The sequence below is a fragment of the Henckelia pumila genome, chromosome 3, assembly GCF_033568475.1.
Source record: "Henckelia pumila isolate YLH828 chromosome 3, ASM3356847v2, whole genome shotgun sequence".
NCBI lineage: Eukaryota > Viridiplantae > Streptophyta > Magnoliopsida > Lamiales > Gesneriaceae > Henckelia > Henckelia pumila.
The window spans coordinates 33,838,919-33,903,047 of record NC_133122.1 but is presented as its reverse complement, the minus strand read 5'-3'; the positions used below and the strand labels follow the sequence as shown (position 1 = coordinate 33,903,047).

The 64,129-nt window shown below is 34.7% G+C and overlaps 3 protein-coding genes across 4 annotated transcripts; 2 read left to right on the top strand and 1 right to left on the bottom strand.

Annotated features, from left to right (window-relative positions):
• Positions 1 to 17,869: 17,869 nt before the first annotated feature.
• On the top strand, positions 17,870 to 32,750 carry LOC140892547 (protein ENHANCED DISEASE RESISTANCE 2). Of its 2 annotated transcripts, XM_073301471.1 has the most exons (22): positions 17,870 to 18,401; positions 18,991 to 19,065; positions 19,227 to 19,280; positions 19,929 to 19,994; positions 20,444 to 20,502; positions 20,921 to 20,997; positions 21,632 to 21,757; positions 22,679 to 22,713; positions 22,895 to 22,995; positions 23,066 to 23,161; positions 24,323 to 24,387; positions 24,920 to 24,991; positions 25,680 to 25,850; positions 26,436 to 26,644; positions 26,734 to 26,800; positions 26,926 to 27,101; positions 28,642 to 28,743; positions 29,809 to 29,856; positions 30,320 to 30,463; positions 30,558 to 30,653; positions 31,402 to 31,503; positions 32,450 to 32,750. In XM_073301471.1, the coding sequence occupies exons 1-22, from the start codon at positions 18,105 to 18,107 to the stop codon at positions 32,540 to 32,542; spliced, it is 2,331 nt and encodes a 776-aa protein (XP_073157572.1). In that variant the 5' UTR covers positions 17,870 to 18,104; the 3' UTR covers positions 32,543 to 32,750. The 2 variants fall into 2 exon arrangements, with proteins under 2 accessions (XP_073157572.1, XP_073157573.1); XM_073301472.1 differs by lacking the exon at positions 20,444 to 20,502 and having other exon boundaries at positions 18,338 to 18,401.
• A 1,389-nt stretch (positions 32,751 to 34,139) lies between these two features.
• LOC140892552 (uncharacterized) lies at positions 34,140 to 37,780 on the top strand. Its single transcript, XM_073301476.1, has 2 exons — positions 34,140 to 36,957; positions 37,035 to 37,780. Exon 2 carries the CDS (start codon positions 37,101 to 37,103, stop codon positions 37,656 to 37,658), a length of 558 nt encoding a protein of 185 aa, XP_073157577.1. The 5' UTR covers positions 34,140 to 36,957; positions 37,035 to 37,100; the 3' UTR covers positions 37,659 to 37,780.
• Positions 37,781 to 40,621: 2,841 nt separating this feature from the next.
• Positions 40,622 to 45,303, bottom strand: LOC140888430 (uncharacterized). Its single transcript, XM_073296106.1, has 3 exons — positions 45,194 to 45,303; positions 45,068 to 45,131; positions 40,622 to 42,904 (listed from the first exon to the last, which is right to left on the bottom strand). The coding sequence occupies exons 1-3, from the start codon at positions 45,301 to 45,303 to the stop codon at positions 40,622 to 40,624; spliced, it is 2,457 nt and encodes an 818-aa protein (XP_073152207.1).
• Between the last annotated feature and the right edge of the window lie 18,826 nt (positions 45,304 to 64,129).

Below are 64,129 nucleotides of genomic sequence, written 5' to 3'. Positions count from 1 at the left end.
GTTCGTCGGAAAGCTGTACATTGGATCGACACAAGTTGTAAGTTGGGTGGAACTCCCATGGGATTGACTCATATTATTGGGGATCCACATGGCGACCGTCCATCACAACTTAATATTGATGGGTTATCTTGACATGTCACAATAAAAGGCGTCATATTATTGGGCCCTTATTGGACATAAGGTAAAAACATGGGGATTGCTTTGAAAGCAATTGGGCTCTACTTTTTGAAAATTATGGTTGGCTGATATTATTCGGGACTATAGTTTGTCAATTGGACTCCATGTTCCCATTAAGGAAACAAGTTTCCCGTTTTCACTAGAGGGTAGTGAAATCGTTAAAATAGTGGGAGTGAAATTCATAAGATTAAATCTCGCCATATTTTATGTCTTAGTAAATTAATTAAACAATCACTGATTATTGTCTGTTTCTTTTCAGTATTTCATTACAATGAATTCGCGCAATCCACTATACTCAATTCTCGAACAAAACAAATTGACTGGCGCAAACTATACGAAATGGTTCCGTAAATTAAAGATTGTTCTAAACTCGGAGAAAATTTTCTACGTGTTAGAAAAAAATCCTCCAAAGGAAGCACCGGCTAATATAAGTCCGGAAGAATTGGAAAAACTTGATCAATGGTGGGACCATGATATCAAGGCTAAATTCTATATGCAAGCTTCAATGTCTGATGAACTCCAGAGGCGATTTGAGGATGCAGTGAATGCTGCTGACATACACATGCACCTCAATGAACTTTTTGGAGCTCTGTCAAGTTCGGAGAGGTATGCCACCGTCAAAGAGCTCATGACATGCCGCATGCGAGATGGGACTTCTGTCCGTGAGCATGGGGTACACATGATTGGGCTAATTGAGAAGTTGGTAACACTCGATTTGACATTGGAGCATGAATTAAATACAGACTTATTGCTTCTTTAACTTCCTTCGTCGTTTAACGGATTTGTGGTGAACTTCAATATGAACAAGATAGAGGCCACCCTTGAAGAGATGGTCAATATGCTTATGTCTTATGAGGCCACATTAAAGAAGGAAAAACCGGTACTCTTGGTTGGCTCCTCTTATTACTCCAAGAAGGGGCCAAGTGGAAAGGGTAAGAAACGTTCTGCCCCACCCAAGAAAATTGTACCAAAGAAGAAGGGCAAGACAAAAGCTTCAAACGTGAACATATCTGGAGATGTTTGCCATCACTGCAAGAAACCCGGTCATTGGAAACGTAACTGCAAGGAATACCTCGAGCAGTTGCGAACTGCAAAGGGTATGTTTTACATTGAAATAAATGTTTCACTTAATACTACTTCTTGGTTATTGGATACCGGATGTGGATCTCACATTTGAAATGATTTGCAGGTGATGACAAGAAGTCGTAAGCTTAGGATGGGTGAGACCCAGCTGAGGCTCGGAAATGGTTCCAAAGTTGAAGCCAAAGCAGTGGGAGACGTTTATTTAGTTTTGCAGAACGATTTTAAGTTACTTTTAAGAGATGTTTTATTTGTGCCAGATTTGATTAAAAACATTATTTCTGTTTCTATGCTTGATAGAGATGGTTTTTCTTGCAATTTTATGAATGAGATTTGCAATATTTACAAGAATGAATGTTTAATTGGAAATGGACAACTTGAAAACAATCTATATAACTTAAAATTAAAAGACGTTCCAATTAATTATGTTGATAAACCGGTAACAACAAATAAAAGAAAAAACGATAGTCAAAACCCAGCAAACCTTTGACATGCTAGGCTAGGTCACATTTCCTCAAGGAGGATGAACAAGCTAGTGGGAGAGGGCATGTTTGATATGTCTGATATTAATTCTCTACCTACTTGTGAGTCCTGCCTAAAAGGAAAAATAACTAAATCTCCTTTTAAAGAAAAACCTGAACGTAGTCAAAATCTGTTGGATTTGATCCATACAGATGTTTGTGGTCCATTTAGTATTGGTACTAAATTTGGACACACCTACTTTATTACCTTTATTGATGATTTTTCTAGGTATGGGTATTTATATTTGATGAAATATAAGTCTGAAGCATTTGAAAAGTTCAAAGAATTCAAGGCTGAAGTAGAGAACAAACTAGGAAAAAGTATTAAAGTACTTCGATCGGATCGAGGTGGAGAATACTTAAGTACCGAGTTTTTGAACTATCTAAAAGAGAATGAGATTCTCTCTCAGAGGACTCCTCCTATGACACCTCAGCTCAATGGTGTTTCGGAGCGTCGAAATCGAACTTTGTTGGACATGGTTCGATCCATGATGAGCTTCACTGAGATCCCACCTTCGTTTTGGGTGTGAGGACCTCGGGTTGCTAATCTCATCTTAGGGCAACTAATAATTAATTAAACAATTAATCAAACAATTAAAAGTAATAAACCAAGAGCAGGAATTTTTTTTAAAAAAAAATCTTGGTCAGGATCGATCCTGTGAACTCCCAGGATCGATCCTGGACCTTAATCAAAGTTTCTGTCCAGAATCCCATTGTGCCAGGATCGATCCTACCAATTCACAGGATCGATCCTGCGCAACTCTGTTCGAAAAATAAAAATCTGCTCTTGATCTAGTACTGTCAAAATTAATTCTAAACACTTTAATAAAATTTAAAACATGGAAATACATCTATAAACTAGCATATACTCATATACGAAGTCTCTATCATCAAAACATGCGTTGAATACATCAATTCGAATAACATAATAGACAGTAATCGAGCAAGCTACACAACGACTCCATGTGAGCTTCAAGTCTATAAGTTCATATCAAGTTTGATGCTATCTAATACATATTCGTTCAGCTATAACCCGAGTCCTCACGTGCTAAGTCTCGCTCCCAAGCTTTCAATGTCATCTCAGACCAGCTCCTGCCCCATCTGTTGTGATGCACACATACAAAACAAAACAACAGCCGGATAAACTCCGGTGAGAAATCATCTCAGTATAAGCAACATATAAAGCGTTAAATAAATCATAATGACTCTATTCAATCGACTCAACAAATAGAGTAAATAACGCTTCTTTCGATCGATCGGGAATTGATTCATATATCGTCATTGCCATCAAGATTCGTATCCGATCTTGACATGGATATCCATCTATCGTAACCATTCTCGGGCTAGAAAATAAGGTCACCCTCCGACCTTGGCATAGAATCAATTCATATCATCATCGTATCAAATTCATATCGACTCAAAATCAAAGATCCACTACCTGGGATAGATCGACAACATCAAAATCAAAACAAAGCAATAAATACGTATGTGATTTTGGCGGAAGAACCCAAGAAGAATAGATTTTGAGTTTCAAACTTCCTGACTCTCGATGTCGTCATTATACCTTCGTATATCTCGGTTCTGAATTCTTCAATCTGAAATATAACAATCAAAATACTCATATCAAACTTCATTCAAGATTATTATATCAGAAACGAATCAAAACCAGCAATCGATCGTCAATCAAACTTATTTCAAACCTCAACTCTTTCTTTTTTGGTTAACTCGGCGTCTTGAATCGTTGGCCTTCAAAAATCCACTGAAACTGAAGAATAAAAATGCTATAACATTCATAATATCTAGATAACGACTTCAGCTCAGTTATAGGCTATCAAAACAGTCCAAAAACACGAATCGACGGCGTAGCGATTAAAAATTGATAACCGACAAAATATCGAATTCGAAGCTAACTTCTTTAACTTCATGACCGTGTGATATAACACTATAATCTCATCATACTAATCATACCATCAGCTATAATCATCGACTTACATGCTGGAATTCATTTCATGTTCATTCAATAATCAATATTCGATTCAGTTTCGATATCGACTTGTACAAACGTTGCAAAACATGATCACAACATCAAAATCTGATCTCTGCCACAAACTGATTTTGAAATCTATCAAACACATCATAATACTTACACAAGATCAAAGCCCTCATCGCAAGGATTCCAGAACATCTTTCGGAATTGCAATCGGACGAGCGGATCAAAAGTTACGACGATTGAACAAATCGAAATCTAAAGAAAAAGGAAGAGCTCTCGGCTCTCGGCTCTCCTTTGCTCTGTTTTCATACTTCTCCATAAATTCACACGTATCAAATCTGATATACTTAAGGTAAAATCAGATATGTATTGCATATTTGCAATTTAGTCCCTCAAATCTTCATTAATTGCAATTCAGTCCTCGGCCTTCGTTTTAATTCAATTTCAATCCAAAATAATTTAAGAATATTAGAATTAAAATCGAAACTCTAAATATTCCCAAATTAAATATACTCAAATTAAAATTAAACAAATTCGGATTAATTAAATAATCCCGGCCTTTTGCATTTTAGCCCTTCAAACTTCGATATTTTCAAATCAGTCTCTGATCGGGTTTCATCGTCAAAATCAATCATACTAATTCCCGAAACGTGGAATTTAATCTTAAATTCCATAAATATTCAAATCGAATGTTTATTCTTTTAATTTAAGAATTCCCGGAATTTACTTCCCAAAACCCGTAAAATTCTCAAATTAATATTTTCGGCTCGGATATTAAATCATTTCCATAACTTCTCAAATCAATATTAGCCCATAATATGGAATTTAATTCTCAAATCCCATAATTAATAATTTAATATTTTCGGGCCTTACAATTCCTCCCCTCTAAGAAATGATTTCGTCCTCGAAATCACATTCAATCGAACTATTCACTCTGATAGACTGAATGATTATCTGAAGTTATTCTCACTTTAATCATATAACTCTGAACGTCGTATCTCATCTCTTCATCTCTTAGCAGACTCTTTCTTCGAATATGCTACTATTCTCTTGTCTTCGATATCTATTCAGTTGTACTTTAAGTCATTGAAAAGAATTCGTTATGAGCTGTTTCTTTCTTCAATCAAGGATTTGTCGACTAATCGACTTAACTCAGAATCTTTTCGATATCTATCTCATCTAATGAAAGTACATAGGAAGAATCTTTTGATACTTCCTTCACTTATATACGTGGAACAAATCGGATCCATTGTATCAGGCTGAAAAGAATAAATCTTTTACTAAATTCATCAATTCTATCAGACATCTCAAACAAGCATCAAGAAGTTGGAACCAGAAATTTGATGAAACAATAAAGGACTTTGGTTTCATCAAAAGCCCGGAGGAACCGTGCGTGTACAAGAAAGTAGTTAAGGATGCGGTGACGTTCTTAGTGCTTTATGTTGATGACATCCTACTCATTGGGAATGACGTAGGGATGTTGCAGTCAACAAAGATATGGTTATCAGGTAGATTCTCGATGAAGGATTTGGGTGAGGCCTCCTATATTCTAGGGATACAGATCTATAGAGATAGATCTAAGAGAATGATAGGACTCACTCAAGCAGCCTACATCGACACTATATTGAAAAGGTTTTCAATGGATGAGTCCAAGAGAGGACATCTACCTATGTGTCATGGAGTTTCTCTATCCAAGTCTATGTGTCCCAAGACTGACGAAGAGATAGAAAAAATGACACACATACCATATGCGTCAGTCATAGGTAGTATTATGTATGGGATGATATCTACCAGACCGGATGTAGCCTTTGCTCTGAGTGTCACGAGCAGATATCAGGCCAACCCCGGTCAAATGCATTGAAAAGCCGTGAAGGATATTCTTAAGTACTTAAGAAGGACTAAGAATGTATTCATGGTTTATGGAGGAAGAGAATTGAAATTGGAAGGCTATACCGACTCTAGCTTCCAAAGCGACGTGGATGACTCGAAGTCAACCTCTGATTTGTATTCGTGCTTAATGGCGGTGCTGTCTCTTGGAAAAGTTCCAAGCAGGACACCACAGCGGATTCCACTACTGAGGCAGAATACATTGCAGCATCAGCTGCTGCTAAAGAGGCCGTTTGGATGAGGAATTTCATCCAAGAGTTGGGTGTTATTCCTGAAGCTGTTGGTCCAGTTCCGGTGTACTGCGAAAACACTGGTGCCGTTGCTCAGGCAAAGGAACCAAGGTCTCATCAAAGATCCAAACACGTACTGAGGAAATACCACATCATCCGGGAGATTGTGGAAAGAGGAGACATCACTGTCGAGAGAGTGACCTCTACAGACAATATCACTGATCCACTTACTAAGCCCTTGCCAGGACCATTGTTTGACAAACATCGCGAAGCAATGGGATTATGTAGTATGACTAGTTGGCTTTAGGGCAAGTGGGAGACTGAAAGAGTGGGTGCTCGGTTAGCCAACTTGTGGCTAAGGGCTTTTATGACTCTATGTATAAACAATCTTTGTTTAATATAATTTACATTCATTAATGACATTTTCTTTATCTTTCTTCATATTGTTATATTGTGATATACTATTGTTGTTTTGATAAAGACCTTGAATATACTATAGTGTAAGTAAGATGAGATAGTGAATAAAGAGAGATCACTATTATGAAACACATCTTATAGTCACTGTATATTCTAAAAAGTTTCCAGTCAATTGAGCCGTCCGCTAATAAGGATAAGGATCGCTCGAGATTGAGACTAGCATTTGTGATGCCAAGTACCACGTTTAATTGGTAATGAACATGGAGATGTTCAAAGCATGCAAATGGATATTCATATGATGGATGATCGAACTACCCTATTCGGACTTTTCAAGTGGTTATTATTATTTGAGTGGATAAGTCCGCGGTTTTGGTTGTATATCATTAGTCCTTACTACTTGAAACATCATTGAGACTCTATATACTAGTACTGTACTTTGACTTGTTTACCGACTCTATGGGGTCATCAGGTGTCGGAATTGGGTACAGTTACGACACATATAGGAGTCAATGCTTTGTTGTCAAGGATTCACCACACGCTTGCGAGTGTGGATATCCTATGCGATCTGAGTAGATATTAGTGTGACAAATCTCTGGCCAGAGTACTCGATGTGATTTAGGTTACTTGGTTTTCTAGTAGCACATGCGATGTCACTATTTGATCTTCAAGATGCATTGCATAGTTATCGAATCTCGAACGACTCTCGATGTACCAGTGGTTGTTGATTCGATCGGGATATATGGATGAAGGGACTGTACTGTACGCTAACCAAAACTTACTGGTTCTTGCAGGCACTATCAGTGATACCTAGGGAATCATGGGGCGATGTTGCTAGACGCTCTTACCATGATTCGTGGGTAAGTCGGAAATCGTTGTTCCGATTCACAAGGAGTTGTGAGCCCGCGGCTAGCTATATCCCTGAACCATTGAGGGTCACACAAGTAATGGATTACTAAACCCCGTTGAGATAGTTAAATTTAAAGAGTTAAATTTAATGAAAGAGAAGTTGGGCTTCTTAACTAAAGGGAGTGGAATTTCCTAAAATGACATAGGGATGAGCATTTTTGGAAATCACTGAATTTGGATTCAGAAAAATTATCTTGACTTTAAAAGGTGCAGAAATGGTTTCTGTGCACATTGGTGAAATTGGTTTATCAATCGGAGTCATGATGAATTTTATATTAATTTCTATAATAACGGGCTTGGCTTGTTGGACTTAAGTTATGGATTATGGACCCTAAGGAGTTAGAGTCCTAATAGAGATATAACTTAATCCAGTCTAGAAATTATATATATATATATATGTGTGTAGGTTTCGAAAATTACAGAACAATTCTCTCTTGGAATTTTCAAAAATCACACTAAATATTCTAAGGGGATTTTCGAAATCCTCTCTTCTTTTTGAGAGAATTCAGTCTGTGATTTTTCGGAAAAATTACATTCTGAATTGACAGATCAAATCTGTTTAATCTCTACGATAAACATCTGATTGATTTCTAGTGCAATCAATCAGAAGGTTTTAGTTTTTTGTTTGTGGACCTAATTCCGGAGATTGATCAGGCGAGTCATCGGTTCCCGGAATTTACAACAAGAGCAGATTAAATCTGTTGGAGTCCATAATCAAGCCTTAGCTTGAAGAGGTAAATATTAATTATTATTATTATTATTTTACTTGCATAATTTAATCGTTAGGATTTGATATCCATGATATGGAATTGTTCCATATAAAAATTTTAAACTTCCGCTGCACCGGGTATCAGATCGATTTGATCGTGAGAGCGACACGTGTTCCAACATAGGGTTGACTCCTCTCACGAATGAGACCTCTCACAAAAGTGTTACTCAATGAATAATTATTCCACTGAAATGACCAAAAATAGAAACAAAAACCACATAACAAATTCAAGAACAAACACATAAAAATAGTTATAAATACATGAAAATAAAAAACTAAAAAAATAATTTATGAACCTTAAAATATTATTGAAGGATTTCAAGTAAAACGAACGTCTGCATAATCATTTAAGAATTTCAAACAATTAATAAAAGAAAATAAATAAAAAAAATTTAGACAAGAATAATCACAACCAATACAATAAGACTAAAAAATGAAGATCAGAGATTTATTCATAACACATTTCACAACAACAAAAATAATAACAATATCACACTTTTAGGCAACTGATTTGAATATTACAAGGAATATCCACATAATATTTATAATACAGTACTAAACTATGAAAATTGACAATGAAATCATTATAATCGAAAAAAAATGTGAATTTTAGATAATCCAATATATGTGTTTTACCTCCCAACATTATTATTTTTTAAGATCTCTATGTTTGTTCTTTTCTCTCAATTTAATCATTGTGAGCTTCATATACTTGTAAAGTTGAATTATATTAAGGACATCATTATCATCGTGTAGAGACATCACCGATCTTATATTGTGGTGCTATGAATTGCAAAATCATGGATTCAAGATAAATCTATATATGCTTGTCGAGTCTAAAAAATATATTCATCAACATATACACACTATGATTGAGATCACATACATCTGCTTCTTGTACTTAAACAATAAAAAAACGCAAGATTGCAAGAACCATTTTCATGTTTCATTATCAACTCTATCAATAATAACATAAAACTTAATACAATAAGGTAAACAATGAAAATCAATGCTTTATTTATAACATATTCCACAACAACAAAAAAAATCACAAAATCACACTTTTAGGCAGTAGATTTGAATACTATAAGGATCATCCGTATAATATTTATAATCTAGCACTAAACTACAAAAATTTACAATAAAATCATTATAATCGAGAACAATTACGAATTTCAAATAATCAATCCATAATTGGTTGATATGAACACAAACCCACTTTTATATGTAAAATTTAAATATTGTTCATCAAATCTGTATAATTCATGCGATGTATGAAATTTCAACATAACCACAACACAACATACACAAGTACACAACCCTTAAAGAATAACTCAATTGAAAAAGAAAACAAAACCCCAATCATCAAGACGGAATTTCATATAAATTTTTTTTAATTTTTCAGAAAAATCATACCTTCAACTTGTTGGTTCGATGCTGTTTTTTCGCAAAAAATTTCAGAATCTAGTGCTTCTTGGATTTAAACTCATTTTGCCTCAATTTGTTGCACCAAGTGTCGATACAAATGTGTAGATCGTTGTTGATTTTATGCGTAAGGGTTCAAGTAGAAGGAAGATTGGGAAAACGTTGAATTGTAAAGAGAAAATAAGTTTTATTAAATGTATTTTTTTTCAATTAATATTATTGGGTTTCATGTAAAGTAGAGAGCAATTTTGTAATTTAGCATCAACTGGAGAGTTCAAACACATGTCAGGCTTTTGTCAGAGAGTGAAAATACATAATTTCTGAAATGGAAACTGAGAAACAAGTTAAGTTTGCCAACGTGGATTTATTCACAATTTCCCCATAAATCGATTCAACGCATTTTTTAAAAAATTAATACCGAATATCTGAATAATGGAACTCGATCTTTGAGTTAAACATTTTGATCGATTATTCATTTTAAATGGAATTTTTGCTCATAATAGGTCATAACAAAATTCAGGAGAGAATTACATTTGTTGTCTTGTTAATTTTTTATTTTTTATTTTTTTACTTCTGGTCCTGTTAACAGTGAATTTGTATTTTCAGTCTTGTGCATGTTTTTTTTTTCATTTTGGTTATGTTACGGTGCATTTTTATTTCTAGTATTGTAACTTGTATATTATTTGAATTTTTGGTCCTCTAATTTGTAGTTATTTTTATTTTTAAAATTTTTTTATCGATCATAAAAGGACAAAATAAAAATTCACATTTACAGAACCAAAAAATAAAAAAACATACTTTATAAAAAATTATATTGATTATTATTGAGTTCTCTACAATATAATACGATGAAATTATATTTTATTATAGAGAAACTTTATGAAACTAAACATACTTTATAATTAACTCGTTTAATCAAATTTTATTAAATTATTGCAGTATATTTGTAAAAAAACAAATAATAAAAATTAATAATAAATTAAGCCAAGTGAAACATTTAGAAGTAATAATATTAGATATTTAATATTATATATTAACTTTTCAATAGTATTTTAATCTACGTCAATAGTCTTATTATATATAATATAACATATGAGTGAATAAATAATAAAACCAAAAGACGAATGTTCTCTTACAATAAATTTATATGTAATATGATGAGCAGATATGGAAAATCATTTATTCATTTAAATGATTTTTTATCCCACTTAAATCATAATATATAATTTTTTTCAATTAATTGACTCACTAATTATATACATAACATGGTAAAAAGATTTGAAAAATTATTTTGCAAAAACTTTAATTTTGGTCCTGTATGATTGTCACTTTGCGTTTTCAGTCTTCTATGTTTTCATCCATATTTCGATTTTTGGCAATTTCAGACATTTTTCCTCAAAAATGCATATGTTACACTATACATGTTAGCTCTACAACAACACTGCATTGATGTCACATCAGCACCACATCGAAAAAAAATAAATTTGCAACAACAAAAAAAAATATCGGACTAAAACTGAAATCTAAAAAATAGAGGACCAACAAAGAAAATTTCTCAAATATTTTTACACTAACAGTTTAAATATAATTTAAATACAAATGATAATTTCAAGTTATGAACTTATAACCATAGAGAGACATAAGTTATAATGAATCTCTATAATTTTAAAGTGTTTATTAATTATCGGTATTACATTTGATACATAAATTTTTTCATTGGTAAAAAAAAAATCAAACAAAACACTTTTTAAAAATGATAAAATTTAGAATGAGGATATAATAAGAATCTTAGTTAATTAACACAATTAAAGTTAGCATATTAATTAACTTACTAATAATTTATAATTAAATTATTATTTTTAACAAATTTTATTAAACTTATGTAGTATATTTGTAAACAAACTAAAAATTTAAAAAAATAAATAATAAATTAAACAAAGTGAAATATTTATGAGTAGATCAATTATATATTTAACTCTATTAACTTTCCAATATCACTTTAATATACGCCATTGATTTTATTATATATAATATAACATATGGGTGAATAGTTAATAAAACGAAAAAACCAACTCACTCTCTAAAAGTTAATTTATGTGTAATATGGTGAGAAGATATTATTAAAAAAATTAATATAATTAAATTTTTATTCTACTTAAATCCTAATAATAATAATTAATTTCAGTAATTAATAACCATTTAATTATATACATAACATGACAAAGAGCTATGAGAAAATTTAAAGAATTTTTACATTAACATTTTTCATTTACTCTGAATACTATCAATAATATCATATTATAGACTAATAATCATGTATGAGTAATAATGAAATATGTATAACTTAAAAGTGATTGTAAGTTATCAATATTGTACTTGAAACATTCATTTTTTTTTTTTATCTTTTTTATTTTTTACGTATGTTATTCTATTAATTTTGTACTTAACTCTTTAAATTAAATTATAGTAAAAAAACAAAAAAGAGACAAGATTGATATCACACTTAAAATAACATGTCATTTGATGTCAAAAATATTGAGACAAATATTATAATTAAATGTATTAATATAAGTAAGACAATGATAACTATTGATCAAAGAGAGCATCATATTGAGTTTGCAAATTTTTGTTAAAGAAAATTTGTAAAGTAACAATCTATAATATTGTAATATAATTTATTTTAATTTATTTTCAAAACATCATATTGAATCTGTAAAGTTCTATATATACTATTTTAATATAGATACAATCAATTAAAAAACTATTTTGATATAATCACTTTATTATTATTGAAATCATTAACCTATTTCTCACTATCACAATAAAAATAACTTCTTTTTTTGTTTTTTTTGCAATATTTACATTTAGAAAAAATTTGTGCCAGACAAATATATGATAAATTAAAATATTTGATAATATAAAAATATTTTACCTTATTGCTCCAAATTAAATTATAGTAAAAAATAAAATTTGTTTCAAACAAATATATGAAAAATAAAAATATTTGATAATATTAAAATATTTAAACTCATTTTTTCAAATAAAATTATAGTAAAAAATAAAACACAAGATTGATATCAACTTAAAATAACATGTCATTTAATGTCAAAAATATTGATAAAAATGTTATAATTAAATGTATTGATATAAATAAGACAATAATAAATATTGATCGAAGAGAGTGTCATATTGAATTTGTAAAGTTTTTTTTATAAAAAAAAATTTGTAAAGTTAACCCTTTATACTATTGTAATATAATTTATTTTAATTTATTTTCAAAACATCATATTGAATTTGTAAAGTTCTTTCTATTACAATCAATTAATAAACTATTATGTTATAACCTCTTTATTATTATTGAAATTATTAACCCTATTTCCCACTATCACAATAAAAATAACTAATATTTTTTTGTTGCAATATTTACACTTAAAAAAATTTATGTCAAACAAATATATTAAAAGTAAAATATTTGAAAATATAAAAATATTGTGGCCAAATATTACTTGTGAAATTTTATATTATATATTACACATTGAATATAAAAAAATTAATTTTGAGGTGATAATTGAATATAAATGATAATAAATACACCTCCATTACTCATGATGCAATAAATTTTTCATAAAAGATGAATAAAATTCTAATCCCTTTTTACCCTTGTTTTTTACCTCATTTTTCCATTATTGCCCACACATATTTTTTGATCCATATACAATTTGAGGGCAAATTTATAAATTCACAATGAAAAATTTTGCACATCATTTATACTGTTATAGTAGAAATAGATATATAGTATAGATAAATGACGAAACAAAAAACAAATAAATAAAACTGCATGTGAGAAACTCTATTTGTTATACGTATAGTACTGCCAAATGTATATGTACGTGTGATAATCAATATATAATGGGGTATATATAGGAAATTAACACGACATATATTTACATACATGCATGTTTATTATTAAAAGAGTGATGCAACCTCTAAATTAATCTGTGTTTTGGTTTCCTCGTTCCATAAACTGAACTAACTTAAATTCAAGTAACATGTTCAAAAGATCAACGTCTTATCATTGTGTCATGGATCAGACTGCTTATAATATTGTTCGTTTTGACTCATTGTTATATCGCAATTTTAAAACGTGTCAGGGTTGGAACATATGCCCACTTAAATGCGTTGCTTCTCTCCCATGGTTTGACGATTTGGGATACAGTACCCCACTATTTCAAACCCACGCAGAGCTGCCGGCACTAAGGTTGCATTTGGAATAACTTTTAGGAAGCACTTTTCAGCTTTTTCTTAACAAAATTTCACAAAATTTTGTAAAGAAAAAGCTGAAAAGTACTTTCTAAAAGTTATCTCAAAACTACCTAAATGTCATGTATCAGCCCACTTATGGTATTGCTCGTTTTGGCTCATTGTGATCTCATGGCTTTAATACCCATCACAGTGAGCCAAAGCGGATTTATCAATTCAAACAATTTAGACAAATTTGAAATTTATTTTCTTAAATTAATTTAGGTTGCGTTTGAATTTATGAATTTCAATTAATCCATTGATTTCAAATTTATTTTTGTTGTTTATACAACTAGCAAGTAATATATTAAATTTAAGATTGATCTCTTGCATGTTTATATAATATTTCATGTTAATTAGAACAAATTTTAAAGTTCACCTAACAATGATATCATTTGAAATCCATTATATTTTTTATTATCAATGTGAGAATAAATAAGATGTGGATTTAAGATTTGATATATTATTTTATTTTAAACGATAAATTTATATTCAAAATTGTAATGGTCTGGGTGCGTTTGGCCTCTGCTCTGGGGGCAGGTGGTGGTACAAGTTTGATCTTTGGGGAGGAGGGCAAAATCTCCCCTAGCCAGGTGAGAAGAAGACCATTAGTATGAACCTGAACCCCCAGAGCAGAAGTCATAATGGGCCTGAGCATAGACGCACCCAGCCAACTACAAAAAATATATGAATTTCAAATTCATCAATCTAAACTCAACTTATACACATTTTTATCACTTTCTGCTTTATTGATAAAATCGTTTAATCCGAAATACTAAATATTGTGCAATAGCTAACTTGAACTTATTTGCCTTGAAATACAATTAATTTGCTTCATTATTGGTCACGTTAAGTTAATGTTTGGATCTTTTCATCACAACAAAAACCTTTGAGAAGCTATGCAACAAGCAGGGCCGTCCTATGTGGAGTCCAAAGAATTAATAGACTCAAGCCCACAATTTTTGAGGGTCCATAATTTTTTTTTTAAAAATCCATTATATAGATATAGTAGTATTTAATTTAAATTTATTATACATCAATTTTTTTTTTTAAAAAAAGTAATACGGCTCTCATAACAGATTTGTGTTTCTAAACTATTTGTGATGCTTATCGAGATAAACTCAAGGCCTCGATGAATACTAGTAAAAAAAAATATCATATTGTTTCCAAACTTAATTTGGGTTTTATCGATTTTTTTGTTGTAATTTTTAATTATTTTATTTTTAGTATTTTTATTCAGTTTACATACACAGATCATTAGGAGACAGATGTTAAATCTAATCATGTTATTTGAAGAATTAATTTTAAGGCAAACTGTTCAATTTTAGGTCAATCATGTCTTCCAAGTACATGTCCGAGTTTTAAAAGAAGAAAAAGAAATCAAAAAATTGAAGAATTAATTAAAAGTCAAGTCGAGAATCTATTATATATTGTTAAGTTTGAGGCATACATAGTATAACTACTTTGGTAGATTATGTCATACCAATTTTATCTTCGAAACCCTTATCTCATAACTAACCTAATTCTTTAAATAATAAAAACATATATAACATTAAATATAGATTATTTAAATTTTATTATATTTCATATAAAATTTTGTAATGCGCAAATATAAATTATATTTTAGATATTAATTTATATGCACGCATCGTGTGCATACAAATTACTAGTATCAATAAGTAATTTGTTTTTTGTGATGATTTTGGACATTTTTTAACTTATTATTTAATTACAATAGAAATATTTTGAATATCGCGTGTTTAATTTTTTTTATATTGTTTTAATATATTGATTTAATTATAAAAAGTTGTTATGCGACTAAAAAAATATGAGCATACATTATAAATTAGGGGTCCTTTTTTTAAAAATGGACTCAGACCTAAAAGTTGTTAGGATCGGCCCTCGCAACAAGTTAGATCAAAATAATGAATAATTTAAAAATAAAATAAATAATAAGTTCGGATTTATATTAAGAAAATTATAAATGTGAAAAAAAACTACAGCGATTTAAACGATATTTTAGTGATACATTTTTGGCATAATGAAAAATTTTATTTCACGATAGGAATAATATATAATTGTGGGAGCCATATTTCTACTTTATATATTGTTTATCTTGTTATTTTTTGAAAAATCAACTTGTCCAAGTGCCATGATTTATCTATTTATTATTTTTTAGAAAATGAAAAATAAAATAATTTATCAAATAGAATCAATGTATTATTATTTATATAATAAATATCTTCACTAGCTTTAAAAGAAAAATATATTCACTAAGACAATATACTGTGTTTTCGAAAGAAAAAAGACAATATAATGAAATTGTTATTCGCAAAAACTTTTTTTTTTTTGACACGCATCCACTGATATTCATATCCATTAATGACAGCTTGGACAAGTCAATATTGGACTTAAAATCCATTTAATGATGGTTGAGAAAAAAAAGCATTAAATGATGAATCCATGATTGCCGACAATTTATACATTATAAAAGGGTTGGCCCGAAGGATATCCCATTTTATATGATTCAAAATTTATTCGCTTGTGTTAGGTTAAATTGAGGGATGTGCACGACTGGTAGAGATCTTATGGATGGAGCAATATGTCCAACTCCCAAATCATATCCCCACAATATTTCAGCAGGGAATATGCTTCACACGATGATCGAATCCGTAATGCTGGAAAATTTTTTTCCACGTCACCCCAGGTCTTACCAACTCGTCTATGCCCTTATGGAGGCCGACAATTTATACATACTAGAATTTGGAGTGGAGTATATACACACCTAGAGTGGAGAAAAAAACATGTGCATTTCAATATATATATATATATAGGAATTTTCGACTGCCCAACCATGTTTTTCCACTTGGTGCGTGACTACTAAAATCCGATAGTGGGTTTTAATGATGCGGAAAAAAAAAGAAAAACCACTAAAATCCACTTTAGTGGTCGTGGACCAAGTAGAGAAATATGGTTGGGCAGCTGAAAATTTATATATATATATATATATTAAGAATTGATAAAGGATAAAATTTTGAAAAAATATAGAAAAAATAAGATATGTATGTTAGATAAAAATGAAGATAATTTAATCATTTAAAGGCTAACTTAAAAAAGATATGTTTTAAATTTATAATTAATTGGGAAGAAATTTTGGTATGGCACCAAAATGGTTAGTACGAGAAGTGTAACTATATATATAATACTGGTATATGTGTTGCGTGTTTGTACGCTTTTTTAATCAATTCAATATATATTTAAATAAGAATAATATTACAGTTATAAAAATTAATGAAAAATCATATTGTTTATATGAGAGTCATGCCATAATTTTAAAAATTACTTAAGAACTAAAATGCGATATGAAATATTGAGCTAAAATAAAATGACAAAGAAAAACATAAAAAATGTAATATTTAAATCATATAAGGATAATTTGACAAAAAAAAATCGATGTTCTCTTTTTTTTGCAATTAGATCGATTTTTTATATTTAGCATAAATATATAACATAGATATGTGTATATACCTGTATAAAACATGAATAAAAAAATATATCTAACTAAAATTTTAGAGTAACAACATAAATTTTATGAGATTTATTATTTTTTAATTTTCCGTATTAATCTGATAAGTTCTCGATTTACTCATATATTACTCGTTTAACACGTGTTACATGCGCATCGAAGTTAATAACAATTAAAGATCATGTCAACAATTCTTTATCAATCAGTACAATCTTAACAAACACACCAAACATACACTCGAAATTGTGGTTCTCATTGCGAAACACATTGGATGTTTGGCTTCCTAACTCAATGACTAAACAAAGATAGATGAATAACTCGCTCGCAAACAACCTCAAATTTATTTCGAGCTTACATCCGCGAGAGGGAAAGTTTTATGTTGTTCTTGGGGTGACAGATCAATGGTCCAAATTGATATGCAGATCATTTGGGAACCATTGATTTAGGCAGAACATAGAACTTTCTCGCAGGAGATGTTATTTTTAATAACATCGATATATAAATAAATAAATAAAAAAAGCTAAAAACATGACACCCCATGATATAATATAGCAACTAAAGTAATCTTTTCACCTAATGAGTTATAAATGGATATTATATTGAATATGGACTTTTGATAGATAGTGTCTACGTGTACACGCAAAGCACACACAACAATGTCGTCAGTGACTCAATTCTTGGGAGAAGTCGGCAGCAAGAGATGCCACATGCCCACAAATTCCTTGTTTAGTCGACTTTCGGGTGTTGGTTGTTCTTGATTTTGACTTCATTCGCACCACGTCTGCAACTACCCTTTTCCATTTTTCTATTATTATCCAATTTCTACAGCCTACCCATCTATCTTTCCACGTTCACGCGCAGATCTTGATTCTTGCCTATGGCTTCAGCACCCATGACGAAAATGCTGGGGAGTGAGGCAGAATCACCGGCGAGTATGGGCTCGGAGTCTGGCTCCGAGCGGCGGGTGACCAATGGTTCTGGCAAACAGAATGGCAATCACAGCGCCAGTATCAGGAGCAACAGCGATCACGGGGAGAGGTTTGAGTATTCCGGGTGGGTTTATCATCTGGGAGTCAATTCAATTGGGCATGAGTATTGCCATTTCCGTTTCTTGTTCATCCGCGGCAAGTATGTGGAGATGTACAAACGCGACCCCCATGAGAATCCCGGCTTGGTACGTGCTTTTGCCCCTTTTTGGCTTTTGAAATGATTGCAAATAAAGTTTATTTGTTTGTTTGGTTTTTTTTATTAAAAAAAAAAGAAAAAAGAGAGAGAGGCTTCTACACAGGAGAAAGTTTGCTTGAGAACGCGTGGTTAATTTTTTAATATGGTTTGCACGATGAGGAATGGGTCAAAGTAATGTGCATCTTATTCCATTGATGGTTCATATATTGAGATGTTTGAGGGATCAGTGATATGAGGGACTATACACTCTTGCTAATGCTTTCTCTATAGTCAAACCGCATAGGCAGCCCTAAGTTTCCTTGTTTTATGGAATTTTGGTTGAAAACTTACCATCAACTTTGAATATTTCTTAATTGTAGTACTTCTGGCCATATTGGCACTTGCATCTCTATCTCACTAATGTGCTAGTTTCATGCATATGTACACGTTTGGTCATGAATATACACAATATACCATGGTCATTTTGTTGAGGTCCATGCCTCTTGTTACTGGAATATTTAGAGAACTTTCATAGCAAAGTTGTTTATTAAATATAATCTCTGCAACGTGTTTTTCTGTCCAATAATTGCATATTCCAGAAGCCCATTCACAGGGGTGCCATAGGGAATACACTTATGGTGGAAGAGTCAGGACGTCGGAAGGTTAACCGTGGTGTAAGGGCTCTTCAACTCTTACATTGTTTTGATGGACGTTTTACTGAACTTCATTTGTTCTCTCTTTTGTTCTGTTTTACTCCTATGGGTTATTGGAGCAAATATTATGCGTTATAATAAATATAGCTGATTCCCCTGCGTATATTTGGTTTGTTTTGTAGGATCTTTATGTTCTAAGGTTCTACAATCGGTTAGATGAAACCAAAAAGGGAGAAGTAAGTTATAGTTTGATTACGTTTGATACATTAAAGAAAGTGAGTTTGAATATATGAAGAAGACATCCATCATTACTGCTGTAGCTGCTATCATAATTATCTGCATTTGCATTTTGCTCCACTTTCTCTCAAGTTCTGAATTTTTATTTATAAGATATTCCGAAAAAGAGACTTATCTATCAGCCTTATTAACAATGCATGTTAATTTTTTTATAGTAACTTTGTGAAGCATTAGTTCTGAATTATTTTCCATTTCTATGGGTCTCGGACTTACATAACATGGATTTTTCACTGAAGTTAAGTTTTCAGGAGCAAATGATCCTTGACTCAACTGTGAGAATCAGCATGTATTAATAAGACCTTATTTTCTTCCAAATACGAAATCTTCGTCCTGTTCTTGCATACTTGCGGAGATCACCAAGCTAAATGATGCACATCTTGAAGATAACTTCATGAACAAGATTTCCATAGAACTATGTGTTTAGGTCATGAGGTTGCTTCATATTCCTTTAAGTGTGTAAAGCCTTAATGTATGTTTTTGGGCTTTTGCTCAGGATGCCATCATTATGCTGCTGCGAGTTACTTTTATATTGTTGTGCTTTTATAATTTGGGTTGCTCACATTGAATAATTATTTGGCTGCTGCAAGATTGCTTGTGCTTCTGCTGGTGATGCCCGGAAATGGATGGAAGCATTTGATCAGGCTAAGCAACAGGTAGTGTGATAAGCTTTTCAGATCTTACACTTTTCTTGTTCACGAAATTGTGAGATTAGTTTTTTCATTGTTATGGCGTTGCCTTTGTTTCATTCTCACTCTTAGACTGTTATATTGATGGCCATTTTTTTAGCCTTGACGGGCGTTCTTGACGTTCTAAGATAAATTGTTTTATAAATTGTGTGTTTATGTTTTTATAAGACTTGCTGATTGCAGTTGATGTTACACAGAGCCATTCAACATTTATATGCATTTTTTATTGATTGTTATGATTACAATGTAATATGGATATCATTTTTTTTGTCAAGAAATGAGATCCATTATAATTATAAGACGCTCACCATGCACCTAACAAGTTTCCCTATAACAGAGTTATCACACTATAAAATTGATTTTGAAATTTTGGATAATTATTCCGCTCATGCGTCTCACTATATGTTGTATTGAAGGTAGAGTATGAGCTTTCAAGAGACAGAAGCGTGAGAAACAAGCTGAACATGGAGGATGAGTATGTTCATCCACTCAAATTTTTTTGTGGAATTCTTATTCAGAGATTTTGAGTCGTCTTCTATTTTTTTTTTCCATCATGAAGTACTTCACCAGATCAGTCCCGATGAATAATAAACTTCCACGTCATGACACATTACTTTGTTGCTACTCCTACACGACTATGCCAAGGTTGACATTTTGAGAAGAGTGCAACTACGGGAAAATGTTCAAACTGCTTGCATTTTGATCTTAGAAAATTTTAATTCTGAATGATTATGTGTAGTATTATGCATGTTTGCCATGCAGTTCTAGATGTAGTAATGCCATTATGATTTGTTATGTAATCGTATAGTTTATCTTTTAGGCTTACACTTTGAGCTATATGAGTTACACACACACACACACAAAAATTGTAACATCGATTTTCTTTTTGGAAGGATTAACCTGGAGGAACATCGGCCTAGAGTACGGCGTTATGCGCATGGTTTGAAGAAGCTAATAAGGATTGGGCAAGGTGAGGCAGCATTATGTGGTTGACATTCTTCTTAGTGGCCTTAATTGGGTTATGAGTATGGAATTAATTAAATTATTGCTTTATAGGATCTTATACACATGTATTGAACTATTGATATATTTAGACAATTGTTAGAGAGATATTCTCCTTATCAAAATGTTCCATTGCTTTTATTTTTTTCTACATCACGGCATCACCTCCATGGAGCTCGTGTGCATGAACATGTGTGAAAGTAATTGTTCTTGTTTCTTGTTATCAGCTGTGTAAACAAAATAAATAATTCTAGATCAAAGGTCTTGTTTTTCAAATGACTTTGACCTTGTCTTTTATGCTTCAACGAAATGTTTTTGCAACAAGCCTGGTTACCTTAGTTTTAAACTATGAAACTATAAAAAACCATAACTCTTATTCTTCAATGTAATGATTATATGTGCCAAAATATCTTGAGTGCGTGCAGCATTTTTCTTTTCTTGTGTACTTATATTTTGCTTTGTACCATATCATAGAATTGCCCTATGGTTGTAGTAGGTCAACAGATCTTTTCTGTGATTTATTTTTGGCGAATTTAGTTGCTGTTCTGTGATTAGAAATATCAAATATTGTTTTGTGATTGCTTTATCTGTGCTGTAAACAGGGCCTGAAATGCTTTTGCGCAAAACCTCGGACTTGGGTTCTGGTGGTAGATTGGATGCATATTTTGATGCCGATGGTGGAGATGTGGTCGAAGCGTATGAATGGAAATGTGTCCGTACGATTAATGGTAAACTTGTGTTCTTATTTTAAATAATATTTAGTATTATCTTTCTGAACATAAAAACAAAAAAAAAAAAAATTCATTTATCTTACACTCTGCATTTCATCATTTAAGTTTAACATGAATGGTTCGCTTTTTGTAATTAATATTGTTTGTATCTTTATTAGCATATAATCTCGTTTCCTATCCAAAAAAGAAAGAAAGCATTAGCATGAATGATAAAAATGATTCTTTAAAATACAAATTTAACAGCATTGTGTATCATGTGCTGGGGGTTGACTCCATGATGGTCTTATGCACGTTACTAATTTTTCTTTGTTTTTTTGTTTTTCCGGAATTATTTAATTTAAAATGAACTCTTCCATTTCTATTAAAGTATGAAGGAGCTTTTCTTCTGTAACATATGTGAGTGGCCGGGAGGATACTGGCACGCATTCTTACACACATAGTTGAATATGTAACTGTGTGTCTTCTGATGACTTGAACGTTTTGACAAAGTGGCCAATCAATGTTGAACATAGAACATTCTCTAAATTGGGATATAAGGCATGGTTTTAATGAGGGACCCAGATACAAGTTGAAGACATGGATATAGGTGCTTCTTGATCTTCTCTTGAATCTGGATGTCTGCAAGTGTGATAGTCAGCAGCATTTGGAAGTCAGATACTTGGTCCAAAAGTGTAGTTCTTAGTTTTTAGATGTGTTAAAATTTTAGCCTGGCGAAACATCAACGTTCTATGAATTTCTGACAGTGATTGTGATAAATTTCATTAAATTTATAAAATGGAGGAATGCCTTGTCTGAGAATAGGATGTGATCACTTGTGGACTTGAATAAGGATTCTTGCTTTGATATTATTTGGTACATATAAGAATTCTATCCTACTGAGAGAACTTTGCCTAACATATGTTCTTGTTTGGGTTTCAGGTGTGAGAATATTTGAAGACATTGCCCACTCAAAGGTAGATAGTTGATGAAAATGTCACTGTAATTGTCATGTTGTGCATATTTCAAACTTTTTTAACACGTCATTCTACTCTTGGTTTGTTTTGGACTGGAGACGAGAATGCATCTCACTTCATATTAAATTCTAATTTGGATTTTAGCATAATGATTTCATCGAATGCTTTACTTCTTTTGAAGAGTGGCAAAGGCATTCTTGTCAAAGCTGTTGGTGTTGTTGATGCCAGTGCAGATACTGTTTTTGAAGTTGTATTGAGTACTGAGCGACATACGAGATACGAGTGAGTTGGTCTGATTAATGAATATGGTTTTTGCCTTTCGACTGAAAAATAGTTAATGGATCTTTTACAGGTGGGATTCATTAATAGGTGACTTGGAGTTGGTGGATTCAATAAATGGACACTATGATGTTGTGTATGGGACGTTTGATCCGCGTTATCTAACTCGGTATGTTTATTTTGCACCAATTTTCTTGTATTATAATATTCTCTTTTGGAGATAAAAGAGGACTCATTGAACATTTTGTTTAAATCTCATCAAATCTTTTGTTAACACTTCCATAGAAGAATCCTAACATTTTTATTTATTGGTCAACTTTATACCCTTTTGGCTTCACATTGTAAGGTAACTGATATACGAGAGAACTTGATCAATGATTTTGTAACCACAGTATGCTCCTAGTTTGAAACTTATTGGAAGAACTGTTTCCCTTGTTTGGGGACCTGTAAAGGTTTGAGTTCATACCAAGTTATTGACTATGTTGAGCAATAGTGTCGTGCTTTGACTTTATCATTTTCAGAGATTGTAGTGCCTTATGTTTATCACTTTGAGGAACTGGGATGTTCATTTTGATTGAAAGTAAACTGTTTCAACCCACTGTGCCGATGAACTTTGCAAATCTTTTGCATTCTGAGAGTTAATGGCTGCATCTACGTGTGTTTTCTTCAAGGTGTTCCCTTCTATGTAATAACCCAGATATATGATTTTTTTTAAAGTGTAATTTAAATATAGCAGCGGCATGATATTATTGGCTTGAATTCACGCAATTGTAAGGCTATAGCCTTGCTTCCTGGTCGATTTTTTGGGTTTTTTTTGAGGTCTTATCATCTAATGTACCGTTTGAAGTTAAAGATAGGATAATAATATAGAGATAAATAATCTAATATGATAAAAAAATAAAATACAAAATGATAGTATTTGGTTTAATTGATAAATAATAGTGTGTTTGTTTCGATTGATGAAATTTTAAATAAGATTACCATTCTGTCCTTTTAAAATTAAGAAAATTTGAATAATATTATTTATTAAGGGTAATATAGTAATTTAAATTCAATGATTTGATTGATGTGAGATAAATAATTAACGATTTGATTGATGTAAGATAAATATTTAGTAGATAGATAAATAATAGGCTAATTAAAAATGAGATTGGATAAGATAAATTATCAATTGATTAATAATATGCAACTTCGAACGATGCCTAAATATTGCATTCTTATCTCTTTATTCTTTATTTCAATCCATTTCATGAAGAGAAAATGATGGTTTTGTTTTTGCTGTTATTTTCTGCCCATATCATTGGTCATCATTTATATGATCTATATGCAGGTGGAAGTCAAAAAAGGACTTTGTCTTTTCAAGGCAATGGTTTCGTGGACAAGATGGAACATACAGTAAGCATTTGCTATTCTGTGGCTTCTCCATGCTTGCATTCAGTTGGCTTCATTTGATGCAAAATCGTCACACTCAAATTCCCATAATCATTCACTTTTTGTTCTTGAAAATTGTTGAGAGATTTAGAAACTTATGTAAGTGAGCGATTCAATCAATTTGTCATACACAATACTTTCCTAAGACGCACTGTAAATAGTGGATCAATGTCTCCTGACTCTACTTGCCACAAAATCATCTTTCTCGAGTCTACTTTGAGTGGTAAGAGCCATTCTACAAAATTTTCGTCCATGATTCTTTTCTGCACTAATGCTTTCCAGGATTTTTTGTTTTAGTTTAATTTTATAATACATTTGACTTTCTGAAGACGAGAATAGATGTTCTGTGTTATTAGTATGGGATGATGTCAATTTTTTTCTTTGGAAATGACTGTCGTTCCTGGATTTGAGTAGTACATGCAATCTAAATCTGCTAATGTCTCCTAAAAGTCTAACCGTTTTGTGATTGACAGTCTTTGTTCACATATTTGCGCAGCAATCCTGCAGTTCCCCTCCGTACACAAGAAGCGGCCTTCAAGATCTGGATACAAACGCACTAAAATTAACCGTAATATGATTCAATATAATCAACATGAATTTCCAGTATTTGGTAATCAGTTTCTGTATTGTCCTTAAGAAGGTAGAGGAATTAGAGAATCGACTCATCTATATGCCTTTTCTTTTTGCGTTTATTTTTCCTGAAACAATAGAAGTTGAAGTTCATTGGTAACTGCTGGTGTATTTCCATATGACATGTGATGCCCAAATTTCATACTTTTGGAAGTCAATACAGTCATACAGATAACATGATTGAGCATTGCCTCTCCTTTTCATTTTCTGTTTGGTTTATCAAAATATTCTGAAGCATTGGCATCAGACTAGAAGGCAATTGCCTGCTTAGACTTTGTATGATAATCACATGATTGGAGATCGCATGAAATCTCAGTTGAAACAGATTTTCGATCTGTTGGCTATATAGTTTTCCCATGGGTCCAATGATCTTAAGGTGAAAGTCATCTTGTATCAAATACCACCTAATTAATAGCAGTTCTGCATGAGAGCCAAATTGTTATTCATTCTATGCGACTTTGTAGTTTATGGGTGCTTTGTCAGCATTTTCACCTGTAGCTCAAGTTTTTTCTTCTTCTATCGCCCTTTAATAATGTATTTCAGATAGCTTGATTGTCCTAAAATTTTCAAGTTAGCAGAAATTCAATGCCTGGTAGTTAACCTTTTCGATTTGCTTTATTATGTAGCTTCCACATGGGAAATTAGTAGTTTAAGCACATCTTCATCGTCAAAAACTGTTAGAAGTCTCGTGACACAAACACTGGAGATAAACCCCAAAGGTTGGCTTAAGTGGAGGAATAATCACTGCCAGAAGTTTGAAAAGACTGTTCCTTATGCATTGCTGAGTCAAGTAGCAGGTTGGTAATGTTCTTTTATCTGGATTTGCACATGATGTTGTGAAACATTACCGAGAGGAATCCCTTCCAATCGCTGATATGATTCCTGTCTGCTTTTCTTACCGCTTTCTAGACTTCTAGTGTTCCAACTGTTTCCTCATCCTCATAAAACTGGGGTTTCTCGTAAATATTAAAAGAGAGAAGATATAAGTCTTTAATTTTTTTTATAGGTAATTATAGTTAAATTGAAGTTCAAATAGAATCGTCTCCATGATTTCTTGTCTCATTGTTGTCCAAACTCCAAATTTTGAGCAATATAACCATTATGCTTCTTGATTATTTGAATGAGCTGGTATAACCAATTAAATTCTTATTTCTTTTTTCTTCTTTTGAAACCTGTGATCTAAAACTCAACTCTCTATGTAGAAGGCAACTATAGAAGCCCATTAACTGCCGTCAATTCCTTTAACCCCTTAAGTGATTCAACTCTGCTTAGCAATGCCTAACCTTCATCTATCCGGATTCTCTTCCTCTGCTCTAACACATGCCAATGCTTTACTTCTTTTTTGTTTCCTCGTATCCTTTATTACTTTATGATATGTTTAGGTCTCAAGGAATACGTAGCAGCAAATCCAACATTTACATCAGAATCACCTACCACGGTAGTTCATACAGCTGTATCCGATCATTCTGGGTCCTTTAGTGAATTTGAGGATGCAGAAACAGCAGATGAGTTTTATGATGCAATTGCTGCTGATTCTTCATCATCATCATCTGATGATGATGATAGTGACAATGAAATTGGAGTTAATAAGGTTATATTCCTTAGTTGGTGGCAGGAGAATTGTATCTTCTACTTTTAAAGGGCTTCGTGGTCTTTCTAAACTTTTGTTGTTTTTTGCAGGTAAGAAAAATTAAGCTGAAGAATGTTTCATGGGCTATAGCCGGTTTGGCACTAAAGAAGGCTTCAGGTACTTTATCCAATCACTCTATTAAGGAATAAACTATTTTTTTCCCGTTATTTTTTCCCTCTAACAATACATATATATTTGCATATGAAGTGTTCTTCAAACATTTCTCTAATTGATTTATACAGATCTAGACTCAAGTAATCAGTTGAACTCAAAGGTACCTCCAATCAACCTCGATTCAAGTCAGTTTCAAGGGTCTATGAGGAGAGCAAAGGATGAAGCTGATAAGAACTGTTGGTCTTCTCCAGATGGTTCTGGATTCATGATAAGAGGGAAGACATACTTGAAAGATAGCATAAAGGTCTATTCAGTATTTAAAATGCAATGTTTCCCTGGATATTTATATTCCATATCTTTGTGATTATGGTGATGTTAAATCAAATTTCCAACCTAAAATTTTTGCATAAATCAAGTGACATTGAGGGTTAAATTAAAGGTTTCCAGTATTTGGTGCATTGTAGAATGATCAACAAGTCTTTAATGCAAGGATGTTTTGCTTATACAATTAGTTGTAAAAACCAGAAAGGTGATAAACGTTGAAGAATAGGAAGAACAGCTGAAAGATATCACTTTTGAAAGACGTAAAGATCATAGAATCTCTTTGATGGCTTCCAAGGATATCTATTGAAGAAAGTAAATGAATTCTCGCCATTAAAATTGAATACTTCAAATATTTTATCGCTCTTTAATTGATTAAATTTATCAAAGTTGTTTCATATTTATGAACTTCTTTAAACCTATGTCTGCTTGTAAATAATTAGGAAACACTATGATCAAGGTGATTATTCTACAAGTTTGACTTATATTAATAATTTACAACCAGCTCTCAGAAAGGAAAAAAAATCAGAAACATTGAGTTCTGGAAAAAAGAAATATAATTCTGAAATTTTAACAAATGTCGAGAAAAAGATACCGCATAATTGCATCACACATAGTACAACATGTGGATACTGAAAGGACTATTTTACGAGTTATGTACCAATCAGGCAATCACCATCCCTTAAAGCTGAAAAGTGAGGATGATTATTCTTTTGTGTTATATCTTCTTTTTGTTGGCATTCTAATAAGATTTCCTGATTCTGTATCAATACAATGTGTCAATTTAAAATTGCATGAAAAATGTTAACTGCAAAAAGCTCATATCTGAATTCAAATGGAAACTGTGATAGAATTTAGCAGTCAATTCAATGATTATGTGTTTATGCGTTGAACGTGAATTTCTTTTAGATATTGAGAATCCTCTTATGTTCTCGAGTTAAGTTTTATAGGCATGGAAGTCGTTAAAAAATTATGTCCACGAATGAATATAACTTTTTGTTTGTACAAAGGAATACATCCAGGCGATTAAAGTCCTTTTTTAGAGTTGTTATTTATTATGAAGAATAAGAATGTAGCTTTCTGGTAATTCTTTACTGGTTTCCAGTTATTCTGATCTATAATCTGGATAAGAACTTCACGAGTATTTCAAGTTTATTCATCCAATATTTTTAGTAATCTAGTTTTGGTTTTAGCATTATATAATTGCTGATTTTTGTTTTTTTGTGATGGTGTACGAGGCCATCTTTCCTGATTTGATATCCTTCTGCAACCATTACCATTCCAGTATTCCTGCCTTTTAATCTTTATTGTTGAGTTCCCATTATAAAGCTGGAGTAAATCTAGTTCATTTACAAAGTAGACCAATCTTGTACAATGAAGTGTTCTACATAGATGTTTATAGCACAACGTTAGTTCAAATTTTTTTGCATTGGTTCTTTTATATTTATAGATTAGATAGATATTTTCTCTCGTACATTAACTAAAACCATCTAACTTAATCAAATTTTTGCTTCCTGATCCAGGTAAAAGGTGGCGAACCTCTTTTTACGCTCATTGCAGTCGACTGGTTTAAAGTGGAAGATTGTGTCACAAATGTTGCTTTGCATCCTAAAAGTATCGTTCAGGTAATGTAAAATATTGAGATTGCATCACTTCACATTATTGAAAAAGCTACAAGAGCTGATTTTCCTATTCTATTCTATACTGATTCTCTTAAGACTCGTAACTGAGAGCTATTGAGCTGTTACAGTTCGGAGTTTTAGTATGCTGACCAATGTTGTGCTCTTCTCAAATTGACTTTTGGAATGAAAGGATTTTTAAAGAAGCTGCTTATTCCACGATCTAAAATAGTATGGTAGCGACATCATTTTTCTATAATTATGCTCATAATAATTATTTTGGTAATTTACGAATTCAGAGTGAAGATACTGGGTTGAACATAGATGTGATCAACTGATTAATTGATTTAGGTTAAATCCATGGTATAGTAAAAAAATGTTTTTCAAACAGTGTCCCTTCACTAATTTGTGTCAGGATAGCATGGTTGTTTGGATTACGACGAGAACTCTGTACGGCTTTGAAACTCCTCTTTTATCGTCCCGCAATTTCCCTTGATTCTTGGTTGAATCATGAATGAAATACACAGTTCACGAATCCCTTAATTGCTTGGGCAAGATCAAATTTACGGTTCCGTTTTGGATTTCGAAGACCAAGAAGTTCATAGACTTTTCGATTACAGATTTGTATAGGGATTGGAGACTTATATTGTGCTAAGTTGACTCCGGGTTTTATTTCTTTTCCTGTGGACCTCTGGTCCACTTTTTGTAATATATATTTCGTTTCCCATAAAAAAAAAAAAGCGTTTTCTTTAAGTGCAATGAATGCCATTGAAGTTTAAGCAGTTCCACGTGAGTGTTGCCTTTTGTTTCTTACAGGATGCATAGATGTATATCCATGTTCCCCGCTGCATTTCCACATCGTTTTCTGATACATTATTTGTTTTTCTTATTCTGTTGCTTGCATTCTCTCTTATGACATAGCAACGTTTATAGTTAGAGTGTCTGCTTCAACAAAGAATTTGCTATCTCAAGAATTGTTTTATTTCACTGATGTAATTTTTCCCTAAGTATTTTCTGTTTTGTGATATCTGATTCAAAGAAATTTTTTTTCTTTCTTTCTCTCAATGGCAGAGTGAAGCTGGGAAAAAGCTTCCATTCATCCTTGTCATTAATCTTGAGGTGTGCTGATAACTGTTGTCTATTCCTTTTCTTCAGAGTATTGTGAAGATGCTGTTTAAATTCTATATATTTTGATTAGTTGTCTCAGTCTCATATTACTATATCAACTCCCTTTTCATTGTGTAACTTTATATTTTGCTTCGGAAACTCTATTGCAGGCAAAAAAACAAAATAGATGCTTGAGATTGGTTGGAACTAACGAACGTTGTAGCAATTGTCATACACACTTATTTTTGTGTCCTAGTGAAAAGCTCTTGTGATTTATAAAACAGCACTAATGCTCATTTTGTGCTGGGGACGTATTATTGTGCAAAAAAGTTGTAAAGCTAAAACATATAATGTATTTTAGATGCACAGAAGAATGATTGAAGCTGGAAAATTCTCATCTCAATGATATTTTAGATTTTTTTTTCCTCTTATTTCTTGTGGCAACCTTTTTATTTCACACTGTTTTCTTTGTCAGGTTCCAGCCAGACCGAACTACAGCCTGGTTATGTATTTTGCGGCAGACAGACCCATAAACAAAAGTTCCTTGTTGGGTAAATTTGTCGATGGCACTGATATGTTTCGTGATTCAAGATTCAAGCTTATTCCTAGCATTATTCAGGTAAGCCTATCTCTGATCTCACGAAGTGGTGTCTTTTTGTGAGCCATGCCTGACATTCTCGTAAATCATAATTTGTCTAAATTTCTTATAACAGGGATACTGGATGGTAAAGCGTGCTGTTGGAACAAAAGCTTGCCTTCTGGGAAAAGCAGTAACATGCAAATACCTCAGGCAAGATAATTTTCTGGAGGTGAGAAATCATTCTTTGTTCCCATCATGCTAACATGTGGTGGCTTTCGTTCACAGTGCTGCATCTATTCTTGCTGCCTCTGAGCTGATTTAGTTAAACCTTAGAAGTATTTTGGGCTTCATTTTTTGCGTTACTCTGCAAGTGAGGACAAGTTGTTCACTGCTTATTGAAATGGTCGATCGCTCGGATTCTACTTTTGTTACTGTTTGTATATCAACCTTATGGTGAACAGGTTGAAATTTTGAGATGGCCTGATACTCTGCTTTACTAGCTAGTTAGTCCTTTGAAACGAATTAGTGGAGCTTGTGGCCTGGTCTGAGATTTACTCAAAACGTCGAACAGTAATTCTTAATCTTGATTGAAAGAATGCTAGAGCTGATACCACGTTTCTACTTGTGTATCAAATAGATTGAACCAATTACATGGGAACTTTAAAAAGAATTCAATATCATTGTTGGCAACTAAAATCACCAGGATTTTGTTGGGTCAAAATTTCCAGTGAGACTTCTCCAAAGAACCTTGTGGACTGGAAAGCAAGATATATGTGGCACTGTGATATTTCTGCTTACTGATCATTGTTTTATCTTACATCATTGGGTGGACTATGTTGCAGTCCCATGATAACTTCCACTTGTCTGTTCAGTCTTGCTGTATTTGCAACTTATTAGCTACAAAGTTTCTCTGGTATCGAATATGGCGGCCTTTGAAATTTTTACAGATTGGAATTGATGAATAACCCATCCTGCAGATTGATGTAGATATTGGTTCATCATCCGTAGCAAGAAGTGTCGTAGGTCTTGTCCTTGGATATGTCACAAGCATTGTTGTTGATCTTGCAATTGTGATAGAGGTTCGTGTATTGTTATTTCCCTTTGCCACTTAATTTTACTGAAAAAAATTGAATCAATATAGTGATGTTTTAGAATTGACAGACTGAATCATCTTGAGATTGAAATTCCTTAGGCATTCACATGTATGATCATTCCTGAGAAGCTATGGGTTCTCATGTGCTTATGGGACAACATTTATTTTGGTTTTAGCCACTCTTAAGTTATCGTCAAAGGGAAACTTTTCCCCATTTTCCATATAAAATATAATTTATATTCTCCGGTCAACTTTGAAGAATAAATTCCATTCTCTTTTCACCAAAAGCTTATTCCATTGGCTTACCTTTTCTATCAGCCAAATTTCAGCATAGCGGGTTCTTTGGTGTTTCTGCTTGCTGTAATGTGATATTCACATCTTTTATTATGTCTTTTTATTCGACATGTTATCACTAAATTAAAGCACGTTTGGTTTGTCTTCGGCTGTGGCTTGTAAGCAACTACAGAAACCTTTATGTTTCCATATAAATCTTAGCAAGTTCACTTTTGTGAATAGATGTAAACTTGAACGATTCTGAACGTATCTTTGAAAACTTAAACACTTTCATATCCGCTGTGTACATGGTGATGCAATGGCAAATTAATCCCAGTTCTCTATCTAAAAGAATGGAGCATTGTTTTAGCTTTATGAAAGTAAAATAAATCATGATTTTAGTAAGATACTCTTACTGGATGTTCTATAAGCTTAGGCAGTGTTTGGGAGAGCTTCTAGGTAGCACTTTTCAGTTTTTCGTTAACAAAATTTATCAAAATTTCAAATTTTTGTTAAGGAAAAGCTGAGAAGTGCTTTTCAGAAGCTCTCTCAGACACTACCTTAATCACTGCCTTAGCTTCTGGTTAACTACTAAAGTGAGATACATCATAAAGCATGCATGTTACATGTGAAGAATATGACGTCTCTCTTTATCACAGGCAAAAGAAGAAGCAGAACTCCCAGAATTTGTTCTTGGGACTGTTAGACTGAATCGTTTTCAGCTTGATTCTGCTGTAGCCTTGAAGGTTTGAGGTCACCGATTCATGCTACTTGTTGGATAAACATAACACACATGATTTTTGTCCACTTTATACTAGAGTACAGAAATTGGTACGTGCAGATATATTAATAGTACGATGGTTAAGCAAGCATTTGTACATTTTCTGGGTTGACATTGCGTATTGCATTCGGATTGTGAAATGGATGTATCTAAATAAGGCTTTTGGGATCAATTTTCCATGATGGCTATTTGTGAAAGCTGTTGATAACTGAACTCGGTTAATACTCTTGCAAAGCGACTCAAACTTTAGCTTTCATCATAATTTTGGAAAAAGTATTCGGTGTGACAAGGACTCGTCCAAATATTCATAAAATCACATGTATTTGTGTAGAATCTATCTAGCTTTTAGTATCCCATAAATATAGCATAGATCAACACACTATGCATATGAATCTTGAGTTTATTCGTGAAATGAGTCAACTTCGCTCATATTTACAAAAAAAATAATATATTTTTATAAATGATCTAAATGTGATATTCATCTCACCAAACTGACTTGTGAGATCGGGCTCAGTTCTCATAGGAGTTTTTGTGATGAATCTTTGTGGAGCATAGGATATAATTGAAGTATTGGAATGAAATAAGATAGGAATGAATCAATCTTAAAAATGACATCTTTCTTCTCTTCATTCAATATGAATTAACTTTTTTCATGAAGTTTCCTTACATTCAATATTTGTCTCGACATCTTTATCTTCGTTATTAGTGATCCATCCTTGTGAAGCTGTTTCACTAGGAAGTAACACATCAACTCATTTTTCTTCTCATCTTCTCGTTGATGATTGACACGAATTGAATATAAGACTAAATTGTTTAATTTCTGATGCGGGCGAAATAATTATGTCCCTATTCAGCAAATAAAATAGGAAGTCGTATGTCCTTCTGGTCTCCTGCTTCTTCGGTCACCTACAAATGAGAACGATCTCCTACTCCTTCGGTCACCTGAAGAAGTCGCACGTCTCCCTTTTGGGCTGTCACCTGATTTACGAACACACGTTAGAGGCGCCGGGTGGTCACACGGCGAAAACCCTCCGACGCTCAAGTCAGCGATCACCTCCACACAAAACAGGAGAGCAGAGAGCTTTTGTAGGCTAAAAAGTCACTTACCTTGAAATGAAGAGATTTACTTCTATTTATAGGCAAAATTGAGCTAAATCGCACATTAACCCTTCTAGGCTTCAAAACTGCAAATTAATTACCCAGGAGACTAAAATTAAGAATTAGTCCTTTTAAAAATATTATTCTCGCAAATTGAACCATTCTATTTATTTATATTTATAAGTATATTAAAAATATATTTATACCCATCATAGGCCCCCTACTCTCAATGTTTATCCAAAATTTAATTTATTCGTCTATATATATATATATATATATATATATGTATATATATATATATTTTATACTCGATTTTCTTTATTTTGGAAAATGTTGAGAGTAAGGACTTTTTAGTCATTTTTATTCACACTATCATCCACTTACCCGACTCTAGGGTTTATGACTCCCCTATAAATAGTAAGTGTACCGCTGGCTCACCTCGATTTCCTCCCACGAAATGACAGGTTCATTACTCTGCTTTCTCCCCCATTTATGCTTTCTTCTTTATATATTTATATAATCTGCACCTCTTTGTCCCCTTCTTCTTTCCTCTTTTTTAGTTTTTGTTTCGTGCTCTGTTTCCTCTTTTTTGTTTGTTTGTTTTTTTTTTTCTTACGGCGTTGATTGTAGCCGATTAGAGATGAGTTGCCGTTCTCATGTGGATATGCTTGCGCAAAGCTTATAGACATCTTTCTGTGTTCTTGGTGGTTTCTCCACTATTTTTGTTTATACTCACCTCTGCTCCTCCTTTTTTCTATGTTTTTCCTTTTTTTTTTTTTTTTTTTTTGAGATTTCGAAGGAGGCAGAGGGATGGTTGGGGCGATGGGTGAGGATTGGTGTGCGCGTGATGGCGGCAATGGCTCGCCAGGGGTTGCGAGGTGGTGATGGGAACAGCGATGCGTTGCTAGGCGGAGAAGATGAGCGGGCGTCGCTCTTTGTTGATTTTGGAGGTGGTGCGATGGTGTGCGGCAGTGATGTTATTGTATGGCATGGAGGTTGCGATTCTTGGGCGGAGATACAGCTGCTGAAGCGGCTGGTCGTTGGTGACGGGGTGCTTGTCGGGGTGTTGATTCTAGCGGCGTAGTGGAGGAGTGGCTGCCGCGGTGTGTTGCTGGGCGGAGTAATGGGCGCGGCGAGGCGCTGTTCGGGATGTTTGTAGCGGCTTGCTGCTATTTGGAGTTGGGTGGGATGATGGTGAGTTGGCCGTGGAGGGGTGATTCTTGTAGCGGCGTGCTACTAATCATGGTGAAGCTTTGTAAGGCTTTGGGCGATGTAGGGCTGGAGTGGAATGCAGGTGAGCGGGTGTCGCTCACGGTGGAGATTTGGCGGAGGCGGGGCAGGGTGCGACGAAGTGCACTGGTGCGGCTATTCGTTTGGAGAAGAAGTGTGCATAGAGCAAGCGTCGCTCATGGTACTATTTTGGCGGAGACGGGGCAGCGGCGTGCTGCTGGGGGTGGTTGTGCTGATGAGCGGGTGTCGCTCTTGATCGGCGGAGATGTGGTGATAGGCGGTGAGGAGGGCAGCGGCGTGCTGCTGGGTTGTGTACTTACGGAGCGGGTGTCGCTCTCTTTGGTGTCCTTGAGTTCTTTAAAAGGGGAGCGGGCGTCGCTCATTTTGGAGTTTTAGCGGTCTTCATTCTCTTGGTCATCTAATTATTGTTAATCCTGTTGATTGTATCTTCTGTGTATATTATATATGTTGTATGTTTATGCATTAATCATTTTTGAGAAATATCTTCAAGGAAGAATCTCAAATATATAAAATTTAATTCGTGAGATCCTCGCTAAATTACGTAGGATGCGGCAGAGGGAAAGAATATTCCTTATTAATGTCTCTGCGAGAATCCCAAAATGAGTCCAATCATAGCCCTGATTCTGAGCGATACACTGAAAGTGAATTGCCGGCTTATAGTCCCGGCTCAGGTGTAGGTATCGTCAATTTGAGTAATTCTGTTACACTTGACGTTGCGTCGGCATCATTACAGAGCCCAAAGCCTGTCAATTTTAATCTTGAGCCCGACCCTGGTTCTTTTAGCGAGTCAGACAGTGATGGGATTCCTGGTGAGACAGTGTCCCATCCTTTGTCTCGTGAAAACATTTCTTATGTGTGCCGCTGCAAAGAAATACCCAGATCCTGCGACATTATAGTTCCATGCCCTGGTGACTCTCGTCACTCTTCGCCTGCTGGTTTTTTCACAGTTTATGTTGAACACCTAAACAGTGGTTTCTCAATTCCTCCATGCCCTATCCTGATAGGGTTAATAAAAAGCTTAGGTGTTAGTCTCAGTCAGTTGACTCCTAATGCCCTTCTGTATTTTTTCGGATTTCGACATCAAGTGGGTGCTTTTGAATTGGATCCAAGCCTGGATTTATTTCATGCACTTTTTTCAGCTCGTCCCACGAAACCGGACTCTGATATATATTTCCAGCCCCGTCCGAAGTGTAGGTTCTTACGTAAACTTCGATCTCACCGAGGTGCTTAGAAGTCAGACTTCTTTTATGCTAAAGATTGCGGGTGGGGGGTGCCCATGGATTGGAGCTCTGGGCTTACTATAATAAAGAATAAAGGATCTATTCTTGAGCTTCAATCACAGTGTCGGTCTCTGGGGCTCTTTAACGAAAATTTTGACCCTCGGTGTTTAATTAGTGCTGGTACTATTTAGGTCTTTTGCGTGTGTAATCATTTACTTGTTGTATTTACTACTTATATTCGTTTGGCTCTGAACATTTTTTTATATGTATGCAATCTCCCTTACAGGTAACCAGATTGACCTGAGTAAGCTCCGTCATCGGGAGAATACCTCCGGCCGCCCTCTTCCTTGGAGTGGGCCGAAGCACAAGGGGAATGGAAGAGATGCATCTGAACGTGCCGGTGCATTAGTTCCTCGTGTTGGAGAGAGCCGAGGAGTGGTACTGCGGGGACGCCAGGGCCATAGTATCCCCTCCTTGCCTGATGAGAGAGCTCAGGGTGCTGGTGCTATTGAGCACCAGAGGGGGGCGGGAAAGAGGCCGATGGAGGAGGGTAAAAAAGGGGGGTGAAGTCCTTCCTGCTGATCCTGCGAAGAAACTTCGGGAGACTTCATCCTCTTCGGCGAGGAAGGCGAGATCCCACCCCTTGTTTCTTCTTGACGGGGTGAATAGGGATGGTGCAGAGTCCTTCTGGGACTTTAGTGATTTTGAGATTGGCCTTAGGCGGGGGGCCAAGGTAGTGGGGGATCATGATTTGAAACATTTGATCTCTCGATCCTCCTCGATCCTACACCACTCTATTGCCCTTGGCTCTTGTCAGGTATTCTTGAAGAGTTTATTTTCCTTATCTTGATATTATCAATAATGTTCTTATTTATTTTTCTCTATTGACTTCAGATTTTGTCCGCTGTATGAGCTCTGGAGGCTCGAGAAGACAAGGCTCGGGCTGACGAGGCCAAGATTATGAAGGAGTTGGCCAAACTGAAGGAAGATGTTGTTCGCCTTGAAGCTTCGGAGGTTAGGGCGAAGGAGGAGATTCTCCGTTTGGGAGGGGAGAATGCTAGCATTAAGGAAGAACTCCGTCAGTGGCCGGAGAAGCTTGGTGTGAAGGAAAAGGAGGGGGAGACTCTTCGTTCTGAGCTTAGTGCTCTTTATGAGAGGCACTATACTGAGGTGCAGACTGGAGCTGGGTTTTTGTCTTCCCCTCCAGGGTTGCAGTTGCAGAGGAGTTTGGAGGAGAGGGCTGTTGAATCATTTTGCGCCTCCGCTGCTTTTGAGGAGGAAGTTTTTCGGCGTGCCTATGCGATTCACGATGAGTTGATACTTGAGAGCCGCCGGATTCTTCGCGAGCAGCATGTTCCGGAGAATGTGGTCAAGATGATTGGCCCTGATTTTCCAGATCCGGACATGGGACTGATTGATATGCCGAGGGTAGCTGCGCCCCTTGATGATTTTGGTGACTTCGAGATTATAGAGTCTTTGAACTCCCTCCAGGGAGATGATGCTCCTGGTGTTCCATGATATTTATTTCAGGTGTAGAGAGTTGTCCTTTAGACGATTTTGCGTTTTTTGGAATTTCTATTATAGTCTCTTTCCAGCTCCTGCGAGAGCGATATTCCGATGTTTTTATACTTTGTGTCTGTTTTTTGGAGCTGGTTTTTGTTATATTTTGCTATATATCTTGGTTTATTCTATGCTTGCTTCGAAATATTTCCTTATTGTTATACTCTCGCTAGTACTTGGGAATTGATCAGGTTCCCAAGGTTTGTCGTGTCTCTTGGAAAAGCGTACACCTACCTTATGGGTGGTGGGGGCTTCCTATTCGTCTTGACCTCTTATAGTGTCAAAGTACCTTAGCTGGGCTGGCCAGGCCTCTTATGCTTTAGGTGACTTGTTTTTTGACGACCAGGGTTTAGTGACGATAAAAAATGCTTTAAGTACATGAATAAACATGTGTGATTTGCTCATGTAGTTTTGTGAAGGGAGAAAGCATGATGCGATGCTTTTACAAAAACTTTTATTAATATGAAAACGTATTACAACTACGGAACTATTACTCTTGTTGCTTAGCTAAAAAGGAAAAGCAGCTATGGGTTACTGAAAATATTTCTTTAAGTTTGCCACATTCCATGTTCTAGGCAACACCTTCCCGTTCGAATGCTGAAGGCGATAAGCTCCTTCTCGGGCGATTTTGATTACTTTATATGGTCCTTCCCACTTTGGATCCAGCTTTCCTACGGGGTGTAGGACATTTGCTCTTCTCATTACCAGGTCTCCCACCTGGAAAGTTCGTTGTTTTACTCGGTGGTCATGCGCCCTTGACATCCGTGCTCTGTGCCTTGCGGCTCATACTGATGCCCTTTTTCTAAGCTCCTCAATAAGGTCTAGGGATGCCCGTAAATCCTGCTGGTTTCCCTCTGCATTGTAATGCTTTATCCTTAGTGATTCTTCTCCGATTTATGCAGGGGCAATGGCTTCGGCCCCATAGGCCAGGCTGAACGGAGATTCTCCTGTCGAGCTTCGCGGAGTGGTCCTGTACGCCCACAGGACACTGGGTAGTTCGTCAACCCATTTTCCCTTGGCCTCCCCAATTCGAGTCTTGATATGTTGCAGGATAGTTCGATTGGTTACTTCGGTCTGTCCGTTGGCTTGTGGATGCCCGACGGAAGTGAAGAATTGTTGGATGGACAGCCCTAGGCACCATTCCCTCAACTTGGCACCGGAAAACTGAGTGCCGTTTTCAAACACTAGTGCTCGCGGAATTCCGAATCGGCAAACTATATTTTTCCATAGAAAATTAATCACCTCTTTCTCAGAAATTTTCGCAAGTGGCTCTGCTTCGACCCATTTAGTAAAGTAGTCGACAGCTACGATGAGAAACTTTCTTTGCCCTGCAGCGAGAGGAAAAGGCCCTACTAGGTCCACTCCCCATTGAGCAAAAGGCAATGGGCTTTCGAGTGGTTGAAGCGGTGTTGCTGGTAGATGCTGAAGATTAGCATGTCCTTGACACGGCCTACATCGTTTTACTCGCTCGAGCGCATCTTGCCTCATCGTAGGCCAAAAGTATCCTTGTCGGAGTGCTTTTCCTGCCAACACTTTGCCTCCCAAATGGTTTCCACAAATTTCTTCATGGATTTCCCTGAGTACGTAGTCTGCCTGAGCAGGTGCAAGAAATTTCAAGTATGGCTGAGAGTACCCCCTCTTGTACAGTTCTCCATCTATTAGAGTGAATCGAGCGACTCTTACCCTAAGCTTTCTTGCTTTGTCCTGCTCTGGGGAAAGTTCTCCTTCTGACAGGTACTTGATGATTTCATCCTTCCAACTTGGCTCACCCTGATTTGCACACAGGATGTTAAGACTTCCAGTTCCTATTCCCTTTTTATCACACGTGATAAACGTAATTGTCCTGCTATTAATTACTGTCGCGGAGCTGCCAAATTTGGCCAGTTGATCTGCTATTTCATTTTTAGCTCGAGGAATTTGTTTGATTTCAAAATTCTCTAAACGAACAAGAAGGTCCTTCACTTTTGATAAGTACTCCTTCATACTATCTTCTTTGGCTTCATAGTTCCCTTGAACTTGATTGACTATGAGTTGTGAATCGCTATAGGCGATCAGCTTTCCAGCCCCTGCCGCTAAAGCCAGTTTTATTCCCATGATAAGTGCTTCGTATTCTGCTTCATTTTTTGATGTTGGAAACTGAAATTTGATGGCGTACTAGAACTGATCTCCCAGTGGACTCTCTACTAACACTCCTGCTCCACTCCCTCCGGACGTGGAGGATCCATCTACGTGGATCGTCCAAGTGGGAGCTGAAACTCCTGTGCCATTGGTTTCCATTTCTACTATGAAGTCTGCTAGAACTTGTGCTTTAATGGCGGGGCATGGCTGATATTAAATCCCATACTCACTTAGCTCGACGGCCCATTTGGTCATCCTTCCAGACGCCTCTGGGCTGGACAATATTCTCTTCAAAGGGTGATTTGTTAGTGCGACCACCTGGTGGGATAAAAAGTAGGGACACAGCTTTCTTCCTGCCACTACTAATGCTAAGGCCAACTTCTCGATGTTAGTGTATCGGAGCTCGGCGCCTTGCAGTACTTTGCTTATGTAGTACACGGGTTTATGTTCTCGTTCCCTCTCCACCGTCAGAACTGCGCTGATTGATTCAGTCGATATTGCCAAGTAGAGTAAAAGGGTATCTCCGTCTCTTGGTTTCACGAGCAATGGTGATGCCGCTAAGCACTTTTTTAAGTCTTCGAAAGCATGCTGACATTCTTCGGTCCAACGAAAACCTTTTCCCTGCCTTAGGACTTTGAAGAATGGCAACCCTCTATCAGCCGATCTGAAAATAAAACGGTTCAAGGCGGCCATCCTTCCTGCTAACTCCTGCATCCCTTTTATGCTCTTGGGGGGCGCCATGCTTAGGATTGCTTTAATTTTCTCAGGGTTTTCCTCTATTCCTCGCTGGGAAATCATGTATCCTAAGAATTTTCCTCCTTGAACCTCAAAAGCACATTTTTCGGGGTTAACTTCATTTTGTATTTCCTCAATATCTCAAAACATTCTTTGAGATCTTCCACATGCTTGAGAGCTATAACGCTTTTTATCAACATATCATCGATATAGACCTCCATACTTCGCCCGATCAATTTCTCGAACATTTTGTTTACCAATCTTTGATACGTGGCCCCAACATTTTTCAACCCAAAAGGCATTACTTCATAGCAATAGATACCTTGATCAGTAATGAAGCTTGCTTTTTCTTGATCTTCAGGAGCTAAACCTATCTGATTATACCCTTGGTAAGCATCCAAAAAACTGAGCAACTCACATCCGGCGGTGGAATCAACCAACAAGTCGATTTGTGGCAAGGGAAATAGATCTTTGGGGCAAGCCTTGTTTAAATCGGTGAAGTCTATGCATAGACGCCACTTACCTCCGGGTTTGGGAACAAGCACCACATTTTCTAGCCATTCGGGATAGGAGACTGGCCTGATATACTTGGTCTTCACCAGTTTTTCTACTACGGCCGTAATATGTTTGTTCTTTTCTGCTCCAAAAGATCGTTTCTTTTGCTTTACTGGCTTCATCCTGGGGTCCACATTAAGTTGATGGAGGGCATACTCATGAGGTATTCCTGGTAAGGGTTCACCTTCCCAGGCGAATACATCTGTATTTTCCCTGAGGAATGTTGTTATCATCTGTTCTACTTCAGCAGGCATCTCCGTTCCAATCTTAAGAGTTCTACCGGGACTTCCTGGAGTTACCTCTATTCTTTTGAGCGCTTCGGTTGCCTCTAAGTGTTTTACTTTCTCGACTTCACTATCGATAGTATGTATTCTATCATTTTTGAGCTCATCTGTCTGTGGATGCCTTCTCTTCTGAGTTGATATCTCGTCCACCCTTGACCTTTTCTTGCAATTGGCTGAGTCTCGCAGGATGTTAGCATGACACTCCCGAGCCAACCTACTATCACCAACAACCTCTCCAACTCCTTCTGACGTTGGAAACTTCAACTTCATATGATAGGTTGATCCTATGGCTTGGAACATATTTATACTCGGGCGCCCCAGTATCACGTTATATGAAGAGGATGCATTTACTACCAAGAACTTTACCATTTTTGTAACTCTTCTCGGATACGATCCTAGCGAGAGAGGAAGTGTGATCTCTCCTAGTGCTTCCACTACTTCTCCAGAAAATCCAACTAAAAGGGTGCTGATGGGCGTTAGCTGTGCATTGTCTATCCCCATTTTAACAAATGCATTAAGAAAAATGATATCTGCTGAACTGCCTGAGTCAACCAGCATCTTTTTCACCCAAAAGTTGGATATTGTAGCGGAGACAACCAATGCGTCATTGTGCTCAACTAAAGGGTATTCCCTATCTGACTCAGTGAATGTCATTTCTTTTGATATTTTTGATATTTCACACACGACTTGGGCTTGGTTAGGGTGAGGACAGTGATTCCCCCTAGAAGCATTACGCAGAAGAGTCTTCCTTGCTCTATTTGAATCTTCGCAAGCTGGTCCCCCGGTTATAACAGCGATAACCCCTCCAGTCGGCATGTTCTCATGGAAATCTCCATTATGCTTTCCTTGCTTCTCATGATTCTTTGGGGGTTCTCTGTTTCGGCGGTCTTCATAAGTCTTGTTGTCTCGTTGTTGGTGGTGAGACTTACTCACGAAGTCTTTTAAATAGCCACGTTTGATCAGCTTCTCTATTTCTGTTCTCAAACTATAACAGTCTTCGGTAGAATGTCCTTTGTCTTTGTGAAAGTGGCAATACTTGTCAGATTTCAGTCGCTTTGGGTTGTCTTTCATTGGCCTCGGAGGTTGCAGCAAACCTTGCTTTTCCGCAACCACCAATATATCAGCCAAGCGCGCATTTAGGGGTACCTGCTGAAGACGAGGGCCTTGGAATCCTCGTTTATCTTCTTTTCGGCCTTCTCTTGGTTTTTCTTCTTCTCTTTTTCTTTTCCCTAAATAGCGTGGTTCGATAGTCTCCTCAATGCGTATATACTTCTCGGCTCTTTCCAGTAATTCTTCCAAGGTGCTTGGGGGTTTTCCCGCTATGGATTCCTTAAACTTCCGATGATGGAGGTTTTGTTGCATAATTCCTGCCAAGAGATCATGATTGATATGCGGGACTTCGTGAACAGCCTGAGTGAAACGTTGCACATACTCTCTCAAGCTTTCTCCTTCTTTTTGCACAATCGAGAACAGGTATGATGCAGTCTTAGGGTATTTTCGATTAATGGAGAACTGATGAAGAAAACGCTGAGTAAGTTGTAACGACCCACTGTATCAAGACGGGTCTTTTCAGCGTGCTTATGTCCTCACTCACACGCACCCTGAGAAACTTCCCAGGGGGTCACCCATCCTATAATTGCCCCAAGTCAAGCACGCTTAACTTTGGAGTTCTTATGTGATGAGCTCCCGAAAAGAAGATGCACCTTCTTGATATGAGCAGCACATATGAAATCTTTTAAACTCTCCTCAACCATGTAGTCCCATACCTACACAGTCTCAGAATCCCCTCTCATTCCGGCACGAGATCGGTTCATTCATGTCTCCCTCCGCCTAGAAGCCTACCAGGAGCCGCTCATTGTCCGTGCAACCTCTTGGCACCGGCGATCACTCCCTGCCTCATCAGCCCCGGGCGTCACATGCCCACCAGCTTCCGCTTGGTTCGTCCCCGAACCATACCGTACTAAGAGAGAACCTGGCTCTGATACCAATTGAAACACCCTAGTTCTACTAAATGCGGAAAAACTTTTTTTTTTTTTTAAATAATACTATACATATATACATATACGCCCATACATATATGTATAAACTTTAAAAATAATATTACAAATAATAACTCGCTTAATAAAATAATAAACATTTATTTGATAAAATCTTGAGTCATGAAATAAATAAAATAATGTCTATCGTGAAAATTCATAACTTATGTCTACTAAAATCATAAAAATTCAATAATTAATCATAACCAATAAAAACATAAAAATATCCTAAAAAAATAACTCATGCATAAATAAAACTCTAGCGAGACGGTCACGGGGCCACTGCCATGCTCGCTCATACGTCCTCGCCACCGGTAGGAGCTACATCATACTCACCTGCACCATATAAGCGTAGTGAGCCTAGAGGCTCAACATGTCTAATCCTTTATAACAAGGTTAAAAATAATGCATCACGTAAATACTAATACATATACATGTACATGAGCATGCGTGGAAACATTTTTCATAACATAAATGCTTAATCATAAATCTTATACATAACATAACTTTCTTCATCATACATAACATAATTGAGCATGTCATAAACATAAAAACTGTGTATGGTCATATCCATGAATGTGACTAATAACTGTGCCGACTGATCAGTCTAAAGAACCATCGTACGTGGCGGTGGATAAATCCACCTCTATGCTGGTAGTAAACTACCTCTGTGCCAGTGGTAAAACCCACTTCTATGCCGGTAGTAGAACTACCTCTGTGTCAGTGGTAAAACCCACTTCTATGCTGTCACATCACTTCAATTTCCATAAAAATATTTTTCATGCTCAAATCTTAATCATAAACACATCATAAAATATTTCATGTATGCATGCACTTAAAATATGTCCGTAATATATATTTAATTAATTTTAATAATAAATATACTTTTACTTAAAATAGACTTCATGCATAAAAATAATTAAATATATATTCTGGACTTAGTTTATTTTCATGGATTGGTCCAGACTGCTGGTCTCTCTACTAACCCCTTAACTGACTTAAAGCCTGTTAACTAACTTAAAGCCCATAATTAAATAATTAATTTTAAAAATTATAATTTTTACTAAAATAAAATACTTAAATGTTATTGGGCTTAAATAAAAATATTTAGGCCCAATAACTAATTAATTCATAAAAATTCCTAGACTGACCCAATAAAATCACTGACTAGCCCAAAAATTCCAATGGGCCCACGGGCCCATAAAATTATTGGGTTAACTTAAAAATAATTTAAAAAGCCCAAATAAAATTAATTGAAAGCCCAAATAATTTTATTTCTAATTAAATGGCCCAAAAATCCAATTAAAACATTAAACATTTTAAAATTAAAATACTCGAGCCCGGCCCACCTAGCCCGGACCCGAACATGCCTGACCCGACCCTAGACCCTACTGACCCGACCCACTACCCTGAACCGACCCGGAACCACCAAGAACCCCCCTACCCGACACCCCCCCTCTCCTTGCCCTCGGCTGCGCGAGCAGCAGCCTTCCGGGGCAGTTGCCGCCGTGCTCCGGCCGTCCACTGGCCGGAGCACCACCACCTACCTCTAGCCCTCTTCAAGACGTTTCCAACCATGTAAGAACCAGCCCAAACCATCAAGTATAGAGGGAGAACGAAGCTCTGCAAAACTGCCTACCCGCAGCTCGCGCGCAGACAGGAGCAGCTGTGGCGTTTTGCTTCGTTCTCGAGATTCCGACCACCTAAAATCGCGAAACCAATTGCAAAACTCAGCCAACATCTAGTAGGTTCCAACCCAACAAACCTCACCCAAAATAGTGGCCTGAGGAGGGAGAACGAAGCCTTCTCCCTCAGAACACAAATCTGCGCGATCTGGTGCACTAGAGGAGAAGTGCTTCGTTTCAGACCAACCATGGACAAAACCAACAGGACCACATGACCACAAGGACCCTAAGACATTCCCTCAGATGTGGATTAGCCGCCTGGACCTTTACCATGCATAAAAAACGTGATCATACTCATGAAAGATCAAGCAAAACGTGAGAAAAAGGAAAGGGAAATACCATCTGCATATACTTCTGAACAACAAACATATATACCACAAACTTTCTGCTGTAAAAACCAAAATAATAGCTTATATGGAGTTGAGAAAAGAATTAAACATGCCTTTCGTAATTATTTGACAACGAACGATGCGTTTACGGGACTCCGGGACGACGAACCTCCAAAATAACTCAAAGAACTCGAAGCTTACGGCTATGGGGCTGTTGTTTCTGTTGAAGCCGATGAAGGAGAAGGTGAGGGAGAGGATGGAGGCGGCTTAGACGTGAGTTTAGAGTGTAGGGTTTGGTTTAGGATAATTTTTTTGTATAATAAATATTAACTAAATAATATAGATAATATACCATAGAAAAATATAATTTAAAACTCTCTAATAATAATAAAAATCTGATAAAATATCTCCTAATCTCGAAATTATTAAATAGGCAAATTTTAAAAATTAATAAAAGTCAATAAAGAGACTAATTTTGGCTAAAAATAAACCCTTAAATAAATATATAATTAAATACTAAAATTTTCTTGATTAAATACCTTAAAATATTATTTTAAAGCTCGTAAAACTCATAAAATATTTTTGGCTAAATATTTTGGTATCTCGTCCGTCCACGGTCCCGTCTACGCGATCAAAACCAATTAATTTCCATAAATCACAAAAATCACTAATTTTGGGTTAAATGCTAAAATAACTTAAATCATGCATATAAATCACATAATAACACATAAATTCATTTAACCCTTATTTTAAAATTAATTTCTCCTAATTATGCATGCGAATTTACGTATTAAAATTTCCGGGTGTTACAATTCTCCCCCCCTTAAATTGAATTTCGTCCTCGAAATTCGACGGAATCTGTCTGGGAGGCATTCTGTACCACCACATATTTCTTTACGTAAATCGCAATGCATAACTAAGGGTTTCAAAAGTCTTACTGAACATGAAATACTTAAAATTAATACATATGCTCCTTCTAAATCTTATTAAAACATTTAAAACATACAGACCAGTAGCAGGATTTCTGAGCTTCACGTGGCAGATGGACACCCTCCGAGGACCGTGCTCTGATACCATTTGTAACGACCCACTGTATCAAGACGGGTCTTTTCAGCGTGCTTATGTCCTCACTCACACGCACCCTGAGAAACTTCCCAGGGGGTCACCCATCCTATAATTGCCCCAAGTCAAGCACGCTTAACTTTGGAGTTCTTATGTGATGAGCTCCCGAAAAGAAGATGCACCTTCTTGATATGAGCAGCACATATGAAATCTTTTAAACTCTCCTCAACCATGTAGTCCCATACCTACACAGTCTCAGAATCCCCTCTCATTCCGGCACGAGATCGGTTCATTCATGTCTCCCTCCGCCTAGAAGCCTACCAGGAGCCGCTCATTGTCCGTGCAACCTCTTGGCACCGGCGATCACTCCCTGCCTCATCAGCCCCGGGCGTCACATAAGTTGTTCCAGGCTTGCAATGCTTCCTGCTGGGAGTTTATTGAACCATGCCAGTGCGCGATTAGTCAGCGTAGTCCGGAAGATTTTGCAGTACGCGGCATCACTGAAGTCATATAGATCGGCTTTTGCATAAAACCTATCGAGATGATCATGAGGATCTCCTAAACCATCGTAATCTGGCAGACTTGCTATTTTTACTCCAGCTGTCAGTACCTCGGCTAAGATAGCAGTAGTGAAAGGGCTACGCCGAGCTGGTAAGATTGCTAGAGCACTTTCTCCTCTCTCCTCAGTCCGAATTCCAGGGCACACGGGCCCGTGGCTATTTACCTCCTCCTCATGGAACACTGTTTCCCTTCTTGCACTGGGGTTTGGTACCCTGTTCATTCCAACTTCTTCTTCTAGTGTGCGTCTCCTTTCTTGGTGTTGAGGAGGAGGCAATTCACCATTTACATTTGGATTGTTTCCCAAGTTATGCTGTTGTGTTGCCAAAAAATGTGTCATGGCCTCCGCGACCGCACGTGAGGCAGCTTCCTCCAACATGGATTTCAAGGCATTTGGGGTGATCAGAAACTCCTCTTGCGGCAGGTGGTTAGGAGGCGGGAGCTCCCGTCCACCTTCAGTGTTACGGGTGGCATGTGATCGCGTTTGTATCTCTAGTGGATAGGTGGCTTTCCCACAGACGGCGCCAATCTGATGCGGGCGAAATAATTATGTCCCTATTCAGCAAATAAAATAGGAAGTCGTACGTCCTTCTGGTCTCCTGCTTCTTCGGTCACCTACAAATGGGAACGATCTCCTGATCTCCTACTCCTTCGGTCACCTAAAGAAGTCGCACGTCTCCCTTTTGGGCTGTCACCTGATTCACGAACACACGTTAGAGGCGCCGGGTGAAAACCCTCCGACGCTCAAGTCAGCGATCACCTCCACACAAAACAGGAGAGCAGAGAGCTTTTGTAGGCTAAAGAGTCACTTACCTTGAAATGAAGAGATTCACTTCTATTTATAGGCAAAATTGAGCTAAATCGCACATTAACCCTTCTAGGCTTCAAAAATGCAAATTAATTACCCAGGACTCTAAAATTAAGAATTAGTCCTTTTAAAAATATTATTCTCGCAAATTGAACCATTCTATTTATTTATATTTATAAGTATATTAAAAATATATTTATACCCATCAATTTCTTTTTTATTTTTAATCCAATTTTTTTTTTAAAAATAAATATATATTAATCCGCTAGATAGAGCTCAAGCCGCGTAGGAGGTCGAATAATGCGGCAACACCCAAAAACATCTTCCTTGCAATAATAATAATGATAATTAATTAAAGAAAATTGTAATTTTGGTACTATATATTTGTCACTTTGTGATTTCGATCCTCTATATTTTCACATTTCAGTTTTAATCCTTATGTTTTTGGCAATTTCAGTTCTTTTTCTCAAAAAATGCTTATGTGGCACTATATACGTCAGCTCCACATGATCAGCACTGCATTGGTGCCACGTCATAAAAAAGATTAAAATCGCCAAAAAAATAAAGATAGCGGACTAAAACTGAAATATGAAATCATGGAGGACCAAAATCGCAAAGTGACATATCTACACGACAAAAAAAGTAATTTTCTCATTAATTAATCTTGTATGAGCCAATGAGCCTCCAACTCATGTGGGATGAGGTCTCCTTCGGGTCAATCCTTTATAATAATAATGATAACTTGATTTTTCTAAAGGATCTTTTGCTAGGCAAAAGATTAATTCTGAATTTTATCTTCCAAAATGAAATCTTTTCAGAAATTGGTATTTTCAAAGTTTTTCTGAAAAAGAATATGATATCATAAGATATGAATTCTATTCTTTCTGCGAAAAGCATAATAAATTAATTCCTTTTGTTCCTTGGTTTATTAGAACTTTTGTGATTGATTATATCAATGTTATTGAAAGAACTTATAAACTTTCTTCTGGTTCTATACAGAAATCTTTGTATCCTCCTCAGCAATCTTTTCAAATTGAAAAGAATAATAAAATTTTAAGTTTTGCTTCTTTCTCTAAATTGTTTGAGAATGATGCTTTGCAGGTTACTGTTAAACATATTAACCAAATTTTGGAAAAACAAAATTACACTAATCTTTATTTGACTATTTTAGGAGAAGAAATTACTTCTTTACATAATAAAATTGAAATGATTATTTCTGCTATAATTCAGATTAAACCAGATGTTCATATACAACAGAAGGAAGAGACCAACATTGTCTCCATAGCTTCTTCTTCTATTCAGCCTCCTCCTGATATCAAAGATTTTAAAATAAAATCTTCCATGTCAGAATTAGAAAAATTCATAGAAGAAAAATTTAAAAATTTTAATGTTTCCACTTTAGATGGCAAAATGGATGATAATTCTTCTATCTCAGATAATGAAATAAATAAATTAAAATGAGCTGATAGACCTACTCATAATAAATATTATTATAGTAGACCTACTCCTATGGATGTTCTTAATGAAGAACAAGAATATATTATTTCTAATAATTATAATGGGAAAAGCATTTATGAATGGAATATTGATGGTTTTGCAGATAAGCATATTTATAATATTGCTCACCGTATGCTTATGTATAGCACTGTTTGTAAGAATAATGGTAATACTGATAAAAATATTGCTAAAATGCTTACAGCAGGCTTTACTGGCCAACTTAAAGGTTGGTGGGATAATTATTTATCTCAAACTCATAGAGATGAAATTTTAGGAACTATAAAAATTGAGAATAATATTCCCATTGAGAATGCAGTATATACTTTAATCATGACTATGATTGATCATTTTACAGGTCGATTTACTGATAATAGTAAGAATATTCGTATTTTGCTTAGTAATTTACGATGCAAAACTATTACTGGTTTTAGATGGTATAAAGATACTTTTCTATCTAGAATTTATGAATTACATGACTGTAATACTAGTCAATGGAAAGCCAAATTTATTGATGGTTTTCCAGGTTTATTTGCTGAAAGAGTTAGAAAAATTCTAAGAAAAGATAATTTATCTATTCCTTATGATAGTTATACTTATGGAATACTTATTAGCACTTGTATCCAAAAAGGTCTAGCTCTTTGTAATGAATTAAAGCTAGATAAACAAATAAAAAGACAAAATTTATTAGAAAAAAGACAACTTGGTAAATTTTGTGACCAATTTGGTATTGACATGCCTAAAGATAAGAATAATTTACCTGAGACTAGTAGATCTAATAGATCTCACAGATTTTATTAAAAACGTCGTCACTTATCTGAAAAACAAAAAAGATAAGAAAAAAAAACGTAAAGAGTTACGTAGACAGAAAAAGTCATATCCCAAGAAAAAATATAAAGTTATTTGTCATAAATGTGGTAAAGAAGGTCATTATGCTAATAAGTGTTGGAAAAAAGAAAAGATTAAAAATCTTCATATAGATAATAGTATTAAAGAAAAATTATTTAATATCTTTCTAACTTCTGATTCTGAAAATAGTTCAGAAAAAGAATCTTATAGTTCTGAGGATATTAATGCCTTAGAAAATGATTCGATTATCTCAGATTCCGATACTGAGGATTGTAATGCTTGTATTCAAGGACAAGTATGCACTAGGAAAGATGATAATGATGAGTTTTATAAACTTATGTCTCAATTTGAGGATATTAATATTAATGTTCTCGATAATAATAATATTTTAAAATTTTTTAAGAGGATTAAGGATCCTAGTTTAATTTCTAGTATCATTGATAAAATGGATAGTAATCCATCTGATAATAATAAGACAGAAAGTCTTATTAATCCTACTTATTCTATGACAGAAGTCAAAAAACTTCTTAAACAGAAGTATGAGAACCAAAATCCGGTGACTATTCAGGATTTAGTTCATGAGATTAATAATCTCAAGAAAGAAGTAAAAATTTTACAAAATGATAATTTAGTTCTTCATAAAAGAATTAATCAAATTGAGAAAGGAAAAGAAAAAGTTTATGATCAAAGAAATTTTCAGAATACTGAAAATGATTATGATCAGGAGAATTATTTTCAAAAATTATCTTTATTTGATGACAATCATCTTTCTGTTTTGAGCATGATTATATCTCAAAAGTGGTATACTAATATTACCCTTTTAATTGATAACTCTTATAAAAAAATTTTTGTTGCTATGATTGATAGTGGTGCTGACTTAAATGTTATACAAGAAGGTCTTATACCTACAAAATATTTTCATAAGACTACTCATTCTTTATCTCATGCAGGTGGAGAACCCCTTGATATAAATTATAAATTACCTAAAGCTTATATATGCAAGGATAAGAATTGTATTGTTACTAGCTTCTTACATGCTAAAAATATTTCTAGCGAACTTATACTTGGTCTTCTTTTTATTTATAAAATTTATCCTTTAACTCACATAGATGAAAAAGGTATCACAGGTACCTTTGAAGGAAAACCTATTTCTTTTCAGTTCATTACAAAACCTATTAATAGAGTTTTAAATGAGTTGCAGGATAAAATTGATAGAAAGATTTTTCATATAAATTCTTTAAAAGAGGAAGTCAGTTCCTTAACTATTGAAGAAAAATTGAAGAATCCTAAATTACAGGAAAAAATTCAATTTATTCATAATAAATTTTCTTTAGAAATCTGTAATGATCATCCCAATGCTTTCTGGGATAGAAAGAAACATATTGTTTCTCTTCCTTATGAGGAAACTTTTGATGAAAAAAGCATTCCTACCAAGGCTCGTCCTTGTCAAATGAATTCTGAATATTTAAAATTATGTAAGAATGAAATAAAATCTTTATTAGATAAGAAGTTGATAACTTCTTCTCAGTCTCCTTGGTCTTGTACTGCTTTTTATGTTAATAAACATTCAGAGAAGGAAAGAGGAGTTCCCAGGTTAGTAATAAATTACAAACCACTTAATAAAGTTTTGAAATGGATTAGGCATCCTATTCCTAACAAAAAAGATTTATTAGATAGACTTTTTAATGCTTTAATATTTTCAAAGTTTGATTTAAAATCAGGATATTGGCAGATTCAAATAAAAGAATCTGACAGATACAAAACTGCTTTTAATGTTCCAATAGGACATTACGAATGAACAGTTATGCCATTTGGATTGAAGAATGCCCCTTCAAAATTTCAACAAATTATGAATGATATATTTTATCATTTTAGTAATTTTATCATTGTTTATATTGATGATATTCTAGTCTTTTCTAAAGACATTGAATCTCATTTTAAACACTTAGAAATATTTAGAAAAGTAGTTATTCAAAATGGTCTTGTTATATCAAAACAAAAAATGTCTTTATTTCAGACCAATATTAGATTCCTTGGTCATATGATATAAAAAGGAAAAATTATTCCTATACAAAGAAGTATAGAATTTGGTTCTAAATTTCCTGATAAAATAACTGATAAAACTCAGTTACAAAGATTTTTAGGAAGTCTTAATTATATATCTTCCTATATTAAAAATCTTACTAATGATTCTGCTATTTTATATGATAGACTCAAGAAGAATCCCCCTCCTTGGACTATAGAACATACTGAGGCTGTTAGAAAAATAAAGGAAAAGGTTAAAAATATTCCTTGTCTTATGTTGGCTAATCCCCAATGGGAAAAAATTATTGAAACAGATGCTTCTGATATAGGTTTTGGAGGAATTCTTAAACAGGTTAATCCTGATACCAAACAAGAATATCTTGTTAGATTTTATTCTGGTAAATGGAATGGTGCTCAGAAAAATTATGCTACCATAACTAAAGAAATTCTTGCTATATTTAGATGTGTTTTAAAATTTCAAGATGATTTATATAATCAAAAATTTATAATTAAAACAGATTGTAGATCTGCTAAATTTATGTTTCAAAAAGATTTTAAACATGATGTTTCTAAGCAAATGTTTGCTAGATGGCAAGCTCATTTAGCGCCTTTTGATTTTGAAATTATTTATAAAAAGGTGAAGATAATAATCTGCCTGATTTCTTAACTCGAGAATACTTGTCATATTTACAGGTATGAGTAATCCTGGTAGGGGAAATCATTCCTCTTATAGAGGAAGAGGTGGAAGAGGAGCATCTCCTCAAATAATTGCTCAACATGACAATAAAAAGCTTATAGCTCAGAATATTGCTAGTTCATCGGGGAGTAATACTCCAGACAAAAATAATCCATCATATGATGAGTTTCAAGAATTCTTGAAACAGAAAAAAGAAAAAGAAGGTAATATTCCAGATTCATCGGCATCATATGCTAATATTATAAAAGAATGATAATGATTCTCAATATATTGAGAGTGAATATCAAGACTTGATTCTTCTTATAGAAGAAAAAGACATCCAATGGATGGAAACTCCGTGGACTATCATGGATAGATATTTATCCAACACATCATATGTGAATGGATCTCATAAACAAAGAGGATTTTATGAAAATCTCCTTTTGTCCACTAATACCGTGGAAATTACTCATTTTTCTGGTAATACTCAACAGCAAGGAGTTTATAACTTCTCAAAATTCATTGTCAAAAAGATTATATCTATTGAAGAATGGGAAATATCTCCACTAGTTGAAAAAGAATTTTCATACAATAAAATGAATTTTAAATTCAATTATTGGGATTATGTAGAAGGTTTTAATAAAACCTTATTTTATGAAAATCAAAAAAGAAAACATTCGTGGTTTTTAAAAGTCTGCGAAAATGTTTTTTATCACCCAGTTCCTAACTGGTTTTTAGACTGGTGGAAGATATTTGGTCCCTCAGTAAAAATTTTGCCTGAAATCCTTAAAGGATTAATGGAAGAATGGATTGGCTATTCTCCAAAAATTCAAGAATTATCTTCTAATACTATTGAAGGCAAGACATCTTGCATGTTCTTTATTGAATTCGGTATTCCAAGGATTTGGAAATGGAAACCCCAAGCTGGTTATACAGACAGAGGAATCCCTTGTTTATGGAGAAAAAGTTTAACAAAATTTTGGGAAAAAATGATAAGAGAAGACCTAGAGACAAGAAAAGTGTATGGTGATGAAACCATTCAAAGTATTAATGAGAAAATCAAAGCTTATAAGTATGATTTGGAAAATAAAAAAGAGAAAGAGACTCCTAGTCCTTTCAAAATTATTACCCAAAAATATTCAGAGATTTATTCCAAAGAAAAAATGGTTGAGTTATATCTTGAATAAATGAAGAAAGATCTTTGCAGAAATCTTTCATACCCAAATTCAAAATCAGACACTTCTATGACATCGGAATCAAGTGATACAAAATTTCATCGACAAATGTTACAGGATACACAAGATCCTGAGGAAGAAATTATAGACTTTTCCATTGATAAAGTCTTTGATTCTTTAAAAGAGTCATTAAAAGAGAATATTAAAAAGAGTGGATTATAATGGATGAACACAAAGATATCTGTCCTGATGTTTCTTCTACATACAGTGGAAAAAGAATTTTGATCAAATCATTATTAAAGGCCATAATAAGTGTGACGCCCGGGGCTGAGGAGGCAGGGAGTGATCGCCGGTGCCAAGAGGTTGCACGGACAATGAGCGGCTCCTGGTAGGCTTCTAGGCGGAGGGAGACATGAATGAACCGATCCCGTGCCGGAATGAGAGGGGATTCTGAGACTGTGTAGGTATGGGACTACATAGTTGAGGAGGGTTTAAAAAGATTTCATATGTACTGCTCATATCAAGAAGGTGCATCTTCTTTTCGGAAGCTCATCACATAAGAACTCCAAAGTTAAGCGTGCTTGACTTGGAGCAATTATAGGATGGGTGACCCCCTGGGAAGTTTCTCAGGGTGCGTGTGAGTGAGGACATAAGCACGCTGAAAAGACCCGTCTTGATACAGTGGGTTGTTACAAATGGTATCAAAGCCGACCTCTCTTAGTACGGTATGGTTCGGGGACGAACAAGCGGAAGCTGGTGGGCATGTGACGCCCGGGGCTGAGGAGGCAGGGAGTGATCGCCGGTGCCAAGAGGTTGCACGGACAATGAGCGGCTCCTGGTAGGCTTCTAGGCGGAGGGAGACATGAATGAACCGATCCCGTGCCGGAATGAGAGGGGATTCTGAGACTGTGTAGGTATGGGACTACATAGTTGAGGAGGGTTTAAAAAGATTTCATATGTACTGCTCATATCAAGAAGGTGCATCTTCTTTTCGGAAGCTCATCACATAAGAACTCCAAAGTTAAGCGTGCTTGACTTGGAGCAATTATAGGATGGGTGACCCCCTGGGAAGTTTCTCAGGGTGCGTGTGAGTGAGGACATAAGCACGCTGAAAAGACCCGTCTTGATACAGTGGGTTGTTACAATAAGAGGCAGAAGAGTATTGAAGAAAACTATTCTTATCTTCAGCATTGTATGAAGAAATATCCGAAAACTCCTGAATGCATTCATCAACAACTACCAAGAGACATGATGTGATGGCATGATGTGATTGCCATAATAATGGTTTACGTAATATATTAGCATGGTTATGATGGCCATCAAGGACCACTCAAAGTGGTGAGGACCACAAAAAAATTGGTGCACTACTTTAATAAAGTAGTTTGGAATTATTTACTTTTATAAAGAAAAGTTGTATTTTTTTATTGGAATCCGGGGTTTCATGTCCGGCTCTTCCCTCTATTTATAGGATAGTTTTCAGTTTTGTAAGTACACTGCAATTTAGAATACTACTCTCTCTTTTAATCTCTCTTGTAATTACACTCTTGAAGCTTTCAGAAATAAAACTTCTTCTAGTTTTATTGTAAGTTTCCTTGTTCTCTTTAAATTTTATTTTGTTATTTAAAATTTTTATTTTTGTGTATTTAGCCTAAATGACAGGCTAAACTATTTTGTACTAAATCATGATCTGACAATATAATTATTTATAACTTGGTTCTTATGTTGTTTATGGATTCATAAAAACATAAATCAAGTTATTATAGGTTAAATTACAGGTTCAAATATTTGATTAAAAAGTTCTCTTTTAGCTCTTTAGCCGTTTAGCCGTGTGAAGGCGTTTAGGAGTTTTCGAGCGATTTTTTTTGAGAATTGATAATCAAATTATTTGGTAATATCCTATGTATGATTTATAATATCCTATAATATTGCTTTATCTATGTTTTCCTGGTTCCATAATGGAATGTATTGTTTAGTGATTGATTTAGTACAAAAGTTTCATAAAAATGAATCTTTCTAAGATCAATAATGATACTGTTCAAAATAGTATTATTGAAGAATATGATATTCCTAATAATTTAGAATTATTGAACAAATGGACTATTCCTAAAGTAGAACCAAAATTGGTTTATAAATTAGGAACTTTTGAACGATTAGGTTTAAAACAAGTAGTAAAAACTACTGAAGAATCTATTCCTCTTCATAGAAATAAGATGGTAATTAGTTTATTAAACAAAAAGGATATTTTACCTTTTCAAAAAACTCATAAGTTTTTACATATAGGTTTAGTGCAAATTGCTTTTAAACCTCTTACTTTAGAAGGACTATCAGAAAGCTTTTTAGCAGCTTTACGTGATGGTAGAAATTTGAATTGGAAACAATCCCTTATGGGAATAATTTAGTCTAGTCTGGCTCATGGACCAGTCTATTTTGATGTTTATCCAAATCTCTATTTATCTTTTTCTGATATAAATATTCTTGATGCTTTGACATTAAATGTTAAAACTCATGGTTATAATTATATTCCTGGAACAGAAGTTATATGTATCTGTTATAGAATATATTTTAAACCTTTATTTACTTTAAATCCTATGTGTAAAAGAGTAGATAAAGATTTGAATGAAACAATTCTTATAGAGACAAATTTTAGTAGATCTAAGATCACTACTCGTAGATCTATCAAATGGGAAGAAATTATATTTCCTGAAAATTGGAAAATTGAACAAGTTGTTCCTAGAAATCCTATTATAAATAGTGATTTACAAAATATTGTTCAAAATAATGAAGGATCTGTAGAAATACAGTTTCATAATGAACAAAGAATATTATTGCCTTCCTCTGCTAGATCACTTTCCAGAACGAGATCTATGTATTCTCATATTTCTCCTGTAGACTATATACCTCAATCATCCAGAGCATCCACTTCTCAAATAAGAGAAGACTATGGATCTCAATCCTCTAAAGAGGATGTAGTTGATGAATTAATTATCAACAAGAATAATATTGTTCATGGTATTCATAATGTTCAAAACATTAGAGACACTGATACAATATAAGAAATGAATTTTATATAGTTGTTTTTATGGATAGTACGCTCAAACTTGATTTTTCTAAAGGATCTTTTGCTAGATTAATTCTGAATTTTATCTTCCAAAATGGAATCTTTTCAGAAATTGGTATTTTCAAAGTTTTTCTGAAAAAGAATATGATATCATAAGATATGAATTCTATTCTTTCTGCGAAAAGCATAATAAATTAATTCCTTTTGTTCCTTGGTTTATTAGAACTTATGTGATTGATTATATCAATGTTATTGAAAGAACTTATAAACTTTCTTCTGGTTCTATACAGAAATCTTTGTATTCTCCTCAGCAATCTTTTCAAATTGAAAAGAATAATAAAATTTTAAGTTTTGCTTCTTTCTCTAAATTGTTTGAGAATGATGCTTTGCAGGTTACTGTTAAACATATTAACCAAATTTTGGAAAAACAAAATTACACTAATCTTTATTTGACTATTTTAGGAGAAGTAATTACTTATTTACATAATAGAATTGAAATGATTATTTCTGCTATAATTCAGATTAAACCAGATGTTCATATACAACAGAAGGAAGAGACCAACATTGTCTCCATAGCTTCTTCTTCTATTCAGCCTCCTCCTGATATCAAAGATTTTAAAATAAAATCTTCCATGTCAGAATTAGAAAAATTCATAGAAGAAAAATTTAAAAATTTTAATGTTTCCACTTTAGATGGCAAAATGGATGATAATTCTTCTATCTCAGATAATGAAATAAATAAATTAAAATGGGCTGATAGACCTACTCATAATAAATATTATTATAGTAGACCTACTCCTATGGATGTTCTTAATGAAGAACAAGAATATATTATTTCTAATAATTATAATGGGAAAAGCATTTATGAATGGAATATTGATGGTTTTGCAGATAAGCATATTTATAATATTGCTCACCGTATGCTTATGTATAGCACTGTTTGTAAGAATAATGGTAATACTGATAAAAATATTGCTAAAATGCTTACAGCAGGCTTTACTGGCCAACTTAAAGGTTGGTGGGATAATTATTTATCTCAAACTCATAGAGATGAAATTTTAGGAACAATAAAAATTAAGAATAATATTCCCACTGAGAATGCAGTATATACTTTAATCATGACTATGATTGATCATTTTACAGGTTGATTTACTGATAATAGTGAGAATATTCGTATTTTGCTTAGTAATTTAAGATGCAAAACTCTTACTGATTTTAGATGGTATAAAGATACTTTTCTATCTAGAATTTTTGAATTACATGACTGTAATACTAGTCAATGTAAAGCCAAATTTATTGATGGTCTTTCAGGTTTATTTGCTGAAAGAGTTAGAAAAATTCTAAGAAAAGATAATTTGTCTATTCCTTATGATAGTTATACTTATGGAAAACTTATTAGCACTTGTATCCAATAAGGTCTAGCTCTTTGTAATGAATTAAAGCTAGATAAACAAATAAAAAGACAAAATTTATTAGAAAAAAGACAACTTGGTAAATTTTGTGACCAATTTGGTATTGATATGCCTAAAGATAAGAATAATTTACCTGAGACTAGTAGATCTAATAGATCTCACAGATTTTATAAAAAACATCGTCACTTTTCTGAAAAACAAAAAGATAAGAAAGAAAAACGTAAAGAGTTACGTAGACAGAAAAAGTCATATCCCAAGAAAAAATATAAAGTTATTTATCATAAATGTGGTAAAGAAGGTCATTATGGTAATAAGTGTTGGACAAAAGAAAAGATTAAAAATCTTGATATAGATAATAGTATTAAAGAAAAATTATTTAATATCTTTCTAACTTCTGATTCTGAAAATAGTTCAGAAAAAAATTCTTATAGTTTTGAGGATATTAATGCCTTAGAAAATGATTCGATTATCTCAGATTCCGATACTGAGGATTGTAATGCTTGTATTCAAGGACAAGTATGCACTAGGAAAGATGATAATGATGAGTTTTATAAACTTATGTCTCAATTTGAGTATATTAATATTAATGTTCTCGATAATAATAATATTTTAGAATTTCTTAAGAGGATTAAGGATCCTAGTTTAATTTCTAGTATCATTGATAAAATGGATAGTAATCCATCTGATAATAATAAGACAGAAAGTCTTATTAATCCTACTTATTCTATGACAGAAGTCAAAAAACTTCTTAAACAGAAGTATGAGAACCAAAATCCGGTGACTATTCAGGATTTAGTTCATGAGATTAATAATCTCAAGAAAGAAGTAAAAATTTTACAAAATGATAATTTAGTTCTTCATAAAAGAATTAATCAAATTGAGAAAGGAAAAGAAAAAGTTTATGATCAAAGAAATTTTCAGAATACTGAAAATGATTATGATCAGGAGAATTATTTTCAAAAATTATCTTTATTTGATGACAATCATCTTTCTGTTTTGAGCATGATTATATCTCAAAAGTGGTATACTAATATTACCCTTTTAATTGATAACTCTTATAAGAAAAATTTTGTTGCTATGATTGATAGTGGTGCTGACTTAAATGTTATACAAGAAGGTCTTATACCTACAAAATATTTTCATAAGACTACTCATTCTTTATCTCATGCAGGTGGAGAACCCCTTGATATAAATTATAAATTACCTAAAGCTTATATTTGCAAGGATAAGAATTGTATTGTTACTAGCTTCTTACTTGCTAAAAATATTTCTAGCCAACTTATACTTGGTCTTCCTTTTATTTATAAAATTTATCCTTTAACTCACATAGATGAAAAAGGTATCACAGGTACCTTTGAAGGAAAACCTATTTCTTTTCAGTTCATTACAAAACCTATTAATAGAGTTTTAAATGAGTTGCAGGATAAAATTGATAGAAAGATTTTTCATATAAATTCTTTAAAAGAGGAAGTCAGTTCCTTAACTATTGAAGAAAAATTGAAGAATCCTAAATTACAGGAAAAAATTCAATTTGTTCATAATAAATTTTCTTTAGAAATCTGTAATGATCATCCCAATGCTTTCTGGGATAGAAAAAAACATATTGTTTCTCTTCCTTATGAGGAAACTTTTGATGAAAAAAGCATTCCTACCAAGGCTCGTCCTTGTCAAATGAATTCTGAATAATTAGAATTATGTAAGAATGAAATAAAATCTTTATTAGATAAGAAGTTGATAACTTCTTCTCAGTCTCCTTGGTCTTGTACTGCTTTTTATGTTAATAAACATTCAGAGAAGGAAAGAGGAGTTCCCAGGTTAGTAATAAATTACAAACCTCTTAATAAAGTTTTGAAATGGAATAGGCATCATATTCCTAACAAAAAAGATTTATTAGATAGACTTTTTAATGCTTTAATATTTTCAAAGTTTGATTTAAAATCAGGATATTGGCAGATTCAAATAAAACAATCTGACAGATACAAAACTGCTTTTAATGTTCCAATAGGACATTACGAATGGACAGTTATGCCATTTGGACTGAAGAATGCCCCTTCAAAATTTCAACAAATTATGAATGATATATTTTATCCTTTTAGTAATTTTATCATTGTTTATATTGATGATATTCTAGTCTTTTCTAAAGACATTGAATCTCATTTTAAACACTTAGAAATATTTAGAAAAGTAGTTATTCAAAACGGTCTTGTTATATCAAAACAAAAAATGTCTTTATTTCAGACCAATATTAGATTCCTTGGTCATATGATAGAAAAAGGAAAAATTATTCCTATACAAAGAAGTATAGAATTTGGTTCTAAATTTCCTGATGAAATAACTGATAAAACTCAGTTACAAATACTTTTAGGAAGTCTTAATTATATATCTTTCTATATTAAAAATCTTACTAATGATTCTGCTATTTTATATGATAGACTCAAGAAGAATCCCCCTCCTTGGACTATAGAACATACTGAGGCTGTTAGAAAAATAAAGGAAAAGGTTAAAAATATTCTGTTGGAGAACCGTGATCAGATCAATCAGGATTGATACCCGGTGCAGCGGAAGTTTAAAAATTTTATATGGAACGATTCCATAATGGGTATCAAAACTTTACGATTAAATTGTGCGTGTAAAAATTAAATAACAATTAAATTTTTACCTCCAATCTCGAATCGAGATTATGGACACCAACAGATTACTCTGCTCTTGTTGTATATCCCAGGAACTGATGGACGAACAATTCTTCAATCAGGTCCACGAATAGAGATTTACTCCCTCTGATAGATTGCACTAGAAAATCTATCAGAAGTTTCTACGAAGAGAATTAACGAATTTGATCCGTTAAACCAGACTGAAAATTCAAAATTCACAGGCTGGATTTTCCCGAGCAGAGAGGGAGGGGGCGGCCACTTAGAGAGAAAAACATCTAGGGTTTTCGAAAATTGTGACCTCTGTTGTCTACTCTTAAATAAGAAGTCCCACTTCTTTGTTCATTAAATTTAACTCTTTAAATTTAACTATCTCAACGGGGATTAAAAATCCATTACTTGTGTGACCCTCAATGGTTCAGGGATACAGCTAGCCGTGGGCTCACAACTCCTTGTGACTCGGAACAACAATTTCCGACTTGCCCATCGAATCATGGTAAGAGCGCCTAGCAACATCGCCCCATGATTCCCTAGGTATCACTGATAGTGCCTGCAAGAACCAATAGATTTTGGTTAGCGTACAGTACGGTCCCTTCATCCATATATCCCGATCGAATCAACAACCATTGGTAAATCGAGAGTCGTTCGAGATTCTATAACTATGCAATACATCTTGAAGATCAAATAGTGACATCGCATGTGCTACTAAGAAACCATTTCTTAAAACACATCATGTACTCTGGCCAGAGATTCGTCACACTAATATCTCCTCAGATTGCATAGGATATCCACACTAGCAAGTATGTGGTGAATCCTTGACAACAAAGCATCGACTCCTATATGTGTCGTAACTGTACCCAATCCCGACACCTGATGACCCCAATAGAGTCGGTACACGAGTCAAAGTACAGTACTAGCATATAGAGTCTCAATGATGTTTCAAGTAGTAAGGACTAATGGTGTACAACCAAAACCGCGGACTTTATCCACTCGATAAGTGATAACCACTTGAAAAGTACGGATAGGGTAGTTCGATCATTCATCGTATGAATATCCATTTGCATGCTTTGAACATCTCTATGTTCCATACCAATGAAACGTGGTACTCGGCATCGCAAATGCTAGTCTCAATCTCGAGCGATCCTTATCCTTATTAACGGACGGCTCAATCGACTAGGAACTGTTTAGAATATACAGTGACTATAAGATGTGTTTCATGATAGTCATCCCCTGGTGCCACCACATCCTACATACACTATAGTATATTCAAGGTCTTCATCTAAACATCTTATAGTATGTCACAACATAATAATATGATAAAAGATAAAGTAAACGCCTTTATAAAAGTGTAAATTATATTAAACAAAAGATTGTTTATACATAGAGTCATCAAAGCCCTTAGCCACAAGTTGGCTCACCGGGCACCCACTCTTTCAATCTCCCACTTGCCCTATAGCCAACTAGTCATACTACGCAGTCCCATTGCTTCGCGATGTTTGTCAAATAATGGTCCTGGCAAGGGCTTAGTAAGTGGATCATCGATATTGTCTGCAGAGGCCACTCTCTCGACAGTGATGTCTCCTCTTTCCACGATCTCCCGGATGATGTGGTATTTCCTCAGTACGTGTTTGGATCTTTGATGAGACCTTGGTTCCTTTGCCTGAGCAACGACACCCGTGTTGTCACAGTACACCGGGACTGGACCAACAACTTCAGGAATAACGCCCAACTCTTGGACGAAATTCCTCATCCAAACGGCCTCTTTAGCAGCCGCTGATGCTGCAATGTATTCTGCCTCAGTGGTGGAATCCGCTGTGGTGTCCTGCTTGGAACTCTTCCAAGAGACAGCACCGCTATTGAGCATGAACACAAATCCAGAGGTTGACTTCGAGTCATCCACGCCACTTTGGAAGCTAGAGTCGGTATAGCCTTCCAATTTCAGTTCTCTTCCTCCATATACCATGAACATATTCTTAGTCCTTCGTAAGTACTTAAGAATGTCCTTCACGGCTTTCCAATGCATTTGATCGGGATTAGCTTGATATCTGCTCGTGACACTCAAAGCAAATGCTACATCCGGTCTGGTAGATATCATGTGACACCCGGAGCCAAAAAGTCCTAGGGCGGTACATGGTCCGCAATATGAGTGGTTAATACCTGAAAGATGGAAACCCCACCAAAGAATGGGCGACGGGTGACATGAATGAACCGATCCCGTGCCGGAATGAGAGGGGATTCTGAGACTGTGTAGGTATGGGACTACATAGTTGAGGAGGGCATAAAAGATTTCATATGTACTACTCATATCAAGAAGGTGCATCTTCTTTTCGGAAGCTCATCACATAAGAATTCCAAAGTTAAGCGTGCTTGACTTGGGGCAATTATAGGATGGGTGACCCCCTGGGAAGTTTCTCTGGGTGCGTGTGAGTGAGGACAAAAGCACGCTGAAAAGACCCGTCTTGATATAGTGGGTCGTTACAAATGGTATCAGAGCCGACCTCTCTTAGTACGATATGGTTCGGGGACGAACCAAGCGGAAGCTGGTGGGCATGTGACACCCGGAGCCAAAAAGTCCTAGGGCGGTACATGGTCCGCAATATGAGTGGTTAATACCTGAAAGATGGAAACCCCACCAAAGAATGGGCGACGGGTGACATGAATGAACCGATCCCGTGCCGGAATGAGAGGGGATTCTGAGACTGTGTAGGTATGGGACTACATAGTTGAGGAGGGCATAAAAGATTTCATATGTACTACTCATATCAAGAAGGTGCATCTTCTTTTCGGAAGCTCATCACATAAGAATTCCAAAGTTAAGCGTGCTTGACTTGGGGCAATTATAGGATGGGTGACCCCTTGGGAAGTTTCTCTGGGTGCGTGTGAGTGAGGACAAAAGCACGCTGAAAAGACCCGTCTTGATAT

Excerpts from the sequence above, each read along its gene's own strand:
- LOC140892547 (XM_073301471.1), top strand. The coding sequence starts at position 18,105 with ATGGCTTCAGCACCCATGACGAAAATGCTGGGGAGTGAGGCAGAATCA. Across the intron at positions 22,714-22,894 it reads AAGACATTGCCCACTCAAAG|AGTGGCAAAGGCATTCTTGT; the intron begins GTAGATAGTTGA and ends CTTCTTTTGAAG. Across the intron at positions 30,654-31,401 it reads GGCAAGATAATTTTCTGGAG|ATTGATGTAGATATTGGTTC; the intron begins GTGAGAAATCAT and ends CCCATCCTGCAG.
- LOC140892552 (XM_073301476.1), top strand. The coding sequence starts at position 37,101 with ATGAAGGAGTTGGCCAAACTGAAGGAAGATGTTGTTCGCCTTGAAGCT.
- LOC140888430 (XM_073296106.1), bottom strand. The coding sequence starts at position 45,303 with ATGGTTGGTCTGAAACGAAGCACTTCTCCTCTAGTGCACCAGATCGCG. Across the intron at positions 45,132-45,193 it reads AGGCCACTATTTTGGGTGAG|GTGGTCGGAATCTCGAGAAC; the intron begins GTTTGTTGGGTT and ends TCGCGATTTTAG. Across the intron at positions 42,905-45,067 it reads TGTCTGCGCGCGAGCTGCGG|TTCTCCATTAATCGAAAATA; the intron begins GTAGGCAGTTTT and ends TTTCTTCATCAG.